We start from the raw sequence: 66,781 nt of genomic DNA on the forward strand, positions 1-66,781 counted from the left end.
TTGCAAAAGTTGGACCAAAAGTTGGAGCTAAAGTTAGGGGTCTAACTTTGGCTCCAACTTTTCATAGCAGCCCACAAATCTTGCTGGTATGAACGTTGGTGCCAACGTTAGGGGTCTAACTTTGACCCTAACGTTGGCCTCCCTTATGCACATTTATGGGGCCAACTTTGTCCTCTTGTCATGTTGCCAATTTTATGCCCAATATAGACTATCATATATGGTTGGAAAGCTCTGAATGTCAGCATTCTAACCCACTTGGAATCACTTCAATTGGACATCTACAACTCAAGTTATGATCATTTGAAGAGGGCATGGTCGCTGGCTTTGGTGTGCAGCGTTTGAGGTAACGTTAGCCCTCAAACGTTGGCGAAAACGCCAGTTCTGGAGGCTCAAATGTATTGTCCACCCCATACTATTATACATTGTTGGAAAGCTCTGGATGTCTACTTTCCAATGCCGTTGGGAGCACATTATTTGGAGCTCTACAGCTCGAGTTATACTCCTTTGAAGGTGCAGAGGTCAGTTGGCCTCACTGCAGGTTGCACCATGTTCGTTTATGCACATTGCGGGGCAGTTTTCTCCCTCAATTTTAGTGTCCACCATGCAGTGCCATATATGCTTGGAAAGCTCTTGATTCCTACTTTCCAATGCTTCTTGAATCACCTCATTTGGAGCTCTGTAGCTCAAGTTATTCTTGTTGGAAGTATACCCCTTCAAGCTGTTGTGGTGTGTGGCGCCAACGTTAGCCTCCAAGTTAGGGGTCTAACGTTGGCGCAAACTTGAGTGGCCCTAGAGCAAAATTCTCATGCCAACGTTAGCCTCCAAGTTAGGGGGCTAACGTTGGCGCAAACTTGGGATGGCCCTGGGAAGAATTGTCCAATTCTCACGTTAGCCTCCAAGTTAGGGGTCTAACTTTGAGGCTAACTTTTCACCCAAAAACTTTTTGTCCTCTCTTCCTCCTTGTTTTGAGCCACGCTTTTCTTCCTTTGGGCCACGCTTTTCTTCCTTTGGGCCACGCTTTTCTTCCTTGATTTGGTCATGGGTCACGCTTTTAGAAGCGTGGCCTAAGCCTCCAAAGTGTGCTCCAATTTCAAAGTGTGCCCAAAATTCCTCTTTTCTTCTTTTTAGCTTATTTTGTGCTCTTTTTGCTTCTTTTTCTTCTTATTTCCTACAAAGTTTATCAAATCAAAATATCAAAGAAATGTACCATTTAAGCACCAAAGAATGCAATATTTAAGCACTAATCATAAATTTCTTGTATGAAAAAGCATAGAAAAACATGACATGGTGACATGTCATCAGCTACAACATGCAATTCAAAGGAGTTATAAGCTCGAAGGCAATTCTCATCACTTGGTTCTTTTTCAAAAGGTAAGCATGAAAAACTCAAAACCAAGTAGCAAAATATAATCTCAATCATAGAATCCAACAAAGATTATCTAAAAAAAAAACATTCATGCTAAAATAGCATTTAGGCAATAAGGAGGCAGCAATGCATAGTAAACAAAGTCAATAATCCAACACTTATGATGAAAAGAGAGAAAGTAAAATGAAAACTAAATTAAAACTAACTAATCAACTAACTAACTAACTAATTAACTAACTAACTAACTAATAACTAACTAAAATAAATGGTTATCGATGGGGTTTGGAAGTGTTGGATGAGGGGTAGGAGGACAGAAGAAGAAAGGAGAAGGAAAGAAATAGAAAGAAGAGAAGAAAAGAAATGTGGTGAAGGAAGAGAATCCGCGCGTACGCGCGCATGCCGCGCGCGCGTGGATGGCTTATTTCGAGAGTGACGCGTACGCGTCATATACGCGTGGGCGTGAGTGGGGGTTGTGCCTTTGGCACAACGTTGGCGCGGCATAGGCATAACTCTCTGGAAAATGTATGGAATGTGGAACTTCTCAATCCACGCGTACGCACGCATGGCGCGCTCGCGTGGATGGTCGAAAATGCTTGATGCACGCGTACGCGCGCAGTGCGCGTACGCTTGGATGGTGCTCTGTTTTTCAAAAATTTTTGCTATATTTTTGCCCCAATCCAAGCATTCCAAACCTCCAAACAGCTACCAAAATACCATAAAACCTTATTTAACATACTAAAATACCAATTAAACTCATCAAATCAATCCAAACAAGAATTTAAACTAATTCTACCAATATGTACAAAAAGAGAAAATGAAAAGAAGTTACCATGGTGGGGTGTCTCCCACCTAGCACTTTTGTTTATTGTCCTTAAGTTGGACTTATAGGGAGCTCCTCTCAAGGTGGCTTGTGCTTGTACTCATCTTGGAGCTCCCACCAATGCTTGGTTCTCCATTGTGCCCCAAGACTTCTTATTTGTTGCACCAAGTGTTGATGGAGTTCTTTACAAGCTTGGGGCTCCCAAAGTTGATCCTCATGTATACCGGGATCCCATATCTTGTTTCTATACCCATCTTTAAGTTGATCATTCTTAGTCCATGTGGGTGGCATGACCTTAGAATTCTCAGAGAAGCTTCCAAACAACTTCCTAGACCATGCAATTTGGTTCTACACCAACCATTGCTCTTGAATTTTGAGCTTACAACCGTCATGAGCTTAGAATGATGTTTCCAACCACTATACAACTCTTTCCTACTCTTAACTCCACAAAGGGCTCTAAGTTGACCATCATTTTGAATCAAGCCATATTCAAGCGAGAAAGTAAAGCTTAGGGATAAGAATTTTACCCACTTGAATGTTGTGTTGGATGGTGACTTGGGGAGGGAGACCTCCCCACACTTAGACAATGCAAGGTCTATTTCTTTAGGCTCTTCTTTAGTTGTTTCCACCTCTTTACAAGCTTCTTCAATTTCAACCTTTTCCCCTTTTTCACTTGGCTTGGTGTTGTCTTCAAGAACTTCATCTTGCCCAATGGGAGGTGATTCAATTTTGGATAGGAATTCATTGATGAATAAATCCATCTCTTGATCAACCTCTTCATATTCTTCAATTTCGATATACACCATGCCAACTTTTCCCTCTTGGTAGCTCTCTTTCGATTTACTCTCTTTCTCATTGCTCACCAAAGGTATGGGAGGTTGTGCACACTCTTCTATAATTTCAACTCCATGTCCAATGGGAGAGGATTCCATTGTAGAGAGAAATTCATCCATGATTGAATTCATCTCTTGATAAGCCTCTTCCAAGTCTCCAACGATGATATGCCTTGGAGGTTGCGCACCCTCCTCAACATCAATATCAAGCTTTTTGGAAGAGTGCTACATGATGCTACATTCCCATGGACTTTCAACATCTCCTAAATCTTCAACCACTTCTTCCTTTTCTTCAATGATCATAGGCTCCTCCAACTGTTCTAACACAAAATTTGATTCTCTCTTCTCTACCGGATTGTCCAATTTCTCCTTCATACTTTGCTCTTCTTTAGGTTTTTCGCATGTGGTCACGGAAGTACCTTGAGTATTCAAGCATTGGTGGGCTAAAGTGTGCACCACCTTGGTCAAATTGGTCACAAATTCAAGTGTATCCCGCTTCATGGCTTCTTGTCCTTGGAGTAACAAAGTGAGAGGATCGTCTATTGGGGCTTGGGGTGAATAGGAAGGTTCATTATTTTGGACAGAGGGTTCATAATAGGAAGGTGGTTCTTCATGGTAAGGTTGTGGAGATTGTTTGTATTGAGGTGGTTCTTGGGAGTAATCTTGATAGGGTTGTGGTGGTTCTAAGGGTTGTTGCTCATAATGGTCATAAGAGTATGGTATGGGGGTTTGGTCATATGATGGATATGGATCATAGGGTGGTGTTTGGTAATGAAAGGCTTGTGAGAATGGTTGAGGTTCATGTTGAGGATGAGATTCATAGGCATATGATGGTGGTTGTTGAGTGTCACAAAAAGAGTCATCATAGCCGTTAAATTGGCATGCATTAAGATGGAAATTATACCTATAAGTATCCGGAAGTTGTTGCCAGTAGGAGTGATCAATTCCTTGAGGCTCCTCCCATCTTTGTTGGTTCCATCCATAATGAGTGTCATCATTGAGGTGCACATTTCCTACAACAAAACTAGAACCAAACTCATAGCCATAGGGAGAATTCATTATGGAAAGACAAAATAAAACTAACAAAATCTAGTAAACAAGCAAAAGACAAGCTATTTACAATATTCACATATGTACAATAACCAATAACATAACACCATTGCAAATCCCCGGCAACGGCGCCATTTTTGATGATTAGATTTTTGACGGTTTAGAATTTCACAAATGAATTCTCGTTGCAAGTATAGTTTCTAAACCAACAATAATCCTTTCATACAAAAAATTGTTTGTCATAAGTAACAAACCCCTAAAATTAATAACCGAAGTATTCAAACCTCGGGTCGTTCTCCCTAGGAATTATAATAAAGTGTCTCGTTATTGGTTAGAAATGTGTTTTGGGGTTTTGGATAAGAAGCATGAAAGTAAATTGCAATGAAAATAAACTAACAACTATAAAAGGCTCTTGGCAAAGTATGAAAATTAGAAGTCCTATCCTAGTTATCCTTCTCAATTGTGATGAGAATTGTTCATTTCTAACACTTAGTTAACCCTTACTAAATAAAGGAAAGTCAAGTGGATGAATTGACTTGAGCCACAAGTCCTAGCCAACTCCCAAGGAAAGACTAGCTTTAGTGCACTCCAAACCAATTAGCAATCTCTCCAATTACCAATCAACAAAGGAATTAGATAACTCAAGTATCACTAATTACTCTACCTAGGCCAAGAGGAACAAATTCTAACTAATAGCTATAAGAAATATTTCATCAAACACATAGAGTCCAATACAAGTAAACACATGAATTTGCAAGAATTAAAGAGAGATCTAACTACAAAGGCAACAGGTCCACCATAGAAAACCAAATCAATCATGAAACAACAAAGAACTTACCAATTGCATTGAAGGAGAAATGTAGATCTACAAAAGAGAATTCACAAACTACAAACAAAGGAATTACATTAGAAGAAGAATTCTACAACTACAATAGAGGAGAGGAACGAAAATTGGAAGAGGGAAGAAGAAGAAATAGATCTAGATCTAAGAACTAACCTGATCCTAATTCTAGAGAGAAGAGAGAGCTTCTCTCTCAAGAAACTAACTAAAAGCTCAACTAAAACTAATTGGTAACTAACACATTCAATACTTGTGTTTCCCCTTCAGTCCTTGGGTTAAATAGCATTAAAAATGAGTTGGATTGGACCCATAAGGCTTCTAAAATCACTGGCCACGAGTTTCTCTTTAAAAATCACGTGTGGACATCGATGCGTACGCGTACAGTGCGTGTACGCGTCCCTATACATGTAGCACTATAGCAAATTTTATATCATTGCGAAGCCCCAAATGTTAGCTTTCCAACCCAACTGGAACCGCATCATTTGGACATCTGTAGCTCAAGTTATGGTCGTTTAAGTGCGAAGAGGTCGGGCTTGACAGCTTTTCGGTTTCTTCATTTCTTCATGAGTTCTCCAACTTTACATGCTTTTTCTTCATTCCCTTGATCCAATCTTTGCCTCCTAATCTAAAATCACTTAAAAAACATGTCAAGGCATCTAATGGAATCAAAGGTAAATTAAATTTAGCTATTTTAAGATCTGAAAAGCATGTTTTCACTCTTAAGCACAATTAAAGGAGAATATACAAAACCATGCTATTTCATTGAATAAATGTGGGTAAAATGTGATAAAATCCCCAAAAATCAATACAAGATAAACCCTAAAAATGGGGTTTATCACTCTTCAGAGGAAGAATACTCATCAGAGCTCATGAATGGCAGAAGTAAATCCAATGGAATCTCTATGGTCTCAGTGTGAGCCTCTGATTCCCATGGTTCCTCATTAGGGAACTCATTGGAGGCCAGTGGATGTCCATTGAGGTCTTCCTCAGTGGCGATCACTGCTTCTTTCTCCTCTCCAAATTCGGCCATGTTGATGGCCTTACACTCTCCTTTTGGATTCTCTTCTGTATTGCTTGGAAGAGTATTAGGAGGGAGTTCAGTAACTTTCTTACTCAGCTGACCCGCTTGTGCCTCCAAGTTTCTAATGAAGGACCTTGTTTCAGTCATGAAACTTTGAGTGGTTTTGATTAGATCAGAGACCATGGTTGCTAAGTTAGAGTGGCTCTGTTTAGAACTCTCTGTCTGTTGCTAAGAAGATGATGGAAAAGGCTTGCCATTGCTAAACCTGTTTCTTCCAACATTATTGTTGTTGAAACCTTGTTGAGGTCTTTGTTGATCCTTCCATGAGAGATTTGGATGATTTCTCCATGAAGGATTATAGGTGTTTCCATAGGGTTCTCCCATGTAATTCACCTCTTCCATTGATAGGTTCTTAGGATCATAAGCTTCTTCTTCAGATGAAGCGTCCTTAGTACTGCCTGGTGCAGCTTGTATTCTAGACAGACTTTGAGAAATCATATTGACTTGCTGAGTCAATATTTTGTTTTGAGCCAATATGGCATTCAGAGTATCAATCTTAAGAACTCATTTCTTCTGATTCGTCCCATTGTTCCCAGGATTCCTTTCAGAAGTGTACATGAATTGGTTATTTGCAACCATTTCAATGAGTTCTTGAGCTTCTGCAGGCATCTTCTTCAGATGAAGAGATCCTCCAGCAGAGCTATCCAATGACATCTTGGACAGTTCAGACAGACCATCATAGAAGATACCTATGATGCTCCATTCAGAAAGCATGTCAGAAGGACACTTTCTGATCAGTTGTTTGTATCTTTCCCAAGCTTCATAGAGGGATTCACCTTCCTTCTGTCTGAAGGTTCGGACTTCCACTCTAAGCTTACTTAATTTTTGAGGTGGAAAGAACTTTGCCAAGAAGGCATTGACTAGCTTTTCCCAAGAGTTCAGGCTTTCTTTAGGTTGTGAGTCCAACCATATCCTAGCTCTGTCTCTTACAGCAAAAGGGAATAGCATAAGTCTGTAGACTTCAGGGTCAACCCCATTGGTCTTGATAGTGTCACAGATTTGCACGAATTCAGCTAAAAACTGATGAGGATCTTCCAATGGAAGTCCATGGGACTTGCAATTCTATTGCATTAGAGAAACTAATTGAGGCTTAAGCTCAAAGTTGTTTGCTCCAATGGCAGGGATAGAGATGTGGTGCACGAAATCACAATCACACTTTTGTAATTCCGCACAACTAACCAGCAAGTGCATTGGGTCGTCCAAGTAATACCTTACGTGAGTAAGGGTCGATCCCACGGAGATTGTCGGCTTGAAGCAAGCTATGGTTATCTTGTAATTCTTAGTCAGGATATCAATAATTCTCAGATTTAATTGTAAAAAGTAAAAGAACATGAAATAAATACTTGTTTTGCAGTAATGGAGAATAGGTTGAGGTTTTGGAGATGCTCTATCTTCTGAATCTCTACTTTCCTACTGTCTTCTTCTTCATGCACGCAACGCTCCTTCCATGGCAAGCTGTATGTAGGGTTTCACCGTTGTCAATGGCTACCTCCCATCCTCTCAGTGAAAATGTTCAACGCGCTCTGTCACAGCACGGCTATTCATCTGTCGGTTCTCGATCATGTCAGAATAGAATCCAGTGATTCTTTTGCGTCTATCACTAACGCCCCACAATCGCGAGTTTGAAGATTGTCACAGTCATTCAATCCCTGAATCCTACTCAGAATACCACAGACAAGGTTTAGACCTTCCGGATTCTCAAAAATGGCCGCCAGTATATTCTAGCTTATACCACGAAGATTCTGGCTAAAGAATCCAAGAGATATCCACTCAATCTAAAGTAGAACGGCGGTGGTTGTCAGGCACACGTTCATAGGTGAGAATGATGATGAGTGTCACGGATCATCACATTCATCAAGTTGAGGAGCAAGTGATATCTTAGAATGGAAACAAGCGTGTTTGAATGAAAAATAGTAGTAATTACATTAATCCATCAAGACACAACAGAGCTCCTCACCCTCAACCATGGGGTTTAGAGACTCATGTCGTAAAAGGTACAATATGAAACGTGTAAAGTGTCATGAGATCCAGATACAATATCAAAAGATCCTATTTATAGTGAACTAGTAACCTAGGATATACAGAAATGAGTAAATGACGTAAAAATCCACTTCCAGGGTCCACTTGGTGTGTGCTTGGGCTGAGCATTGAAACTTTCATGTGTAAAGACTTTTCCTGGAGTTAAACGCCAGCTTTTGTGCCAGTTTGGGCGTTTAACTCCAACTTTTGTGCCAGTTCCGGCGTTAAATGCCGGGAATTCTGAAGCTGATTTGCAACGCAGGTTTGGACCATCAAATCTCGGGCAAAGTATAGACTATTATACATTGCTGGAAAGCTCAGGATATCTACTTTCCAACGCGATTGAGAGCGCGCCAATTGGGCTTCTGTAGCTCTAGAAAATTCACTTTGAGTGCAAGAAGGTCAGAATCCAACAGCATCTACAGTCATTTTTTCAGCCTCTGAATCAAATTTTTGCTCAGGTCCCTCAATTTCAACCAGAAAATACCTGAAATCACAGAAAAACACACAAACTCATAGTAAAGTCCAGAAAGGTGAATTTTAAATAAAAATTCATAAAAACATACTAAAAACTAACTAAAATGTACTAAAAACATACTAAAAACAGTGCCAAAAAGCGTATAAATTATCCGCTCATCAGTGGCCCAGAAAGCTTTATGCTCAAGCTCTACAAGGAGGTGACAAGATTTGCCATACAGCTGCTGAAAAGGGGATTTTCCAATGGGAGTTTTGAATGCTGTCCTGTATGCCCAGAGTGCAGCTTCTAGCTTTTTGGCCCAATCTTTTCTAGTGGCTCCCACAGTCTTCTCCAAAATCCTCTTCAATTCTCTATTTGCAAGCTCAGCCTGGCCATTGGTCTGAGGGTGGTATGGTGTGGCTACTTTATGAATCACTCCATATTTGTGAAGGAGTTTCTCCATCTGCTTGTTACAAAAATGACCGCCACCATCACTGACAAGTCCCTTAGGTACTCCATATCTAGTAAAAATGTGCTTCTTTAGAAATTTAAGAACAATTTGTGCATTACATGTGGTTGTGGCTATTTCTTCCACCCACTTTGAGACATACTCCACCGCTACCAAAATATATTTGAAAGAGTAAGAGGGAGGGAAGGGCCCCATGAAATCAATACCCCAAAGATCAAATAGCTCCACTTCAAGAATGAAATTTTGAGGCATCTCATTCCTTTTTGTCAATCCTCCAGCTCTTTCGCATTAATTACATTGGTGGATAAACTCTCTGGCATCCTTGAAGATGGTTGTCCAATAAAATCCACTCTGCAGTATTTTGGCAGCTGTTCTCTCTGGTCCAAAGTGTCCCCCATAGGCTAAACCATGACAATGCCACAATATATCTTTCATTTCATTTTCCGGGACACACCTCCTAATCATTCCATCAGAGCATCTCTTGAATAAAAAAGGTTCACCCCACAAGAACTTCCTTGCTTCATTGAGTAGCTTTTTCACTTGCTGCTTGGAAAATTCTTGAGGTATCTTCCTTCCCACATTGTAGTTTGCTATGTCAGCAAACCAAGGTGCTTGCTGAACTTGAAAAAGGTGCTCATAAGGGAAATTCTCATTCACTTGCTGTGGTCTATCCTGATTGGCTTCTTGTGGAACTCTTGATAAATGATCTGCTACTTGATTCTCACTCCCCTTCCTATCTCTTACTTCAATATCGAATTCTTGTAGCAACAGCACCCACCTAATAAGCCTTGGCTTTAAATCCTGTTTGGACATTAGATACTTGAGAGCAGCATGGTCAGTATATACTATAACCTTTGAACCAATCAAGTATTGTCTAAACTTATCAAATGCATATACAATTTCCAAAAGCTCTTTGTCAGTGGTGGTATAATTTTTCTGTGTTTCATTTAACACTTTGCTAGCATAATATATGACATGGTACAACTTGTCTTTCTTTTGCCCCAACACAGCACCAATAGCAAGGTCACTTGCATCACACATAAGTTCAAAAGGTAGTTTCCAATCAGGGGGTGTGATAATTGGTGCTGTAATGAGTTTTCTCTTTAAAGCTTCAAAGGCATGTTTGCAGTTGTCATCAAAGATGAAAGGGCTATCAATCATTAGCAAATTACTCAATGGTTTTCCTATTTTTGAAAAATCTTTGATGAACCTCCTGTAAAAGCCAGCATGCCCAAGAAAACTCCTTACTGCTTTCACATTAATAGGTATATAAAGTTTTTCAATAATTTATATTTTAGCTTTATCAACTTCTATACCTTTGCATGACACTTTATGCCTAAGAACTATCCCTTCAGGAATCATAAAATGGCATTTCTTCCAATTCAATACCAGGTTAGTTTCTTGGCATCTTTTCAAAACAAGAGTTAAATGATGCAAGAAAGTGTTAAATGAATTGCCAAAGACAGAAAAATCATCCATGAAGACTTCTAAAAATTTTTCCACCATATCAGAAAAAATTGAAAGCATACACCTTTGAAAGGTGGCTGGGGCATTGCATAGCCCAAAGGGCATCCTCCTGTAGGCGAAAACTCCAAATGGACATGTGAAGGAAGTCTTTTCTTGATCCTTAGGATCCACCACTATTTGATTGTACCCAGAATACCCATCCAAGAAGCAATAATAGGCATGGCCGGCCAATCTTTCCAGCATCTAATCAATGAATAGGAGAGGAAACTGATCTTTCCTTGTAGCATCATTTAATCTTCTATAATCTATGCACATCCTCCATCAAGTCACTGTCCTAGTGGGGATCAACTCATTCTTCTCATTGGTGATGACTGTTGATGAGCGGATAATTTATACGCTTTTTGGCATTGTTTTTAGTATGTTTTTAATATGTTTTAGATAGTTTTTATTATATCTTTATTAGTTTTTATTTAAAATTCACTTTTCTGGACTTTACTATGAGTTTGTGTGTTTTTCTATGATTTCAGGTATTTTCTGGCTAAAATTGAGGGACCTGAGCAAAAATCTGATTCAGAGGCTAAAAAGGACTGCAGATGCTGTTGGATTCTGACCTCCCTATACTCGAAGTGAATTTTCTGGAGCTACAGAAACCCAATTGGTGCGCTCTCAATTGCGTTGGAAAGTAGACATCCTGAGCTTTCTAGTAATATATAATAGTTTATACTTTGCCCGAGATTTGATGGCCCAAACCGGCATTCCAAATCAGCTCAAGACTTCCCAGCGTTAAACGCCGGAACTGGCACAAAAGTGGGAGTTAAACGCCCAAACTAGCACAAAAGCTGGCGTTTAACTCCACGAAAAGTCTCTACACATGAAAGCTTCAATGCTCAGCCCAAGAACACACCTAGTGGGCCCGGAAGTGGATTTTTACGTCATATACTCATTTTTGTAAACCCTAAGCTACTAGTTCTCTATAAATAGGACATTTTGCTATTATTTTTTTATCTTTGATCAGTCCTATGCTATCTTAGATCAGATCATGGTCCTTCCGGTTCCCTCTCTGGGGCCGAAGCCAATGATTACCATTATCACTTATGTATTTTCAATGGTGGAGTTTCTACACACCACAGATTAAGCTGTGGAGCTCTGTTGTACCTCGAGTATTAATGCAATTACTACTATTTTCCATTCAATTCAGCTTATTCTTGTTCTAAGATATTCATTCGCACCTAAGAACATGATGAATGTGATGATTATGTGACGCTCATCATCATTCTCACTTATGAACGCGTGCCTGACAACCACCTCCGTTCTACATGCAAACAAGGCTTGAATGTATATCTCTTGGATTCCTTAATCAGAATCTTCGTGGTATAAGCTAGAATCTATTGGCGGCCATTCTTGAGAATCCGGAAAGTCTAAACCTTGTCTGTGGTATTCTGAGTAGGATTCAGGGATTGAATGACTATGACGATCTTCAAACTCGTGATTGTGGGGCGTTAGTGACAGACGCAAAAGAATCACTGGATTCTATTCCGACTTGATCGAGAACCGACAGATGAATAGTCGTGCTGTGACAGAGCGCGTTGAACATTTTCACTGAGAGGACGGGACTGTAGCCATTGACAACGGTGATGCCCATACAGCTTTCCATGGAAAGGAGTAAGAAGGATTGGATGAAGACAGTAGGAAAGCAGAGAGACGGAAGGGACAAAGTATCTCCATACGCTTATATGAAATTCTCACCAATGAATTACATAAGTATCTCTATCTTTATTTTATGTTTTATTTATCTTTTAATCATTAATCCTCCATAACCATTTGAATCTTCCTGACTGAGATTTACAAGATGACCATAGCTTGCTTCATACCAACAATCTCCGTGGGATCGACCCTTACTCGCGTAAGGTTTATTACTTGGACGACCCAGTGCACTTGCTGGTTAGTTGTGCGAAGTTGTGATAAAGAGTTGAGATTGCAATTGAGCATACCATGTTGATGGCGCCATTGATGATCACAATTTCGTGCACCATTTTTTTGCGCCTTTGCCAGGGATTGTTCGAGTTTGGACAACTGACGGTTCATCTTGTTGCTTAGATTAGGTATTTTTCTTCAGAATTTTTAAGAATGGATTCTAGAGTTTCAAGGTGATGTTTTCATCATCACCAAAGCTGATTGATTCTCATCAATTTAGCTCTTGAATGTAATGTCCTACTGAAGCTTGGCTAGCCATGTCTAATCTTTTTAGATTGTAGCTTTAGACTAACATTGCATGATTCCTGGAATTCTCATTAAAAATTTTGAATCTCTTTATTTTCTTTTCCATATAATTTTCAAAAAATCACAAAAAAATGTTTTTTATAAAATCATAAAAATCAAAAATATTTTATGTTTCTTGTTTGAGTCTAGTGTCTAATTTTAAGTTTGGTGTCCATTGCATGTTTTTAGTCTTCTAATTTTCGAAAATTACATGCATTATGTTCTTCATTTGATCTTCAAGTTGTTCTTGATGATTTCATTGCTCTGATCTTTAAATTCTCTGGTCTTGAGTGTTTTGTTGTTTCTCATATGCATTCTCAATTTGTTAGTGTCAATAGTATACAAACTTCTATGTTTGGTGTCTTGCATGCATTGTTTATTTGATCTTAGTTGCATTTTGATTATTCCTCATCATTAAAAATTCAAAAAAAAAATTTTAATTTGTGTCTTTTCAAGTCAATAATACAGAGAATTGAAGATTCAGAACATACAGCAGAGGAATTACACAGAAAAAGCTGGGCGTTCAAAATGCCCAGTGAGGAAGGAAAACTGGCATTTAAACGCCAGCCAGGGTACCTGGCTAGGAGTTTAACGCCCAAAAGGGTAGCATTTTGGGTGTTAAACGCCAGAATGGATACCATTCTAGGCGTTTAACGCCAGGATGATACAAGAGGGAAGATTTTGTTTTTAATTCAAATTTTTTCAAGTTTTCATAATTTTTCAAAATCAAATCTTTTTCAAATCATATCTTTTCAATAATATCTTTTCAAAATCAATTTCTTTCCATTTTTCAAAAATACTTGCTAACAATTAATGATTTGATTCAACATTTCAAGTATGTTGCCTTTTCTGTTGAGAAAGGTTTAATGTCTGAATCATATCTTTTAAATTTCTTGTTAGCCAAGTCATTAATTTTGAAAATCAAATCTTTTTAAAATTTTTTTCAATCATATTTTTTTAATCACATCTTTTTCAAAATAGTTTTCAATCATATCTTTTTGATTTTTAATTTCAAAAATCTTTTTCAAAAATCACTTTATTTCTTTCCCAACTTTAATTTTCAAAAATCATTCTTCAGTTTTTCAAAATCTTTTAATTTATTTTCGAAAATTCTTCCCCTCTTCTCACATCCTTTTATTTAAGGACTAAGACTCCTCATCAAGATGCAATTCGAACTCTATCTCTCTTGATAAGTTCGAATTCTTCTACCTCCTCCTTCTATTCTTCTTTTCCTCTGACACCTCAAGGAATCTCTATCCTGTGACATAGAGGATTCTATACTTTCTTGTTCTCTTCTCTTTCATATGAGCAGGAGCAAAGATAAAAGCATTCTTATTGAGGCTGACCCTGAACCTGAAAGGACCTTGAAGCGAAAGCTAAGAGAAGCTAAAGCACTACTCTCTGTAGAGGACCTAACAGAAATCTTCAACCAAGAAGAAGACATGGCAGCCGAAAACAACAACAATACCAACAATGCAAGGAAGGTGCTGGGTGACTTTATTGCACCTACTCCCAACTTCTATGGGAGAAGCATCTCTATCCCTACCATTGGAGCAAACAACTTTGAGCTTAAGCCTCAATTAGTTTCTCTAATGCAACAGAATTGCAAGTTCCATGGACTTCCATTGGAAGATCCTCATCAGTTTTTAGCTGAATTCTTGCAAATCTGTGACACTGTCAAGACCAATGGGGTTGACCCTGAGGTCTACAGACTTATGCTATTCCCTTTTGCTGTAAGAGACAAAGCTAGGATATGGTTGGATTCACAACCTAAGGAAAGCTTGAACTCTTGGGAAAAGCTAGTCAATGCCTTCTTGGCAAAGTTCTTTCCACCTCAAAAATTGAGTAAGCTTAGAGTGGAAGTCCAAACCTTCAGACAGAAGGAAGGTGAATCCCTCTATGAAGCTTGGGAAAGATACAAACAATTGATCAGAAAGTGTCCTTCTGACATGCTTTCTGAATGGAGCATCACAGGTATCTTCTATGATAGTCTGTCTGAACTGTCCAAGATGTCATTGGACAGCTCTGCTGGAGGATCTCTTCATCTGAAGAAGACGCCTGCAGAAGCTCAAGAACTCATTGAAATGGTTGCAAATAACCAATTCATGTACACTTCTAAAAGGAATCCTGTGAACAATGGGACGAATCAGAAGAAATGAGTTCTTGAGATTGATACTCTGAATGCCATATTGGCTCAGAACAAAATATTGACTCAGTAAGTCAATATGATTTCTCAAAGTCTGTCTGGAATGCAAGCTGCACCAGGCAGTACTAAGGACTCTTCATCTGAAGAAGAAGCTTATGATCCTGAGAACCCATCAATGGAAGAGGTGAATTACATGGGAGAACCCTATGGAAACACCTATAATCCTTCATGGAGAAATCATCCAAATCTCTCATGGAAGGATCAACAGAGACCTCAACAAGGTTTCAACAACAATAATGGAGGAAGAAACAGGTTTAGCAATGGCAAGCCTTTTCCATCATCTTCTCAGCAACAGACAGAGAATTCTAAGCAGAGCCACTCTGACTTAGCAACCAGGGTCTCTGATCTAATCAAAACCACTCAAAGTTTCATGACTGAAACAAGGTCCTCCATTAGAAACTTGGAGGCACAATTGGGTCAGCTGAGTAAGAAAGTTACTGAACTCCCTCATAGTACTCTTCCAAGCAATACAGAAGAGAATCCAAAAGGAGAGTGTAAGGCCATCAACATGGCCAAATTTGGAGAGGAGGAAGAGGTAGTGAGCGCTACTGAGGAAGACCTCAATGGACGTCCACTGGCCTCCAATGAGTTCCCTAATGAGGAACCATGGGAATCTAAGGCTCACACTGAGACCATAGAGATTTTATTGGATTTACTTCTGCCATTCATGAGCTCTGATGAGTATTCTTCCTCTGAAGAGGACGAAGATGTCACTGAAGAGCAAGTTGCTAAGTACCTTGGAGCAATCATGAAGCTAAATGACAAGTTATTTGGTAATGAGACTTGGGAGGATGAACCCCCTTTGCTCACCAAAGAACTGGATGACTTGACTAGGCAGAGATTACCTCAAAAGAGACAGGACCCTGGGAAGTTCTCAATACCTTGTACATTAGGCACCATGACCTTCGAGAAGACTCTGTGTGACCTAGGGTCAAGTATAAACCTCATGCCTCTCTTTGTAATGGAGAAGCTAGGGATCTTTGAGGTATAAGCTGCAAGAATCTCACTAGAGATGGAAGACAATTCAAGAAAACAAGCATATGGACTTGTAGAGGATGTTCTGGTAAAGATTGAAGACCATTACATCCCTGCTGATTTCATAGTCCTAGAGACTGGGAAGTGCATGGATGAATCCATCATCCTTGGAAGACCCTTCTTAGCCATAGCAAAGGCTGTGATTGATGTTGACAGAGGAGAATTGATCATTCAAGTGAATGAAGAATCCTTTGTGTTTAAGACTCAAGGATATCCCTCTGTAATCATAGAGAGGAAGCATGAAGAGCTTCTCTCAAAATAGAGTCAAATAGAGCCCCCACAGTCAAACTCTAAGTTTGATGTTGGGAGGCCACAACCAAATTCTAAGTTTGGTGTTGAACCCCCACATTCAAACTCTAAATTTGGTGTTGGAAGGTTCCAACATTGCTCTGAACATCTGTGAGGCTCCATGAGAGCCCACTGTCAAGCTACTGACATTAAAGAAGCGCTTGTTGGGAGGCAACCCAATGTTATATTTATCTAGTTTCCATTGTTACTTTATGTTTTCTATAGGTTGATGATCATGAGAAGTCACAAAAATAATTGAAAAAGCAAAAACAGAATGAAAAACAGAAAGAAAATAGCACACCCTGGAGGAAAAGCTTGCTGGCGTTTAAACGCCAGTAAGGGCAGCAAGTGGGGGTTTAACGCCCAGTCTGGCATCATTCTGGGCGTTTAACGCCAGAAAAGGGCACCAAACTGGCGTTTAACGCCAGAAAGGGGCACCAGACTGGCGTTTAATGCCAGAAAAGGGTACCAGACTGGCGTTTAACGCCAGGATTGGCAGAAAGGGCATTTTGCACGCCACTTGGTGCAGGGATGAGCTATCCTTGACACCTCAGGATCTGTGGACCCCATAGGATCCCCACCTACCCCACCACTCTCTCTCTTCTTCACCCATTCACCAATCACCTCAATACCTCCTCCCCAAAAACCCCTCACCTATCAAATCCCACCATTCTCTTCACCACTCACATCCATCCTTCATAAAACCCCACCTACCCCACCATCCAAATTCAAACCACTTTCCCTCCCACACCCACCCATAATGGCCGAAACATACCCCCCTCTCCACTCCTATATAAACCCATCTTCACTCCTTCATTTTCACACAACCTAAACACTACTTCTCCCCCTTGGCCGAAACACAAAGCCCCCCTCCATCTCCTCTATTTCTTCTTCTTCTACTCTCTTCTTTCTTCTTTTGCACGAGGACGAGCAAACCTTCTAAGTTTGGTGTGGTAAAAGCGTTACTTTTTGTTTTTCCATAACCATTTATGGCACCTAAGGCCGAAGAAACCTCTAGAAAGAGGAAAGGGAAGGCAAAAGCTTTCACCTCCGAGTCATGGGAGATGGAGAGATTCATCTCAAGGGTGCATCAAGACCACTTCTATGAAGTTGTGGCCATGAAGAAGGTGATCCCCGAGGTCCCTTTCAAACTCAAAAAGAGTAAATATCCGGAGATCCGACATGAGATCCGAAGAAGAGGTTGGGAAGTTCTTACCAACCCCATTCAACAAGTTGGAATCTTAATGGTTCAAGAGTTCTATGCCAATGCATGGATCACCAAGAACCATGATCAAAGTGTGAACCCAGACCCAAAGAATTGGCTTACAATGGTTCGGGGGAAATGCTTAGATTTTAGTCCGGAAAATGTAAGGTTGGCGTTCAACTTGCCCATGATGCAAGAAGATGAACACCCCTACACTAGAAGGGTCAACTTTTATCAAAGGTTGGACCAAGTCCTCATAGACATTTGTGAAGAGGGCGCTCAATAGAAGAGAGATTCAAGAGGAATGCCGTTTCAACTGAGAAGGCATAACCTCAAGCCTGTGGCTAGGGGATGGTTGGAGTTTATCCAACGCTCAATCATTCCCACTAGCAACCGGTCCGAAGCTACTATAGACCGTGCTATCATGATTCATAGCATCATGATTGGAGAGGAAGTAGAAGTTCATGAGGTTATATCCCAAGAACTTTATAAGGTGGCAGACAAGTCCTCTACCTTGGCAAGGTTATCCTTCCCTCATCTCATTTGTCACCTCTGTAATTCAGTTGGAATTAACATAGAGGGAGACATCCTCATTGATGAGGACAAGCCCATCACTAAGAAGAGGATGGAGCAAATAAGAGATCCCACTCATGGACGTGAGGAGATTCCTCATCATGAAATCCCTGAGATGCCTCAAGGGATTCACTTTCCTCCACAAAACTATTGGGAGCAAATCAACACCTCCCTAGGAGAATTGAGTTCCAACATGGGACAACTAAGGGTAGAGCACCAAGAACATTCCATCCTCCTCCATGAAATTAGAGAAGATCAAAGAATCATGAGAGAGGAGCAACAAAGGCAAGGAAGAGACATTGAGGAGCTCAAGCACTCCATAAGATCTTCAAGAGGAAGAACAAGCCGCCATCACTAAGGTGGATCCGTTCTTTAATCCACTTGTTCTTTATTTTTCTGTTTTTTCGAAAATTATTGGTGGACGAAATTGTGATCAACAATGATGGCTCTTTGGCATGTGCATAAAAATTAACTCAGCACTTTCTTTCCACAACTCCGTTCAACTTAACCAGCAAGTGTACTGGGTCATCCAAGTAATACCTTACGTGAGTAAGGGTCGATCCCACAGAGATTGTTGGTATGAAGCAAGCTATGGTCACCTTGTAAATCTTAGTTAGGCAGATTAAATTGGTTTATGATGAGTTCGAAAATTAATAATAAACAGAAAATAAAATAGGATAGAAATACTTATGTAAATTAATGGTGGGAATTTCAGATAGACGTGTGGAGATGCTAGAATCCTCTCGAATCTCTACTTTCTTATTACATTCATCCAATCCTTCTTACTCCTTTCCATGGCAAGCTGTATGTAGGGCATCACCGTCTTCAATGGCTACTTTTCATCCTCTCGGGAAAATGGTCCTATGCGCTGTCACTGCATGGCTAATCGTCTGGAGGCATCACCCTTGTTGATGGCTACATCCCATCCTCTCAGTGAAAATGGTCCAAATGCTCTGTCACAGCACGGCTAATCATCTGTCGGTTCTCAATCAGGTTGGAATAGAATCCCTTGATTCTTTTGCGTCTGTCACTAACGCCCAGCCTTCAGGAGTTTGAAGCTCGTCACAGTCATTCAATACCAGAATCCTACTCGGAATACCACAGACAAGGTTAGACTTTTCGGATTCCCGGGATCCTACTCGGAATACCACAGACAAGGTTAGACTTTCCGGATCCCTATGAATGCCACCATCTATCTAGCTTATACCACAAAGATTCTGTTGGGGAATCTAAGAGATATGCGCCCGGCCTAAAGTAGAACGGAAGTGGTTGTCAGTCACGCGCGTTCATAGGTGAGAATGATGATGAGTGTCACGAATCATCACATTCATCAAGTTGAAGTGCAACGTATATCTTGGAATAAGAATAAAAGAGAATTGAATAAAAAGTAATAGTAATTGTATTGAAACTTGAGGTACAGCAGAGCTCCACACCCTTAATCTATGGTGTGCAGAAACTCCACCGTTGAAAATACATAAGTGAAAGGTTCAGGCATGGCCGAATGGCCAGCCCCTTGAATGATCAAAAGACCGAATGGTCAAGAGATAAGACGTCTAATACAATAGTAACTTATCCTATTTATACTAGACTAGCTACTAGGGTTTACATGAGTAAGTAATTGATGCATAAATCCACTTCCGGGGCCCACTTGGTGTATGCTTGGGCTGAGCATGATCTATCCACGAGCTAAGGCTTTTCTTGGAGTTGAACGCCGAGTTATAGCATGTTTCTGGCGTTCAACTCCGGGATATGACGTGTTTCTGGCGTTTAACTCCAGACAACAGCATGTACTTGGCGTTGAGCGCCACTTTACGTCATCAATTTCCGAATAAAGTATGGACTATTATATATTGCTGGAAAGCTCTGGATGTCTACTTTCCAATGCCGTTGAGAGTGCGCCATTTGAAGTTCTGTAGCTCCAGAAAATTCATTTTTAGTGCAGGGAGGTCAGATTCCAACAGCATCAGCAGTCCTTTTGTCAGCCTTTTTTCAGAGTTTTGCTCAAGTCCCTCAATTTCAGCCAGAAATTACCTAAAATCACAGAAAAACACACAAACTCATAGTAAAGTCCAGAAAAGTGAACATAATCCCTAAAAGTAGCTTGAACATAAAAACTAATGAAAACATCCCTAAAAGTAGCTTGAACTTATTAAAAACTACCTAAAAACAATGCCAAAAAGCGTATAAATTATCCGCTCATCACAACACCAAACTTAAATTGTTGCTTGTCCCCAAGCAACTGAAAATCAAATAGGATAAAAAGAAGAGAATATACTATAAATTCAGAATATCAATGAATATTAGTTCTAATTAGATGAGCGGGACTTGTAGCTTTTTGCTTCTGAACAGTTTTGGCATCTCACTTTTTCCCTTGAAGTTTAGAATGATTGGCTTCTCTAGGAACTTAGATTTTTGGATAGTGTTATTAACTTTCCTAGTTAAGCATGTTGATTCTTGAACACAACTACTTATGAGTCTTGGCCGTGGCCCTAAGCATTTTGTTTTCCAGTATTACCACCGGATACATAAATGCCACAGACACATGACTGGGTGAACCTTTTCAGATTGTGACTCAGCTTTGCTAGGGTCCCCAGTTAGTGGTGTCCAGAGCTCTTAAGCACACTCTTTTGCTTTGGATCCTTTTTACCCTTGCCTTTTGGTTTTAAGGGCTATTAGCTTTTTCTGCTTGCTTTTTTTCTTTTTCTTTCTATATTTTTTTCGCCATTTTTTTTTCGCAAGCTTTTGTTTTTCACTGCTTTTTCTTGCTTCAAGAATCAATTTCATGATTTTTCAGATCATCAATAACATTTCTCTTTGTTCATCATTCTTTCAAGAGCCAACAGTTTTAACATTCATAAACAACAAGATTAAAAATATGCACTGTTCAAGCATTCATTCAGAAAACAAAAAGTATTGTCACCACATCAATATAATTAAACTAAATTCAAGGATAAATTCGAAATTCATGTACTTCTTGTTCTTTTGAATTAAAACATTTTTCATTTAAGAGAGGTGAAGGATTAATGGATTTTATTCATAGCTTTAAGACATGGTTACTACATACTAATGATCATGAAGTAGAGACACAAAACATAGATAAACATAACATAGAAACCGAAAAACAGAAAGAAATAAGAACAAGGAATGAATCCACCTTAGTGGCGTCTTCTTCTTGAAGGACTGTGATGAGCGGATAATTTATACGCTTTTTGGCATTGTTTTTAGTATGTTTTTAGTAGTTTGAGTTGAGTTTTTAGTATAATTTTATTAGTTTTTAGTTAAAATTCACTTTTCTGGACTTTACTATGAGTTTGTGTGTTTTCTGTGATTTCAGGTATTTTCTGGCTGAAATTGAGGGACCTGAGCAAAAATCTGATTCAGAGACTCAAAAAGGGAGGCGAAAAAAAAACCGAAAAGAAAAAAAAAAAGAGAAGAAAAAAAAGAAGAAAAAAAGGAAAGAAAAAGAAAGAAATAAAGTTGTGATCCAAGGCAATAAGAGTGTGCTTAAGAACCCTGGACACCTCTAATTGGGGACTTTAGCAAAGCTGAGTCACAATCTGAAAAGGTTCACCCAATTATGTGTCTGTGGCATGTATGTATCCGGTGGTAATACTGGAAGACAGAGTGCTTTGGGCCACAGCCAAGACTCAATAAGTAGCTGTGTTCAAGAATCATCATACTTAACTAGGAGAATCAATAACACTATCTGAATTCTGAGTTCCTAAAGAAGCCAATCATTCTGAATTCCAAAGGATAGAGTGAGATGCCAAAACTATTCAGAGGCAAAAAGCTAAAAGCCCCGCTCATCTAATTAATACTGATCTTCATAGATGTTTTTGGAGTTCATTGCATATTCTCTTCTTTTTATCTTATTTGATCTTCAGTTGCTTGGGGACAAGCAACAATTTAAGTTTGGTGTTGTGATGAGCGGATAATTTGTACGCTTTTTGGCATTGTTTTTAGTATGTTTTTAGTGTGATCTAGTTAGTTTTTAGTATATTTTTATTATTTTTTAATTAAAATTCACTTTTCTGGACTTTACTATGAGTTTGTGTGTTTTTCTGTGATTTCAGGTATTTTCTGGCTGAAATTGAGGGATCTGAGCAAAAATCTGATCCAGAGACTCAAAAGGACTGCAGATGCTGTTGGATTCTGACCTCCCTGCACTCGAAGTGGATTTTCTGGAGCTACAGAAGCCCAATTGGCGCGCTCTCAACGGCGTTGGAAAGTAGACATCCTGGGCTTTCCAGAAATATATGATAGTCCATACTTTGCCCAAGATTTGATGGCCCAAACCGGCGTTCAAAGTCACCTACAGAAATTCCAGCGTTAAACGCCGGAACTGGCACCTAATTGGGAGTTAAACGCCCAAATTGGCATAAAAGCTGGCGTTTAACTCCAAGAATAGTCTCTACACGAAAATGCTTCATTGCTCAGCCCAAGCACACACCAAGTGGGCCCGGAAGTGGATTTTTATGTCATTTACTCATCTCTGTACACCCTAGGCTACTAGTTTTCTATATATAGGACCTTTTACTATTGTATTTTCATCTTGGTTCTTCTGGTTCCCTCTCTGGGGCCGAAACCAATGATCAACCTTGTTCTTATGTATTTTCAATGGTGGAGTTTCTACACACCATAGATTAAGGTGTGGAGCTCTGCTGTACCTCGAGTATTAATGCAATTACTATTGTTCTTCTATTCAATTCCGCTTGTTCTTTGTCCAAGATATCACTTGTTCTTCAACTTGATGAATGTGATGATCCGTGACACTCATCATCATTCTCACTCATGACAAAGTGACTGACAACCACTCTTGTCTACAAGCATACGAGGCTCTAGTGAATATCTCTTGGATTCTTTAACCGGAATCTTCGTGGTATAGGCGAGAACTGATGGCGGCATTCAAGAGAATCCGGAAGGTCTAAACCTTGTCTGTGGTATTCTGAGTAGGATTCAATGATTGAATGACTGTGACGTGCTTCAAACTCCTGAGGGCGGGGCGTTAGTGACAGACGCAAAAGAATCACTGGATTCTATTTCGGCCTGATTGAGAACCGACAGATGGATAGCCGTGCCGTGACAGGGTGCGTTGAACATTTCCAATGAGAGGATGGGAGGTAGCCACTGACAACGGTGAAACCCTTGCATAAGCTTGCCATGGAAAGGAGTAAGAAGGATTGGATGAAGACAGTAGGAAAGCAGAGAGACGGAAGGGAAGGCATCTTCATACGCTTATCTGAAGCTCTCACTAATGATATACATAAGTATCTCTATCTTTATCTTTATGTTTTATTCATCATCTATACCCATTTGAGTCTGCCTGACTAAGATTTACAAGGTGACCATAGCTTGCTTCATACCAACAATCTCCGTGGGATCGACCCTTACTCACGTAAGGTATTACTTGGACGACCCAGTGCACTTGCTGGTTAGTTGTGCGAAGTTGTAGTGATCACAATTTCGTGCACCAAAGGACCAACAATGTCCTTAAGCTCTTCTATGTCCCTTCCTTGCCTTTGTTTCTCCTCCCTCATTGCTCTTTGGTCTTCTCTTATTTCATGGAGAATGATGGAGTGCTCATGATGTTCCACCCTTAATTGTTCCACATTGTGGCTCAAATCTTCTAAGGAAGTGTTGAGTTGTTCCCAATAGTTGTTGGGAGGAAAGTGCATCCCTTGAGGCATCTCAGGGATTTCTTGATGATGAGCTTCCTCATGCATCTCTTGAGAACCGTGGAGGGTCTCTCTTGCTTGCTCCATCCTCTTCTTGGTGATGGGCTTATCCTCTTCAATGGAGATGTCTCCTTCTATGATAACTCCAACTGAGTAACATAGATGGCAAATAAGGTGAGGAAAAGCTAGCCTTGCCATGGTGGAGGACTTTTCGGCTATTTTGTAGAATTCATTGGAGATGACTTCATGAACTTCTACTTCCTCTCCAATCATGATGCTATGAATCATGATGGCCCGATCCACAGTAACTTCAGATCGGTTGCTAGTGGGAATGATGGAGCGTTGAATGAACTCCAACCATCCTCTAGCCACAGGCTTGAGGTCCAGTCTTCTTAGTTGGACCGGCTTGCTTTTGGAGTCTCTCTTCCATTGAGCTCCTTCCACACATATGTCCATAAGGACTTGGTCCAACCTTTGATTAAAGTTGACCCTTCTAGTGTAGGGGCGTACATCTTCTTGCATCATGGGCAAGTGGAACGCCAATCTCACATTCTCCGGGCTAAAATCTAAGTATTTCCCCCGAACTATTGTGAGATAATTCTTTGGACTCAGGTTCATACTTTGATCATGGTTCCTAGTGATCCATGCATTGGCATAGAACTCTTGAACCATTAAGATTCCGACTTGTTGCATGGGGTTGGTTAGGACTTTCCAACCTCTTCTTCGGATCTCATGTCGGATCTCCGGATACTCATTTTTTTTTAGCTTGAAAGGGACCTCAGGGATCACCTTCTTCTTTGCCACAACATCATAGAAGTGGTCTTGGTGGCTTTTGGAGATGAATCTTTCCATCTCCCATGACTCGGAGATGGAAGCTTTTGTCTTCCCTTTTCCTTTTCTAGAGGATTTTCCGGCCTTAGGTGCCATTGATGGTAATGGAAAAACAAAAAGCTTATGCTTTTACCACACCAAACTTAAAATATTGCTCGCCCTCGAGCAAGAGAAGAAAGAAGAGAAGAAGAAGAAAAAGAAAAAATTGAGGAGAAGGGAGAGATGGTGTTTCGGCCAAGGTATAGAAGAGGGGGTTGTGTTGTGTGAAAATGAAGTGGAATGGAGGGGTATATATAGGGAAAGGGGAGAGGGTAGATTCGGCCATTTTAGGGTGGGTTTAGGTGGGAAAGATTTTTGAATTTTGGAGGTAGGTGGGGTTTATGGGAAAGAGTGGTAGGATGTGAGTGGTGAAGAGGTGATGGGGAAGAGAGATTGAGGTGATTGGTGAAGGGTTTTAGGAAATGTGACATGGGGAAGAGTGTTAATAGGATTAGGAGGTAAGGTGAGAATATGTTAGGTGGGGATCCTGTGGGGTCCACAGATCCTGAGGTGACCCTGTGGGGTCCACAGATCCTGAGGTGACCCTGTGGGGTCCACAGGTCCTGAGGTGTCAAGGAATTCCATCCCTGCACCAAATAGGCATGTAAAATGCCTTTGCATACCATTCTGGCATTTAAACGCCGAGGTGATGCACGTTCTGGGCGTTCAACGCCCATGTAAAGCATGTTCTGGGCGTTCAACGCCCATATGCAGCATGTTTCTGGTGTTGAACGCCAGTTCCATGCTTGTTACTGGCGTTCAGCGCCAGCTTTTCTCAAGGCACATTCCTGGCGTTCAAACGCCAGAATGTTGCTTGTTTCTGGCATTCAGCGCCAGATTCATGCTCTGTTCTGGCGTTGAACGCCAGCCAGATGCTCCTTACTGGCGTTGAACGCCAGTCTGTGCTTCCTCCAGGGTGTGATTTTTCTGCTGCTATTTTTGATTCTGTTTTTAATTTTTATATTTTTTTCGTGACTCCACATGATCATGTACCTAATAAAACACAAAATAAAATAAAATAAAATAAAATAAAAATTTGATAAATAAAATTGGGTTGCCTCCCAACAAGCGCTTCTTTAATGTCAATAGCTTGACAGTGGGCTCTCATGGAGCCACAAGGTAATCAGGTCAATGTTGTATAGTCCCAAAACCAAACTTAGAGTTTGGATATGGGGTCTTAACACCAAACTTAGAGTTTGGTTGTGGCCTCCCAACACCAAACTTAGAGTTTGACTGTGGGGGGCTCTTCTTGACTCTGAACTGAGAGAAGCTCTTCATGCTTACTCTCTTTTTGTCACAGAGGGATGGCCATGTGCCTTAAACACAAGGTAGTCCCCATTCAATTGAAGGACTAATTCACCTCTGTTGACATCTATCACAGCTCCTGCTGTGGCTAGGAAAGGTCTTCCAAGGATGATGCAATCATCCTCTTCCTTCCTAGTTTCTAAGATTATGAAATCAGCAGGGATGTAAAGGCCTTCAACCTTTACTAACACGTCCTCTACTATTCCATAAGCTTGTCTCAATGACTTGTCTGCCAGTTGTAATGAGAACAATGCAGGTTGTACCTCAATGATCCCCAGCTTCTCCATTACAGAGAGTGGCATAAGATTTATCCCTGACCCTAGATCACATAGAGCTTTTTCAAAGGTCATGGTGCCTATGGTACAAGGTATTAAGAACTTGCCAGGATCTTGTCTCTTTTGAGGTAAAATTTGCTGAATCCAGGTATCTAGTTCATTAATGAGCAAGGGAGGTTCACTTTCCCAAGTCTCATTACCAAACAACTTGGCATTCAGTTTCATGATAGCTCCTAAATATTGAGCAACTTGCTCTCCAGTCACATCTGCATCCTCTTCAGAGGAAGAATAGTCTTCAGAGCTCATGAATGGCAGAAGGAGATTTAATGGAATCTCTATGGTCTCTATATGAGCCTCAGATTCCTTTGGATCCTTAATAGGAAACTCCTTCTTGCTTGAGAGACGTCCCAGGAGGTTTTCCTCACTAGGATTTTCGTCCTCCTCCTCCCTTGTGCATTCAGCCATGTTGATTACATCAATGGCCTTGCACTCTCCTTTTGGATTCTCTTCTGTATTGCTTGGGAGAATACTGGGAGGAGTTTCAATGAATTTCTTACTCAGCTGGCTCACTTGTGCCTCCAGATTTCTGATGGAGGATCTTGTTTCACTCATGAAACTGAAAGTGGCCTTTGACAAATCAGAGACTAGATTGGCTAAATTAGAAGTGTTTTGTTCAGAATTCTCTGTCTGTTGCTGAGAAGATGATGGAAAAGGCTTGCTATTGCTCAGCCTATTGCGTCCACCATTGTTAAAGCCTTGTTGAGGCTTTTGTTGATCTTTCCATGAGAAATTTGGATGATTTCTCCATGATGAATTATAGGTGTTTCCATAAGGTTCACCCATGTAATTAACCTCTGCCATTGCAGGGTTCTCAGGATCATAAGCTTCTTCAGAAGCTGCCTCTTTAGTACTGTTGGATGCATTTTGCCATCCATTCAGATTTTGAGAAATCATGTTGACTTGCTGAGTCAACACTTTGTTCTAAGCCAATATGGCATTCAGAGCATCAATTTCAAGAACTCCTTTCTTCTGAGGTATCCCATTATTCACGAAATTCCTCTCAGAAGTGTACATAAATTGGTTATTTACAACCATGTCAATGAGTTCTTGAGCTTCTGCAGGTGTTTTCTTTAGGTGAATTGATCCACCTGCAGAATGGTCCAATGACATTTTCGAAAACTCAGATAGACCATAATAGAATATATCTAATATGGTCCATTCTGAAAACATGTCAAATGGACACCTTTTGGTCAACTGCTTGTATCTTTCCCAAGCTTCATAGAGGGATTCACCATCTTTTTGTTTGAAGGTCTGAACATCCACTCTAAGCTTGCTCAGCTTTTGAGGAGGAAAGAATTTATCCAAGAAAGCCGTGACCAGCTTATCCCAAGAGTCCAAACTATCCTTAGGTTGTGAATCCAACCATATTCTAGCTCTGTCTCTTACAGCAAAAGGGAAAAGCATGAGTCTGTAGACTTCAGGATCAACTCCATTCGTCTTAACAGTCTCACAAATCTGTAAGAACTCAGTTAAAAACTGGTAAGGATCTTCAGATGGAAGTCCATAAAACTTGCAGTTCTGTTGCATTAAAGCAACTAGTTGAGGCTTAAGCTCAAAATTATTGGCTCCAATGGTAGGAATGGAGATGCTTCTTCCATCAAATTTGGACGTTGGCTTTGTGAAGTCACCAAGCATTCTCCTTGCATTATTATTATTTTCGGCTGCCATCTCCTTCTCTTGTTCTAATGTTTCTGAAAGGTTACCTTTAGATTGTTGTAACTTAGCTTCTCTTAATTTTCTCTTCAGAGTCCTTTCAGGTTCTGGATCAATTTTAATAAGAGTGCCTTTTTCGTTGTTCCTGCTCATATGAAAGAGAAGAAAATAAGAAAAGAAGAGGAATCCTCTATGTCACTGTATAGAGATTCCTTTATGTTAGTAGAAGAAGAAAGGGGAGAAGAATGTAGAAGAGTGGGTTCGGATATTTAGATAGAGAGAGGTGAAGAGAAGTGTTAGTAATTAAATAATTAAATAGAATAAGTGAGAAGGGATAGAAAATTCGAAAATAATTTTAAAAAGGGGTTAGTAATTTTCGAAAATTAAAGATAAGATATAATTAAAATTAAAATTTAGAACAAAAAGAATTTTTGAAAAAAGAGGTGAGATATTTTCGAAAATTAGAGAGGGAAAAGTAGTTAGGTGGTTTTGAAAAAGATAAGAAACAAACAAAAAGTCAAATAGTTAGTTGAAAAAGATATTAAAATCAAATTTTAAAAAGATAAGAAGATAAGAAGTTAGATAAGATTTTTTAAAATCAAATTTTGAAAAAGATAAGATGTAAAAGATAAGAAGATTTAATTCAAAAATTTAAAATTACTTACTTCACTAACAAGAAACTACAAGATAAGATTCTAGAACTTAAAGATTGAACCTTTCTTAACAAGAAAGTAACAAACTTCAAATTTTTGAATCAATCACATTTTTTTGTTAGCTAATTTTCAAAAATTTGATATAAATATAAGAAAAAGGTTTTGAAAATATTTTGAAAAAGATTTTTTTGAAATTTTCGATAAAGAGGAAAAATTGGAAAAGATATGATTTTTGAAAAAGATTTTGAAAAGATAAGATTTTTAAATTTTTGAAAATTTGACTTGACTTGTAAGAAACAACTAATTTTGAAAATTTTTGACCAAGTCAACCCAAAATTTCGAAAATTTTGAGAGAAAAGAGGAAAAGATATATTTTTTATTTTTGAATTTTTAATTATGAGAGAGAAAAACACAAACATGACCCAAAACATGAAAATTTTTGATCAAACACTTAATGCATGCAAGAACACTATGAATGTCAAGATGAACACCAAGAACACTTTGAAGATCATGATGAAAATCAAGAACGTAATTTTGAAAAATTTTTGATGCAAAGAAAACATGCAAGACACCAAACTTAGAAATCTTTAATGCATGGACTCTAACAAACGAAAAATGCATATGAAAAATAACAAACAACACAAAACAAGAAAACATCAAGATCAAACAAGAGGACTTATCAAGAACAACTTGAAGATCATGAAGAACACTATGAATGCATGGAATTTTCGAAAAATGCAAGAAAAATTTTTTAAAGCATGCAATTGACACCAAACTTAAAAATTGACTCAAGACTCAAACAAGAAACACAAAATTTTTTTGATTTTTATGATTTTCTAATTTTTTTGGATTTTTATTATTTTTTTCGAAAATAAAGTTAGGAAAAACGAAAAAGAAAAGAAAAATTTTGAAAAAGATTTTTGAAAAGAAAATTACCTAATCTGAGCAACAAGATGAACCGTCAGTTGTCCATACTCGAACAATCCCCGGCAATGGCGCCAAAAACTTGGTGGACGAAATTGTGATCAACAATGATGGCTCTTTGGCATGTGCATAAAAATTAACTCAGCACTTTCTTTCCACAACTCCGTTCAACTTAACCAGCAAGTGTACTGGGTCATCCAAGTAATACCTTACATGAGTAAGGGTCGATCCCACAGAGATTGTTGGTATCAAGCAAGCTATGGTCACCTTGTAAATCTCAGTTAGGCAGATTAAATTGGTTTATGATAAGTTCAAAAATTAATAATAAACAGAAAATAAAATAGGATAGAAATACTTATGTAAATTAATGGTGGGAATTTCAGATAGGCGTGTGGAGATGCTAGAATCCTCTCGAATCTCTACTTTCTTATTACATTCATCCAATCCTTTTTACTCCTTTCCATGGCAAGCTGTATGTAGGGCATCACCGTCTTCAATGGCTACTTTTCATCCTCTCGGGAAAATGGTCCTATGCGCTGTCACTGCATGGCTAATCGTCTGGAGGCATCACCCTTGTTGATGGCTACATCCCATCCTCTCAGTGAAAATGGTCCAAATGCTCTGTCACAGAACGGCTAATCATCTGTCGGTTCTCAATCAGGTTGGAATAGAATCCCTTAATTCTTTTGCGTCTGTCACTAACGCCCAGCCTTCAGGAGTTTGAAGCTCGTCACAGTCATTCAATACCGGAATCCTACTCGGAATACCACAGACAAGGTTAGACTTTCCGGATTCCCGGGATCCTACTCGGAATACCACAGACAAGGTTAGACTTTCCGGATCCCCATGAATGCCGCCATCTATCTAGCTTATACCACGAAGATTCTGTTGAGGAATCTAAGAGATATGCGCCCGGCCTAAAGTAGAACGGAAGTGGTTGTCAGTCACGCGCGTTCATAGGTGAGAATGATGATGAGTGTCACGGATCATCACATTCATCAAGTTGAAGTGCAACGTATATCTTGGAATAAGAATAAAAGAGAATTGAATAAAAAGTAATAGTAATTGTATTGAAACTTGAGGTACAGCAGAGCTCCACACCCTTAATCTATGGTGTGCAGAAACTCCACCGTTGAAAATACATAAGTGAAAGGTTCAGGCATGGCCGAATGGCCAGCCCCCTGAATGATCAAAAGACCGAATGGTCAAGAGATAAGACGTCTAATACAATAGTAACTTATCCTATTTATACTAGACTAGCTACTAGGGTTTACATGAGTAAGTAATTGATGCATAAATCCACTTCCGGGGCCCACTTGGTGTATGCTTGGGCTGAGCTTGATCTATCCACGAGCTGAGGCTTTTCCTGGAGTTGAACGCCGAGTTATAGCGTGTTTCTGGCGTTCAACTCCGGGTTATGACGTTGAGCGCCACTTTACGTCGTCAATTTCCTGGAAAGCTCTGGATGTGTACTTTCCAACGCCATTGAGAGCGCGCCATTTGGAGTTCTGTAGCTCCAGAAAATTCATTTTGAGTGCAGGGAGGTCAGATTCCAACAGCATCAGCAGTCCTTTTGTCAGCCTTTTTTCAGAGTTTTGCTCAAGTCCCTCAATTTCAGCCAGAAATTACCTGAAATCACAGAAAAACACACAAACTCATAGTAAAGTCCAGAAATGTGAATTTAACATAAAAACTAATGAAAACATCCCTAAAAGTAGCTTGAACTTACTAAAAACTACCTAAAAACAATGCCAAAAAGCGTATAAATTATCCGCTCATCAATTATGCTTTATGTTTTATTTATGTTTGTGTCTTATGATCATTAGTGTCTTAGTGTCTATGCCTTAAAGTTATGAATATCCTATGAATCCATCACCTTTCTTGAATGAAAAATGTTCTTAATTGAAAAAGAGAAGAATTGCATGAATTTCAAATTTTATAACAAATTAATTATTTTGATGTGGTGGCAATACTTTTGATTTCTGAATGTATGCTTGAACAGTGCATATGTCTTTTGAATTTGTTGTTCATGAGTGTTAAAATTGTTGGCTCTTGAAAGAATGATGAAAAAGGAGACATGTTACTGAAGATCTGAAAAATCATAAAAATGATTCTTGAAGCAAGAAAAAGCAGTGAATTCAAAAAAAAAAAAAGAAAAAAAAAAGAAAGAGCAAGCAGAAAAAGTCAATAGCCCTTTAAACCAAAAGGCAAGGGTAATAAAAAGGATCCAAGGCTTTGAGCATCAGTGGATTGGAGGGCCTACAGGAATAACATCCTGGCCTAAGCGGCTAAACCAAGTTATCCCTAACCATGTGCTTGTGGCGTGAAGGTGTCAAGTGAAAACTTGAGACTGAGCAGTTAAAGTCATGATCCAAAGTAAAAAGAGTGTGCTTAAGAACCCTGGACACCTCTAATTGGGGACTCTAGCAAAGCTGAGTCACAATCTGAAAAGGTTGACCCAGTTATGTGTATGTGGCATGGATGTATCCGGTGGTAATACTTGAAAACAGAGTGCTTTGGGCCACGGCCAAGACTCATAAAGTAGCTGTGTTCAAGAATCATCATACTTAACTAGGAGAATCAATAACACTATCCGGATTCTGAGTTCCTATAGAAACCAATCATTCTGAACTTCAAAGGATAAAGTGAGATGCCAAAACTGTTCAAAGGCAAAAAGCTAAAAGCCCCGCTCATCTAATTAATACTGATCTTCATAGATGTTTTTGGAATTCATTGTATATTCTCTTCTTTTTTATCCTATTGATTTTCAGTTGCTTGAGGACAAGCAACAATTTAAGTTTGGTGTTGTGATGAGCGGATAATTTATACGCTTTTTGGCATTGTTTTTAGTATGTTTTTAGTATGTTTTAGATAGTTTTTATTATATTTTTATTAGTTTTTATTTAAAATTCACTTTTCTAGACTTTACTATGAGTTTGTGTGTTTTTCTGTGATTTCAGGTATTTTCTGGCTGAAATTGAGGGACCTGAGCAAAAATCTGATTCAGAGGCTGAAAAGGACTGCAGATGCTGTTGGATTCTGACCTCCCTGTACTCGAAGTAAATTTTTTAGAGCTACAGAAGCCCAATTGGCGCGCTATTAATTGCGTTGGAATGTAGACATCCTGGGCTTTCCATCAATATATAATAGTCCATACTTTGCCCGAGATTTGATGGCCCAAACCGGCGTTCCAAATCAGCTCAAGACTTCCCGGCGTTAAACGCCGGAACTGGCACAAAAGTGGGAGTTAAACGCCCAAACTGGCACAAAAGCTGGCGTTTAACTTCAAGAAAAGTCTCTATACATGAAAGCTTCAATGCTCAGCCCAAGCACACACCAAGTGGGCCCGGAAGTAGATTTTTACGTCATTTACTCATTTTTGTAAACCCTAAGCTACTAGTTCTCTATAAATAGGTCCTTTTGCTATTGTATTTTTATCTTTGATCAGTCCTATGCTATCTTAGATCAGATCTTGGTTCTTCTAGTTCCCTCTCTGGGGCCGAAGCCAATGATCACCATTATCACTTATGTATTTTCAACGGTGGAGTTTCTACACACCATAGATTAAGGTGTGGAGCTCTGCAGTACCTCGAGTATTAATGCAATTACTACCATTTTCCATTCAATTCAGCTTATTCTTGTTCTAAGATATTCATTCGCACCCAAGAACATGATGAATGTGATGATTATGTGACGCTCATCATCATTCTCACTTATGAACGTGTGCCTGACAACCACCTCCGTTCTACATGCAAATAAGGCTTGAATGTATATCTCTTGGATTCCTTAATTAGAATCTTCGTGGTATAAGCTAGAATCCATTGGCGGCCATTCTTGAGAATCCGGAAGGTCTAAACCTTGTCTGTGGTATTCTGAGTAGGATTCAGGGATTGAATGACTGTGACGAGCTTCAAACTCGCGATTGTGGGGCGTTAGTGACAGACACAAAAGAATCACTGGATTCTATTCCGACATGATCGAGAACCGACAGATTAATAGCCGTGCTGTGACAGAGCGCGTTAAGCATTTTCACTAAGAGGACGGGACTGTAGCCATTGACAATGGTGATGCCCAACATACAGCTTGCCATGGAAAGGAGTAAGAAGGATTGGATGAAGACAGTAGGAAAGCAGAGAGACGGAAGGGACAAAGCATCTCCATACGCTTATCTGAAATTCTCACCAATGAATTACATAAGTATCTCTATCTTTATTTTATGTTTTATTTATCTTTTAATCATTAATCCTCCATAACCATTTGAATCTGCCTGACTGAGATTTACAAGATGACCATAGCTTGCTTCATGCCAACAATCTCCGTGGGATCGACCCTTACTCGTGTAAGGTTTATTACTTGGACGACCCAGTGCACTTGCTGGTTAGTTGTGCGAAGTTGTGATAAAGAGTTGAGATTGGAATTGAGCGTACCATGTTGATGGCACCATTGATGATCACAATTTCGTGCACCAACTGTCATTCCTCCTTTTTTTGGTACAACTTGAACCGGGCTCACCCATGAGCTGTCAGATATTGGAAAGATTATCCCAGTATTCTATAGCTTCATGACTTCGTTTTGAACCACCTCCTTCATGGCTGGGTTGAGCCTTCTTTGTGGTTGAACTATAGGCTTTGATTCTTCCTCCAACAGAATTTTATGCATACAAATGGCAGGGCTAATGCCTTTGATATTCTCAATTGTCCAACCCAAGGCTATCTTGTGAGCTCTCAACACTTCAATCAGACTTGTTTCTTCTTCCATGTTCAAAGAGGAGTTTATGATTACTGGCAGGGCTTCTGCTTCTCCAAGAAACACGTATTTGAGGTGAGAAGGAAGAGGTTTCAACTCCTGTTTTTGCTTATCCTTTTCCTTGTCTTCAATGGATATTTCTACCACTTCCTCTCCTTGTTCCTCCTGGTTGTCATCTTCCAATAACTCATCCTCCACTTCTTCTTCCTGTTGCTCTTGATAATTGGCTTCAAATATTTCTTCTACCAGACTTTCTATCATATCCACCTTCATGTAGTTCTCTTGCTCAGGGGAGTGTTGCATTGATTTGAAAATATTGATGACCATTTGCTCATTGTGCACCCTGAAGGTCATTTCTCCCTTTTCTACATCAATAGTAGCTCTTGCTGTAGCTAGGAATGGTCTTCCCAAGATAATTGAGTTGTTTCCTTCCCCTTCCGTGTCCAAGATGACAAAGTCCGCAGGGAAGATAAACTCCCCAACTTTCACTAGTAGATTTTCTACAACTCTATTGGATGTCTTGATTGATCTATCGGCCATCACTAGTGACATCCTGGTAGGTTTGATTTCTTCTATGGTAAGCTTTCTCATCATTGAAAGGGGCATCAAGTTGATACTAGCACCTAGATCACAAAGAGCGTTCTCTAATGTCATCTTGCCTATGGTGCATGAAACCACAAAGCTCCCTGGATCTTTAAGCTTTGGTGGAATTCCTCTTTGGATCACAGCATTACATTCTTCAGTGAGCATAATGGTCTCCTTCTCATGCTAACTTCTCTTCTTGTTAATGAGCTCCTTCAAGAATTTTGCATATAGAGGCATCTGCTCTAATGCTTCAGCTAAGGGAATATTAATTTCCAATTTCTTGAAGACTTCAAGGAATTTGGGGAAGTGTTGATCCTTGGTGTCCTTGTTGAACCTTTGAGGATATGGCAAGGGGGTATAAAAGCCTCCACTCATTGCTTCTGCCCTTGAGATGCTTCCTCCATTACTTGCTTCCTGATAGTGAGAATTACGTTGGTTAAGAATTTCTCTTATAGAAAGAAGAATTTCGTTGTAAGCATAGCTTCAAACCAACAAACAACTCTCATATCAAATTAAAATTTTGGTTGTCACAAGTAACAAACCCGAAATAAGAATTAACCGAAGTATTTAGACTCCGGGTCATTTCACAAGGAATTGCAATGAAGTGCTCAATTATTGGCTATGAAGGAATGTTTTGGGGTTTTTTTTTTTATAAAAGTCATGAAAGATAAATGACAAGGAAGTAAACTAATAGCTAAAAGGTCTTGGCAAATGTTGGTGGTTAAGGATCTCTATCTATATCACTAACCATAACATGAGAATTGCCAAGGATCAACCCCATTAAGTCATCCTTTAACTAATAAAGGAAAGTCAAATGAGCTATGTCAATCCAAGTCCATAAGTCCTAGGTCTCCACCAATTTAGTTAGTGAGATCTAGGGTTAATAGCTCCTAATCATCAATCACTTGGACATTAGCAACTCAAGAGTTCCTAAGTTACCTTCCCAAGCCAAGAGCACAAAATCCTACTCTAAAGCCCAACCAAGCATTTTGTCAAACACTTGGTGGGTACAAAAGGAAAGCATAATAAATAACAAGAAATAGTAAAATCTACCAACTACAAATTGTAAGAAAAATAAATTAACAACTCAAATCATCAATAAAAGAAACATCAACATTAAATTTCATTAAAAAAAAATCCAAATTCAACATGAGTTCATCATCACAAAAGAGAAAGCAAAACGGGAAATTAACACAGCACATAATGAGAATGAACGAGTAGAAGCATGAAATTAGAAAGAAAATGAGATGAAAACATGAGATTGAACCTAGATCTATGAGAGATTAACCTAAACCTAACCTAATTCTAGAGAGAAGAGGGAGCTTCTCTCTCTAGAAACTAACCTACATGATGCTAAGCTACCAAACAATTGCTCTCCCCTTGCCCGAGCTTGAATTCTGCATGAAATAGCATTAGAGGGCCACGAGCAGCATCGGTGTGCACGCGTCCATGGTGCGTGCGGCGCCCCTATACGCAAAGCAAAATATAACAAAGTTTATATCATTTCGAAGCTCCGGATGTTAGCTTTCCAACGCAATGAGAACAGTCTCATTTGGACCTTAGTAGCTCAAGTTATGGTCGATTAAGTGCCAAGAGGTCAGGCTTGACAGGTTTACGGTTCCTTCATTTCTGCATGAGTTCTCCCACTTTGCATGCACTTCTCCTCACTTCTTCCATCCAATACTTGCCTTATGAACCATGAGATCACTCAGCAAACATATCAAGGCATCGAATGGAATTAAAGTGAATTAAATTTAGCTATTTTAGGGCCTAAAAAGCATGTTTTCACATTTAAGCTCAAATCAAGGGAGAATTGCAAAACCATGCTATTTCATTGAATAAATATGAGAAAAGGTGATAAAATCCCCCAAAATAAGCACAAGATAAACCCCAACATTAATTTGATAGCGAGAATTGTGTTGGTTAGGAACTTCTCTTAAAGAAAGAAGAATTTCGTTGTAAGCATAGCTTCAAACCAACAAACAAATCTCACATCAAATTAAATTTGGTTGTCACAAGTAACAAACCCCAAATAAGAATTTACCAAAGTATTTGAACTCCGGGTCGTCTCACAATGAATTGCAATGAAGTGATCAATTATTGGCTATGAAAATGCAAGGGTGTTTGATTTTATATTTTTGCAAGAAAAATAAATGACAAGAAAGTAAAGAGAGCAATAAAAGAAAGCAATTAATAAAAAGAGACATTCATGGCAAGAATTGAGATCATAGGCTTTCTATCCTAGTCATACAATGATTATTCATCTTATTTAGTTAACTCCAACAAATGGAAGAAGGCATTATGTTATCTTCACATAGGGAGAATGTTAAACAAGACTAATCAATCATATCACAATAATAACAAGAATTTATCTCATTTCGTCATCCCTAACATTGGAAGAAGGTATAAGTTATCTTCTATGAGAAAAAGTCAAACAAGACTAGTTAACCTCAATCCAAATGTACTAATCAACTTACTAATAGAATTAGCAAAAGATTAGAGTTAATGGAAATCATATTAACTAACAACTCTAAATCACCAATTTTAGTTGGGTATTCATGACTCAAGATCACCTAATTACTCTTTCCAAGCCAAGAATGCTCAAAATCTACTCTAAAGTCCAACCAAGTATTTTGTCAAACACTTGGTGTGTGCAAATAGAAAGCATGGTAAATGTGCAAGAATAGTAAAATCTACCAACTACAAATTGCAAGAAAAATAAATCAACAACTCAAATCATCAATGAAAGAAACATCAATAATAAATTTCATTAAAAGAAAATCCAAATTCAACACGAGTTCATCATCACAAAAGAGAAAGCAAAAAGGGAAATTATCACTACACATCATGAGAATGAAAGAGTAGAAGCATGAAATTAGAAAGAAAACAAGATGAAAATATGAGATTGAACCTAGATCTATGAGAGATTAACCTAAACCTAATCTAATTCTAGAGAGAAGAGGGAGCTTCTCTCTCTAGAAACTAACCTACATGATGCTAAGCTTACAAACAATTGCTCCCCCCTTGCCCAAGCTTGAATTCTACATGAAATAGTATCAGAAATGAGTTGGGTTGGGCCCAAAGTGCTTCAGAAATCGCCCCCAACGATTTCATCTTTAGTAGGCCACGAGCAGCATCGGCGCGCACGCGTACATGGTGTGTGCGCGCCCCTGTATGCTAAGCAACATATAGAAAATTTTATATCATTTTGAAGCCCCAAATGTTAGCTTTCCAACGCAAATGGAACTGCCTCATTTGGATCTCTGTAGCTCAAGTTATGTTCGATTGAGTGCCAAGAGGTCAGGCTTGACAGCTTTACGGTTCTTTCATTTCTTCATAAGTTCTCCCACTTTGCATGTTTTTCTCCTCACTTCTTCCATCCAATACTTGCCTTATGAACATGAGATCACTCAAAAAATATATCAAGTCATTGAATGGAATTAAAGGGAATTAAATTTAGCTATTTTAGGGCCTAAAAATCATGTTTTCACATTTAAGCACAAATCAAGAGAGAATTGCAAAACCATGCTATTTCATTGAATAAATGTGAGAAAAGGTGATAAAATCTCCCAAAATAAGCACAAGATAAACCCCAACATTAATTTGATAGCGAGAATTGCGTTGGTTAGGAATTTCTCTTATAGAAAGAAGAATTTCGTTGTAAGCATAGCTTCAAACCAACAAACAAATCTCACATCAAATTAAATTTGGTTGTCACAAGTAACAAACCCCAAATAAGAATTAACCAAAGTATTTGAAATCCGGGTCGTCTCACAATGAATTACAATGAAGTGATCAATTATTGGCTATGAAAATGCAAGGGGGTTTGATTTTATATTTTTGCAAGAAAAATAAATGACAAGAAAGTAAAGAGAGCAATAAAAGAAAGCAATTAATAAAAAGAGACATTCATGGCAAGAATTGAGATCATAGGCTTTCTATCCTAGTCATACAATGATTATTCATCTTATTTAGTTAACTCCAACAAATGGAAGAAGGTATCATGTTATCTTCACATAGGGAGAATGTTAAACAAGACTGATGAGCGGATATTTTATACGTTTTTTGGGGGTAATTTCATGTAGATTTTAGTATGTTTTAATTAATTTTTAGTTAAATATTATTAGTTTTTAGGCAAAAATCATATTTCTGGACTTTACTATGAGTTTGTGTGTTTTTCTATGATTTCATGTATTTTCTAGCTGAAATTGAGGGAGCTGAGCAAAAATCTGAGTTAGGCTGAAAAAGGACTACTGATGCTGTTGGATTCTGACCTCCCTGCACTCGAAATGAATTTTCTGGAGCTACAGGAGTCTAATTGGCGCGCTCTCAACGGCGTTGTAAAGTAGACATCTAGGGCTTTCCAGCAATATATAATAGTCCATACTTTGCGCGAAGATAGATGACGTAAATTGGCGTTCAACGCCAGTATCATGCTGCTGTCTGGCGTCTAGCGCCAGAAACAGGTTACAAGCTGGAGTTCAACGCCAGAAACAGGTTACAACCTGGTGTTGAACGCCCAAAACAGCCCCAGGCACGTGAGAAGCTTAAGTCTCAGCCCCAGCACACACCAAGTGGGCCCCATAAGTGGATTTCTGCACTATCTATCATAGTTTACTCATTTTCTGTAAACCTGGGTTACTAGTTTACTATTTAAACAACTTTTAGAGATTTACTTTGCACCTCATGACATTTTAGATCTGAAATTTGTACCTTTTGGCAGCATGAGTCTCTAAACTCCATTGTTGGGGGTGAGGAGCTCTGCAGCGTCTCGATGAATTAATACAATTACCTTTGTTTTCCATTTAAACACGCTTGTTCCTATCTAAGATGTTCATTCGCGCTTAAACATGAAGAAGGTGATGATCCGTGACACTCATCACCTTCCTCAGATCCATGAATGTGTGCCTGACAACCACCTCCGTTCTACATCAGATTGAATGAGCTTCTCTTAGATTCTTTAATCAGAATCTTCGTGGTATAAGCTAGAATTGATGGCGGCCACTCTTGAGGATCCGGAAGGTCTAAACCTTGTCTGTGGTATTCCAAGTAGGATTCAAGGATTGAATGGCTGTGATGAGCTTCAAACTCGCGATTGCTGGGCGTGATGACAAACGCAAAAGGATCAATGGATCCTATTCCAACATGATCAAGAACCAACAGCTGATTAGCCGTGCTCTGACAGAGCATTTGGACCATTTTCACTGAGAGGATGGGAGGTAGCCACTGATGATGGTGACACCCTACATACAGCTTGCCATGGAAGGAGCCTTGCGTGTGGAAAAGGATTTCAAGGAAGAGTTGAAGTCAGAGGACAAAGCATCTCCAAAACCCCAACATGTTCTTCATTAATAAAGTAACAATTACTTATTCCAAACACTTTTACTTCTTACAATTAAATCCAAATAACATTATTGACATCCTGACTAAGATTAATAAAATAAACATAGATTGCTTCAAACCAATAATCTCCGTGGGATCGACCCTTACTCACGTAAGGTATTACTTGGACAACCCAGTGCACTTGCTGGTTAGTTGTACGGATTGCAAATTCGTGCACCAAGTTTTTGGCGCCGTTGCCGGGGATTATTCGAGTTTGAACAACTAAAGGTTTATTTTATTTCTTAGATTAGGAATAATTTATTTTTGTTGCTATAGAGTCATTAAATTCTGATAGGATAATTTCTTTTCAAAAAAATTTTTCAAAAATATTATTTTTCTTTATCAATTTTTAATTTTTTTCGTGAGTTTAGTGTCTTGTTCAAAGTTTGGTGTTAATTGCATATTTTATATTTTTCTTTAAATTTTCGAATTTGTGTTCTTTGTTCTTCATTGATCTTCAAGTTGTTCTTGTTTATTTTTCTTGTTTGATCTTGAGTTTTTCTTGTTTTGTGTATTTTCTTGTTTTTCTTGTGCTTTTTCAAAACATTAACCTTCAAAAATTATACTTTTATCCATAAAAATAATACATCTTTAAAATACGTTACATTTTTAGCTCAGTTGGTTATAACGCTGGCTTATGTTCTTGGCAATTGGGCATTTTCTTTTTAAAAATCTTTTTTTAAATAATTTTTCTTAATTTAATCTTGTGCCAAACTTTAAGTTTGGTGTTTTCTTGTTGATCTTTCTTTAATTTTCGAAAATTTATCTTGGTTTTCTAAAAATTTTAAGTTTGGTGTTCTTTCTTTTGTTCTTGGTGTTCTTGTGAATCTTCAAGGTGTTCTTGAGTTTTTCTTGTGTTTTGATCTTAAAATTTTTAAGTTTGGTGTTCCTTGGTGTTTTCCCTCCAAAAAAAATTTTCGAAAATAAGGAGCATTAGATCTAAAAAATTTTAAGTCTTGTGTTTTTTGTGTGTTTTTCTCTTTCATCATAAAATTCAAAATTCAAAAAAAAATTTATATCTTTTCTAACTAATTTTAAACTACATTTTCGAAACTTTTATATAAAAATTCAAATTTCAATTTCAAAATTTTTCAATTCTTATTTTTTTTAATATATATCTTATTATCTTTTTCAAAAATTTTATCCTAACCACTTTCTCCTTTTCCTCAAATTTTTCGAAAATCTTCAAAAAATATTTTCATTTTTTTTATTTTATTTCATTTTTATTTGCTTTATTTTTATTTTATTTTATAAAATAAATTTTTATAAAATAAATAATATCAACATACATACCATCTCCCTTGCTCCATCATGGAACTAAGTGGAAATGCACAGTCCAAGAGGACTCTGGGGTCATATGCTAGCCCCACTACTGCTTCATATGGGAGTAGTATCTGTATACCCTCCATTGGAGTCAATAGCTTTGAGTTGAATCCTCAGGTCATTATCATGGTGCAGCAAAGCTGCCAGTATTCCGGTCTTCCACATGAAGAACCTACAGAGTTTCTGGCACAATTTTTACAAATTGCTGACACAGTACATGATAAGGAAATAGATCAGGATGTCTACAGATTACTACTGTTTCCATTTGCTGTAAAGGATCAAGCTAAGAGGTGGTTAAATAACCAACCTAAGAACAGCATAAAAACATGGAAACAACTGTCAGAAAAATTCCTTAATCACTATTTCCCTCCAAAACGGATGACACAGCTAAGGCTAAGCATCCAAGGCTTCAAACAAGGAGATAATGAATCCTTTTATGATGCCTGGGAGAGATACAGAGAGATGCTAAGAAAATGCCCCTCTGAGATATTTTCAGAGTGGGTGCAATTAGACATCTTCTACTATGGGCTTACAGAAAAAGCTCAAATTTCTCTAGATCACTCAGCTGGTGGATCTATACATATGAGAAAAACAATTGAAGAAGCTGAAGAGCTTATTGATACAGTTGCCAGAAATCAGCATCTGTACCTAAGCAGTGAATCTTCCATGAAAGAAGAAGCTAAAACAGTAACTGCTGAACTCAGTCCTGTAGATCAGGCTAATGAATTCAATCAGCAATTAGACTTTCTAACTCAGCAGCTAGCCGAATTGAAGGAAATACTACAGGAAACAAGAATGGCTAACAGGAATATGGAAATACAGTTAAAGCAAACAGAAAAGCAACTGTCAAAACAAATAGCAAAAGAATGCCAAGCAGTTCAATTAAGAAGTGGAAAAACATTAAATACCTCACTTCAAATCAGCAGGAAGCCAAGAAATGAACAAATGGCTACTCAAAATCCCTCTGAGGACAATCAGAGCACAGAGAGGAATAATGCTGGCACTGAACGCCCAGACCATGCTCATTCCTGGCGTTCAACGCCAGAAACAAGCATGAATCCGGCGTTGAACGCCCAAAAGGAGCACAATTCTGGCGTTCAGACGCCAGAAACAGGCAAGGAGCTGGCATCTAACGCCACTCTAGCTTCCACCCCTGGCATTCAAATGCCAGTAGGGAATCAGTCACATACAAGTGCTGATAACAACCCTTCTAAAAAAGCTTCCCAACCCACTTCTGTAAGTAATAAACCTGCAGCAACTAAGGTTGAGGAATATAAAGCCAAAATGCCTTATCCTCAAAAACTCCGCCAAGCGAAACAGGATAAGCAATTTGCCCGCTTTGCAGACTATCTCAAGACTCTTGAAATAAAGATTCTGTTTACAGAAGCACTTGAGCAAATACCCTCTTATGCTAAGTTCATGAAAGAGATCTTAAGTCATAAGAAGGATTGGAGAGAAACTGAAAAAGTCTACCTCACTGAAGAATGCAGCGCAGTCATTTTGAAAAGCTTACCTGAGAAGCTTAAAGACCCCGGGAGCTTTATGATACCATGCACATTAGAGGGTAATTGTACCAAGCAAGCTCTATGTGATCTTGGGGCAAGTATCAACCTAATACCTGCATCTATTATCACAAAGCTCGGTTTGACTGAAGAAGTCAAACCAACCCGGATATGTCTTCAACTTGCTTATGGCTCCATTAAATACCCATCAGGCGTGATTGAAGATATGATTGTCAAGGTTGGGCCATTTGCCTTTCCCACTGACTTTGTGGTGCTGGAAATGGAGGAGCACAAGAGTGCAACTCTCATTCTAGGAAGATCTTTCCTAGCAACTGGCCGAACCCTCATTGACGTCCAAAAAGGGGAAGTAACCCTGAGAGTCAATGAGGAGGAGTTCAAGCTGAATGTTGTCAAAGCCATGCAACATCCAGACACCCCAAATGACTGCATGAGTGTTGATATCATTGACTCTCTGGTAAGAGAGGTCAATATGGCTGAGAGTCTCGAATCAGAGTTAGAGGACATCCTTAAAGATGTTCAGCCTGATTTGGAGGAATCAAAGAGAATAATAGAACTTCTGAAAATCCCTCAGGAAGAGGAGAAACCTCCCAAACCCGAGCTCAAACCATTACCACCATCCCTGAAATATGCATTTCTGGGAGAAGGTGATACCTTTCCTGTAATCATAAGCTCTACCTTAAAGCCACAGGAAGAGGAAGCACTAATTCAAGTGCTAAGGACACACAAGACAGCTCTTGGGTGGTCCATCAGTGATCTTAAGGGCATTAGCCCAGCCAGATGCATGCACAAGATCCTATTGGAGGGTGACGCCAAGCCAGTGGTTCAACCACAAAGGCGGCTGAATCCAGCCATGAAGGAAGTGGTGCAGAAGGAGGTCACTAAATTACTAGAGGCTGGGATTATTTATCCTATTTCTGACAGCCCTTGGGTAAGCCCTGTCTAGGTTGTCCCTAAGAAAGGTGGCATGACAGTGGTTCACAATGAAAAAAATGAACTGGTTCCTACAAGAACAGTTACAGGGTGGCGTATGTGTATTGATTATAGAAGGCTCAATACAGCCACCAGAAAGGATCATTTTCCTTTACCATTCATAGACCAGATGTTAGAAAGACTAGCAGGTCATGAATACTACTGCTTCCTGGATGGATATTCAGGTTATAATCAAATTGCAGTAGATCCCCAGGATTAAGAGAAAACGGCATTCACATGTCCATCTGGAGTATTTGCATACAGAAGGATGCCATTTTGCCTTTGCAATGCACTTGCAACCTTTCAGAGGTGCATGCTCTCAATTTTTTCTGATATGGTGGAAAAATTTCTGGAAGTCTTCATGGATGACTTTTCAGTATTTGGAGACTCATTTAGCTCCTGTCTTAACCATCTAGCACTTGTTCTAAAGAGATGCCAAGAGACTAACCTGGTTTTAAATTGGGAGAAATGTCACTTTATGGTGACTGAAGGAATTGTCCTTGGGCACAAAATTTGGAACAAGGGAATAGAGGTGGATCAAGCTAAGGTAGAGGTAATTGAAAAATTACCACCACCTGCCAATGTTAAGGCAATCAGAAGCTTTCTGGGGCATGCAGGATTCTATAGGAGGTTTATAAAGGATTTTTCAAAAATCGCCAAACCTCTGAGCAACCTGCTAGCTGCTGACACGCCATTTGTCTTGGATAAGGAGTGTCTGCAGGCATTTGAGACTCTGAAAGCTAAATTGGTCACAGCACCAATCATCTCTACACCAGACTGGACATTACCATTTGAACTAATGTGTGATGCCAGTGACCATGCCATTGGTGCAGTGCTGGGACAAAGGCATGACAAGCTTCTGCACGTCATTTACTATGCCAGTCGTGTTCTAAATGATGCACAGAAGAACTACACAACCACAGAAAAAGAGTTACTTGCAGTGGTTTACGCAATTGACAAGTTTAGATCCTATTTAGTAGGATCAAAAGTGATTGTGTACACTGATCATGCTGCTCTTAAATATCTACTCACAAAGCAGGATTCAAAACCCAGACTTATAAGATGGGTGTTGCTTCTGCAAGAGTTTGATATAGAAATAAGAGACAGAAAAGGGACAGAGAATCAGGTAGCAGATCACCTGTCCCGAATAGAACCAATAGAAGGGGCGTCCCACCTTCTTACTGAGATCTTTAAAAACTTTCCGGATGAGCAACTCTTTGCCATCCAGGAAGTGCCATGGTTTGCAGACATTGCAAACTACAAGGCAGTGAGATTCATACCCAAAGAATACAGTAGGCAGCAATCAAAGAAGCTGATCACGGATGCAAAGTATTATCTTTGGGATGAGCCGTATCTCTTTAAGAGATGTGCAGATGGAGTAATCCGTAGATGTGTGCCTAAAGAAGAAGCGCAGAAGATCCTATGGCACTGCCATGGATCCCAGTATGGAGGACATTTTGGAAGTAAGCGAACAGCCACAAGAGTTCTCCAATGTGGCTTCTACTGGCCTACTCTCTATAAAGATTCCCGAGTGTTTGTACTTAATTGTGACAGTTGCCAAAGATCTGGTAATCTGCCTCACAGTTATGCCATGCCTCAACAAGGAATCTTAGAGATTGAGTTGTTTAATATATGGGGTATTGACTTCATAGGACCTTTTCCACCATCATACTAAAACACTTATATTCTGGTGGCAGTGGATTATGTATCCAAATGGGTGGAAGCTATTGCAACACCCACTAATGACACTAAGACAGTGTTAAAATTCCTCCAGAAATATATCTTCAGCAGATTTGGCACCCCTAGAGTACTAATTAGTGATGGGGGCACTCATTTCTGCAATAAACAGCTCTATTCTGCTTTGGTTCGTTATGGAGTTAGCCACAGGGTGGCCACTCCATATCATCCACAGACTAATGGGCAAGCTGAAGTCTCAAATAGAAAAATCAAAAGAATCCTGGAACGGACTGTAATTAACCATAGAAGGGATTGGGCAAGAAGCTTGGATGATGCTCTGTGGGCATACAGAACAGCATTCAAGACCCCTATAGGGACCTCTCCATACCAGCTTGTGTATGGAAAGGCATGTCACTTGCCAGTGGAACTAGAACATAAGGCCTACTGGGCAACCAGATTCCTGAACCTTGATGCCAAGTTAGCTGGAGAAAAACGATTGCTTCAGTTAAATGAGCTAGAGGAATTTAGACTCAATGCTTTCGAGAATGCAAAAATATACAAAGAGAAAGCAAAAAGATGGCATGATAAGAAATTGTCATCCAGAGTCTTTGAGCTGGGGCAGAAAGTTCTGCTATTCAATTCTAGGCTCAAATTATTCCCCGGGAAATTGAAGTCCCGGTGGAGAGGTCCATATGTGATTACAAGTGTATCACCATATGGATACGTTGAGCTTCAGGATAATGACTCTAACAAAAAGTTCATTGTTAATGGACAGAGAATTAAACATTATCTTGAAGGCAATTTTGAGCAAGAGTGCTCAAAACTGAGACTTGATTAAAGCTCAGTAATAGTCCAGCTAACGACATTAAAGAAGCGCTTGCTGGGAGGCAACCCAGCCATTCACAAAATTTAATTTTATTTGTTTTTTGTTAATGAATCTCTTTTTACAGGTATATGTCAAAGTATCTTCAAGGTAAAATAGCAATTGCTTGAATTCACAGAGTTACAGGGAATTTCGGAGCTCACTGGCGTGAAAAAGGCCAGTAAGAAATGTTTTGGGCGTTGAACGCCCAAAAGAAGCATCCACTGGGCATTCAATGCCAGTAAGGATAGCCATTTGGCCGTTAAACGCCAGAAAGGAGCATCTTCTGGGTGTTGAACGCCAGAAAGAAGCTCCTTCTGGGCGTTTAACGCCAGAATTTCAGCATCCTGGGCGTTTAGAAAAACGCCCAGTAACAAAGGACTTCCTGGCGTTCAACGCCAGAAAGAAGCAACAGCTGGGCGTTGAACGCCCAGGAGAAGCAACATTTGGGCGTTAAACGTCCAAAACATGCAGCAGTTGGGCGTTTAACGCCAGAATGGTGGGGAGGAGGTAAAATTCATTTTTCTTCACAAATTTTCTAATTTTTATGTTTCAATTCTTGATTTCTTGCATAAACATATTTCAAAATATCATCCTTCAATTCCAAAATTTTTAATCCTAATTTCTAAAAACCCTAATTTCTAAAATCCCTTTTCAAAAATATCAAATGTAGCTTCATACATAAACATAAACCTTTTTCCAATCCAATCCAACTCTTTTTCCAATTTCTTTTCAAACTTAATTATCTTTTAAAATCCTTTTCAAACTATAAATTTCAAATTTATTTTTAAATATCATTCATATCTTTTTAAATTATATCCTTTTCTTGTCATATTTATCTTTTATAAATCATATCTTTTATCTTATATCTCTTTATTATTTTCAAAAACCCACCCCCCTCCCTTTATATCCACTTTCGGCACCCCTCTCATCATCCACCATTCCACACTTGCTCTCCTCCTATCCCTCTTCTCTCTTTTCTTTTGCTTGAGGACAAGCAAACCTCTAAGTTTGGTGTGCTTATCCGTGATCACAAAAACATACTCAATTTGATCATGGCCCCTAAAGGAAAACAACCCAACCCAAGAGGCAAGAAAGAGAATATTTCAAAGCCACTTTGGAATCAAGGGAAGTTCTTAACTAAAGAACATTCAGACCATTACTACAAAATAATGAGTCTAAGATCAGTGATCCCGGAAGTCAAGTTCGATCTGAAAGAAGATGAATATCCGGAGATCCAAGAACAAATTCGAAACAGGAACTGGGAAATCCTAGCTAATCCTGAAACGAAAGTGGGAAGGAACATGGTTCAGGAGTTCTATGCTAATCTGTGGCAGACAGACAGGCAAAGAATAATTGGAGCTGCCCTCTATGACCATCGGACCTTAGTCAGAGGAAAGATTGTTCATACTCATCCTGACAAAATCAGGGAGATCTTTAAGCTTCCTCAACTAAAACATGACCCAGACTCCTTTAATAGGAGAATGATGAGGGTAAATAAAGGCTTGGACAAGATTCTAGAGGATATATGCATCCCTGAAGCCAGGTGGACCACCAGCACAACTGGCATCCCAAATCAACTCAAAAGAGAAGATCTCAAACCAGCAGCCAGAGGCTGGCTGGATTTCATTGGGCGTTCTATATTGCCCACCAGCAACCGTTCTGAAGTTACTATTAAAAGAGCAGTGATGATTCACTGCATCATGTTGGGAAAAGAAGTAGAAGTCCATCAACTGATCTCGTGTGAACTATACAAAATAGCAAACAGGAATTCCAAGGATGCCAGATTGGCCTATCCAAGCTTAATTTCTATGCTCTGCAGAGATGCCGGAGTGAAGATGGGAATAACAGAGTATATCTCAGTTGAGAGGCCAATCACTAGAATATCAATGGACAGACAACAGCTGCAGGATGATCCAATCAAGAGGAGAGCACAGGAAGTCCTCCCAGAACTTCCTCAATTCGAATATTGGGAACACCTTGAGGCATCTATTTCCAAATTTCAAGAAGCTATGAACCAAATAAAGGAAGAATAGAACAATCAAAGTAGCATGCTTTGCAAACTGCTTAAGGAACAAGAAGAGCAAGGGCGTGATTTAAGGGAGCTGAAGCGCCAGAAATTAATCCTTGAAGGACCAAGCACCCCACAGATCAGAGGAACATCTACTTCTCAAAACACAGGTTGTTGAGTTCTAATTTTAGCTTTAACTCTGTGATAGTGTTATTATAGAAAATTACCTTAGGAGATATATAGAGTAGTAGTAGTAGTAGTTAGCATATCTATTCTGGTTTTATTCCCAATTAAAGTTATAATTTATTTTTCTCATCATTATCAGACATGAATAAAATAGTAGATTTTTAGAATAAAGAAGTAATTTATATTTTTCGAGTTCTTAATAATAAAAATTATAATTAATTATATGTGGTGGCAATACTTTTTGTTCTCTGAATGAATGCTTGAACAGTGCATATTTTATCCTGAATTTTTCGAATATTGGCTCCTGAAAGAATGAGGAACACGAAAAATATTATTGATGATCTGAAAAATCATGAATTTGATTCTTGAAGCAAAAAAAAAAATTACAAGGAATCATTGGATTAAGAAAAGGATCCAAGGCTTTGAGCATCAGTGGATAGGAGGGCCCAAGAAAATAGTTCCAGGCCTAAGCGGCTAAACCAAGTTGTCCCTAGCCATGTGCTTGTGGCATGCAGGTCCAAGTGAAAAACTTGAGACTGAGTGGTTAAAGTCGTGATCCAAAGCAAAAAGAGTGTGCTTAAGAGCTCTGGACACCTCTAACTGGGGACTCTAGCAAAGCTGATCACAATCTGAAAAGGGTTCACCCAGTCATGTGTCTGTGGCATTTGTGTATCCGGTGGTAATACTGGAAAACAAAGTGCTTAGGGCCACGGCCAAGACTCATAAAAGTAACTGTGTTCAAGAATCAACATACTTAACTAGGAAAATCAATAATACTATCTGAATTCTGAGTTCCTATGGATGCCAATCATTCTGAATTTCAAAGGATAAAGTGAGATGCCAAAACTGTTTGGAAGCAAAAAGCTACTAGCCCCGCTCATCTAATTAGAATCTGAGCTTCACTTAAAACTCTGAGATATTATTGCTTCTTGATTTCTTTTTATCCTCTTTTATTCATCTAGTTGCTTGGGGACAAGCAACAGTTTAAGTTTGGTGTTGTGATGAGCGGATATTTTATACGCTTTTTGGGGGTAATTTCATGTAGATTTTAGTATGTTTTAATTAGTTTTTAGTTAAATATTATTAGTTTTTAGGCAAAAATCATATTTCTGGACTTTACTATGAGTTTGTGTGTTTTTCTGTGATTTCAGGTATTTTCTGGCTGAAATTGAGGGAGCTGAGCAAAAATCTGAGTTAGGCTGAAAAAGGACTACTGATGCTGTTGGATTCTGACCTACCTGCACTCGAAATGGATTTTCTGGAGCTATAGAAGTCCAATTGGCGCGCTCTCAATAGCGTTGGAAATTAGACATCCAGAGCTTTCCAGCAATATATAATAGTCCATACTTTGCGTGAAGATAGATGACGGAAACTGGCGTTCAACGCCAGTATGATGCTGCTGTCTGGCGTCCAGCGCCAGAAACAGGTTACAAGCTGGAGTTCAACGCCAGAAACAGGTTACAACCTGGCGTTGAACGCCCAAAACAGCCGCAGGCACGTGAGAAGCTTAAGTCTCAGCCCCAGGCATCGAATGAAATTAAAGGGAATTAAATTTAACTATTATAGGGCCTAAAAAGCATGTTTTCACATTTAAGCACAAATCAAGAGAGAATTGCAAAACCATGCTATTTTATTGAATAAATGTGAGAAAAGGTGATAAAATCTCCCAAAATAAGCACAAGATAAACCCCAACATTAATTTGATAGCGAGAATTGCGTTGGTTAGGAATTTCTCTTAAAGAAAGAAGAATTTCGTTGTAAGCATAGCTTCAAACCAACAAACAAATCTCACATCAAATTAAATTTGGTTGTCACAAGTAACAAACTCCAAATAAGAATTTACCAAAATATTTGAACTCCGGGTCGTCTCACAATGAATTGCAATGAAGTGATCAATTATTGGCTATGAAAATGCAAGGGTGTTTGATTTTATATTTTTGCAAGAAAAATAAATGACAAGAAAGTAAAGAGAGCAATAAAAGAAAGCAATTAATAAAAAGAGACATTCATGGCAAGAATTGAGATCATAGGCTTTCTATCCTAGTCATACAATGATTATTCATCTTATTTAGTTAACTCCAACAAATGGAAGAAGGTATCATGTTATCTTCACATAGGGAGAATGTTAAACAAGACTAATCAATCATATCACAATAATAACAAGAATTTATCTCATTTCGTCATCCCTAACATTGGAAGAAGGTATAAGTTATCTTCTATGAGAAAAAGTCAAACAAGACTAGTTAACCTCAATCCAAATGTACTAATCAACTTACTAATAGAATTAGCAAAAGATTAGAGTTAATGGAAATCATATTAACTAACAACTCTAAATCACCAATTTTAGTTGGGTATTCATGACTCAAGATCACCTAATTACTCTTTCCAAGCCAAGAATGCTCAAAATCTACTCTAAAGTCCAACCAAGTATTTTTTCAAACACTTGGTGTGTGCAAATAGAAAGCTTGATAAATGTGCAAGAATAGTAAAATCTACCAACTACAAATTGCAAGAAAAATAAATCAACAACTCAAATCATCAATAAAAGAAACATCAACAATAAATTTCATTAAAAGAAAATCCAAATTCAACACGAGTTCATCATCACAAAAAAGAAAGCAAAAAGGGAAATTAACACCACACATCATGAGAATGAAAGAGTAGAAGCATGAAATTATAATTAGGATTAGGTTTAGGCTAGAATTTTTTAGATCTAGGCTTTAATCTTTGCTTTCATCTACTTCTACTTTTCAATTATACATTTCTACATCTTGTTCTTCTATTCTCTTGTTGCAATCTCTTTTATTTTGTTTCCATACTTTGTAACTTGATCTACTCTTGTTCTTCTTATTTTCTTTTAATGCAATTTGAGGTAATTCATGTTAATTGTGTTTTCCTTGGGTGTTGTTGTTAATTCTTTGCAATTAATTGTTGTTAGATTTCATTCTTGTTGTCAATTTACTATGCTTTACTTTTATGCCTTCCAAGTGTTTGATAAAATGCTTGGAAGAATATTAAAGTAGAACTTTATGTTCTTGGCTTGAAAAGATAACTTAGGAATTCTTGAGTTACTGATGAGCGGATATTTTGCACGCTTTTTTGGGGGTAATTTCTTGTAGATTTTAGTATGTTTCAGTTAGTTTTTAGTTAAATATTATTAGTTTTTAAGCAAAAATCATATTTCTGGACTTTACTATGAGTGTGTGTATTTTTCTGTGATTTCAGGTATTTTCTGGCTGAAATTGAGGGAGCTGAGCAAAAGTCTGACTTAGGCTGAAAAAGGACTGCTGATGTTGTTGGATCCTGACCTCCCTGCACTCGAAACGGATTTTCTGGAGCTACAGGAGTCCAATTGGCGCGCTCTCAACGGCGTTGGAAAGTAGACATCCAGGGCTTTCCAGCAATATATAATAGTCCATACTTTGCGCAAGGATAGACGACGTAACTTGGCGTTGAACGCCAAGTACATGCTGCTGTCTGGAGTTAAACGCCAGAAAAACGTCATGATCCGGAGTTGAACGCCCAAAACACGTCAAAACCTGGAGTTTGACGCCAAGAAAGGTCTTCACACGTGGAAAGCTTTAGTCTCAGCCCCAGCACACACCAAGTGGGCCCCAGAAGTGGATTTCTGCACCAATTATCTTAGTTTACTCATATTCTGTAAACCTAGGTTACTAGTTTACTATTTAAACAACTTTTACAGACATTTCTTGTATCTCATGACATTTTCAGATCTGAATTACATACTTTTGACGGCATGAGTCTCTAAACTCCATTGTTGGGGGTGAGGAGCTCTGCAGCGTTTCGATGATTTAATACAATTCCTTTGTTTTCCATTCAAACACGCTTGTTCTTATCTAAGATGTTTATTCGCGCTTAATTGTGAAGAAGGTGATGATCCGTGACACTCATCACCTTCCTCAATCCATGAACGTGTGCCTGACAACCACCTCCGTTCTACATCAGACTGAATGAATATCTCTTAGATTCCCCAACAGAATCTTCGTGGTATAAGCCGGATTGATGGCGGCATTCATGAGAATCCGGAAAGTCTAAACCTTGTCTGTGGTATTCCGAGTAGGATTCTGGGATTGAATGACTGTGACGTGCTTCAAACTCCTGAGGGCTGGGCGTTAGTGACAGACGCAAAAGAATCAAGGGATTCTATTCCAACCTGATTGAGAACCGACAGATGATTAGCCGTGCTGTGACAGAGCATAGGAACGTTTTCACTGAGAGGATGGGAGGTAGCCATTGACAACGGTGACACCCTACAGAGAGCTTGCCATGGAAGGAACCTGCGTGTGAGAAGAGGACTTCAAGGAAGAGATGAAGTCAAAAGGACAAAGCATCTCCAGAACTCCAACATATTCCACAATCCTTTACAAACAAATAACTCTATTGCTCAAGTAACATTGTTCCCTCTTTTATTTTTATAATCAAATCTAGTAATTTCACTTTTAATCCAAATAACCTTGTTGACATCCTAACTAAGACTAATAAAATAAATATTGATTGCTTCAAACCAATAATCTCTGTGGATTCGACCCTTACTCACGTAAGGTATTTCTTGGACGACCCAGTACACTTGCTGGTTAGTTGAACGGAGTTGTGAATTCAACCAATGCCATAATAAGGATTTTGAATGAACAAGAGACACAATAGTTTTTGTGTATATGCCAAAGAGCCAATATTGTTGATCACAATTTCGTCCACCAAGTTTTTGGCGCCGTTGCCGGGGATTATTGAGTTTGAACAATTGAAGGCTTATTTTATTTCTTAGATTAGGAATATAGTATTGATGTCACAGAGTCATTAAATCTGAGTCCTTTATTCCCTTTTCAAAAATATTTTTCAAAAATATTATTTTTCTTTATTAATTGCTTATTCTTCGTGAGTCTAGTGTCTTGTTCTAAGTTTGGTGTCAACTGCATCTTTTATATTTTTCTTTGAAATTTTCGTGTGAGTGTCCTTTGTTTTCCCTTAATCTTCAAGTTGTTCTTGTCTATTTTTCTTGTTTGATCTTTAATTTTTCTTGTTCTGAGTCTTTTCTTGTTTTTCTTGTGCTTTTTCAAAACAATTGTTATATTTGCTGCCCATTTGGCTAGAATAGAAGGGTCATATTCTTGATAAGGGAGCACCAATACTTTTGAAAATCTTTTTCAAAAATAATTTTTCTTGATTTAATCTTGTGCCAAACTCTAAGTTTGGTGTTTTATTGTTAATCTTTTTATAAATTTCGAAAATTTATTTTGATTTTCTAAAAATTTTAAGTTTGGTGTTCTTCCTTTTGTTCTTGGTGTTCTTGTGAATCTTCAAGGTGTTCTTGAGTTTTTCTTGTGTCTTGATCTTAAAATTTTTAAGTTTGGTGTTCCTTGGTGTTTTCCCTCCAAAAAATTTTCAAAAATTAAGGAGCACTAGATCTAAAAATTTTAAGTCTTGTGTCTTTTGTGTGTTTTTCTCTTTCATCATAAAAATTCAAAATTCAAAAAAATTTATTTTCTAACTAATTTTGAACTACTTTGTCGAAAATTTTATATAAAAATTCAATTTTCAATTTCAAAATATTTTCGCCTTCTTTTATTTATTTCATTTTTATTTTATTTTAAAAAAAAATTTTTATTTTCACAAAATATCTTCAAAAGAATTTTTTATATCTATATCCCATTTTTTATTCCATTACTATAAAATAAATAATTCTCAACATATAAATTCTCAACTTGTATTCAATATGGAAGCAAGTGGGAATGAACAGTCCAAGAGGACTTTGGGGTCATACGCTAACCCCACTACTGCTTCATATGGGAGTAGTATCTGTATACCCTCCATTGGAGTTATTAGCTTTGAGCTGAATCCTCAGCTCATTATCATGGTGCAGCAAAACTGCCAGTATTCTGGTCTTCCACATGAAGAACCTACAGAGTTTCTGGCACAATTTCTGCAAATTGCTGATACAGTACATGATAAGGAAGTAGATCAGGATGTCTACAGACTATTACTGTTTCCATTTGCTGTAAAAGATCAAGCTAAGAGGTGGTTAAATAACCAGCCTAAGAACAGCATAAAAACATGAAAACAGCTGTCAGAAAAATTCCTGAATCACTATTTCCCTCCCAAACGGATGACACAGCTAAGGCTAAACATCCAAGGCTTCAAACAAGGAGATAATGAATCCCTTTATGATGCTTGGGAGAGATACAGAGAGATGCTAAGAAAATGCCCCTCTGAAATGTTTTCAGAATGGGTGCAATTAGACATCTTCTACTACGGGCTTACAGAAAAAGCTCAGATTTCTCTAGACCACTCAGCTGGTGGATCTATACATATGAGAAAAACAATTGAAGAAGCTCAAGAGCTTATTGATACAGTTGCCAGAAATCAGCATCTGTACCTAAGCAGTGAATCCTCTATGAAAGAAGAAGCTAAAACAGTAACTGCAGAACTCAGTCCAGTGGATCAGGCTAATGAATTCAATCAGCAATTAGATTTTCTAACTCAGCAGCTAGCCGAATTCAAGGAAATATTACAGGAAACAAGAATGGCTAACAGGAACATGGAAGTGCAATTAAAGCAGACAGAAAAGCAACTGTCAAAACAAATAACAGAAGAATGCCAAGCAGTTCAATTAAGAAGTGGGAAAACATTAAATACCTCACTTCAAAGCAGCAGGAAACCAAGAAATGAACAAGAGGATACTCAAAATCCCTCTGAGGACAATAAGAGCCCAGAGAGGAACAAAGCTGGCGCTGAACGCCCAGACCATGCTCATTCCTGGCGTTCAACGCCAGAAACAAGCATGAATCCGGCGTTGAACGCCCAAAGGGAGCATGGTTCTGGCGTTCAAACGCCAGTAACAAACAAGGAAGTGGCGTCTAATGCCACTCCAGCTCCCACCACTTGCATTCAAATGCCAGTAGGGAATCAGTCACATACAAGTGCTGACCTTTCTAAAAAGGCTTCCCAACCCACTTCTGTAGGTAATAAACCTGCAGCAACTAAGGTTGAGGAATACAAAGCCAAAATGCCTTATCCTCAAAAACTCCGCCAAGCGGAACAGGATAAGCAATTTGCCCGCTTTGCAGACTATCTCAGGACTCTTGAAATAAAGATTCCGTTTGCAGAAGCACTTGAGCAAATACCTTCTTATGCTAAGTTCATGAAAGAAATCTTAAGTCATAAGAAGGATTGGAGGGAAACTGAAAAAGTCTACCTCACTGAAGAATGCAGTGCAGTCATTCTGAAAAGCTTACCTGAGAAGCTTAAAGATCCTGGGAGCTTTATGATACCATGCACATTAGAGGGTAATTGTACCAAGCAAGCTCTATGTGATCTTGGGGCAAGTATCAACTTAATACCTGCATCTACTATCAGAAAGCTTGGTTTAACTGAAGAAATTAAACCAACCAGGATATGTCTTCAACTTGCTGATGGCTCCATTAAGTACCCATCAGGCGTGATTGAGGACATGATTGTCAAGGTTGGGCCATTCGCCTTTCCTACTGACTTTGTGGTGCTGGAAATGGAAGAGCACAAGAGTGCAACTCTCATTCTAGGAAGACCTTTCCTAGCAACTGGCCGAACCCTCATTGATGTCCAAAAAGGGGAAGTGACCTTGAGAGTCAATGAGGAGGAGTTCAAGTTGAATGTTGTCAAAGCAATGCAACATCCAGACACCCAAAATGACTGCATGAGTGTTGATCTTATTGATTCTCTGGTAAGAGAGGTCAATATGGCTGAGAGTTTGGAATCAGAGCTAGAGGACATCTTTAAAGATGTTCAGCCTGATTTGGAGGAGTCAGAGAAGATAATAGAACCTCTGAAAATCCCTCAAGAAGAGGAGAAACCTCCAAAACCCGAACTCAAACCATTACCACCATCCCTGAAATATGCATTTCTGGGGGAAGGTGATACCTTTCCTGTAATTATAAGCGCTACCTTAGAGCCACAGGAAGAGGAAGCACTAATTCAAGTGCTAAGGACACACAAGACAGCTCTTGGGTGGTCCATCAGTGATCTTAAGGGCATTAGCCCAGCCAGATGCATGCATAAAATCCTATTGGAAGTGACGCCAAGCCTGTGGTCCAACCACAGAGGCGGCTGAACCCAGCCATGAAGGAAGTGGTGCAGAAGGAGGTCACTAAATTACTAGAGGCTGGGATTATTTATCCTATTTCTGACAGCCCCTGGGTGAGCCCTGTCCAAGTTGTCCCTAAGAAAGGTGGCATGACAGTGGTTCACAATGAAAAAAAATGAACTGGTTCCTACAAGAACAGTTACAGGGTGGCGTATGTGCATTGATTACAGAAGGCTCAATACAGCCACCAGAAAGGATCATTTTCCTTTACCATTCATAGACCAGATGCTAGAAAGACTAGCAGGTCATGAATACTACTGCTTCCTGGATGGATATTCAGGTTATAATCAAATTGCAGTGGATCCCCAGGATCAAGAGAAAACGGCATTCACATGCCCATCTGGAGTATTTGCATACAGAAGGATGCCATTTGGCCTGTGCAATGCACCTGCAACCTTTCAGAGGTGCATGCTCTCAATTTTCTCTGATATGGTGGAAAAATTCCTGGAAGTCTTCATGGATGACTTTTCAGTATTTGGAGACTCATTTAGCTCCTGCCTTAACCATTTAGCACTTGTTCTGAAAAGATGCCAAGAGACTAACCTGGTTTTAAACTGGGAAAAATGTCATTTTATGGTGACTGAAGGAATTGTCCTTGGGCACAAAATTTCGAACAAGGGAATAGAGGTGGATCAAGCTAAGGTAGAAGTAATTGAAAAATTACCACCACCTGCTAATGTTAAGGCAATTAGAAGCTTTCTGGGGCATGCAGGATTCTATAGGAGGTTTATAAAGGATTTTTCAAAAATCGCCAAACCTCTGAGCAACCTGCTAGCTGCTGACACGCCATTTATCTTTGATAAAGAGTGTTTGCAGGCATTTGAGACCCTGAAAGCTAAATTGGTTACAGCACCAATCATCTCTGCACCAAACTGGACATTACCATTTGAATTGATGTGTGATGCCAGTGACCATGCCATTGGTGCAGTGTTGGGACAAAGGCATGACAAGCTTCTGCACGTCATTTACTATGCCAGCCGTGTTCTAAATGACGCACAGAAGAATTACACAACCACAGAAAAAGAGCTACTTGCAGTGGTTTACGCCATTGATAAATTCAGATCCTATTTAGTAGGATCAAAAGTGATCGTGTACACTGATCATGCTGCTCTTAAATATCTACTCACAAAGCAGGATTCAAAACCCAGACTTATCAGATGGGTGTTGCTTCTGCAAGAGTTTGATATAGAAATAAGAGACAGAAAAGGGACAGAAAATCAAGTAGCAGATCACCTGTCCCGAATAGAACCAGTAGAAGGGGCGTCCCTCCCTCTCACTGAGATCTCTGAAACCTTTCCGGATGAGCAACTGTTTGCCATCCAGGAAGTGCCATGGTTTGCAGACATTGCAAACTACAAGGCAGTGAGATTCATACCCAAAGAGTACAGTAGGATGCAATCAAAGAAATTAATCACAGATGCAAAGTACTATCTTTGGGATGAACCATATCTCTTTAAGAGATGTGCAGACGGAATAATCCGTAGATGTGTGCCTAAAGAGGAAGCACAGAAGATCCTTTGGCATTGCCATGGATCACAGTATGGAGGACATTTTGGAAGTGAGCGAACAGCCACAAGAGTCCTCCAAAGTGGCTTCTACTGGCCTACTCTCTATAAAGATTCCCGAGCATTTGTGCTTAATTGTGACAGTTGCCAAAGATCAGGCAACCTACCTCACAGTTATGCCATGCCTCAGCAAGGAATCTTGGAGATTGAGTTGTTTGATGTATGGGGTATTGACTTCATGGGACCTTTCCCACCATCATACTCAAACACTTATATTCTGGTGGCAGTGGATTACGTATCCAAATGGGTGGAGGCTATTGCAACACCCACCAATGACACTAAAACAGTGTTAAAATTCCTCCAGAAACACATCTTCAGCAGATTTGGTGTCCCTAGAGTGTTAATCAGTGATGGGGGCACTCATTTCTGTAATAAACAGCTTTACTCTGCTCTGGTACGTTATGGAGTCAACCACAGGGTGGCTACTCCATATCATCCACAAACTAATGGGCAAGCTGAGGTCTCAAATAGAGAACTCAAAAGAATCCTGGAACGGACTGTAATTAACCGTAGAAAGGATTGGGCAAGAAGCTTGGATGATGCTCTGTGGGCATACAGAACAGCATTTAAGACCCCTATAGGGACCTCTCCATACCAGCTTGTGTATGGAAAGGCGTGTCACTTGCCAGTGGAACTGGAACACAAGGCCTACTGGGCAACCAGATTCCTGAACCTTAATGCCAAGTTAGCTGGAGAAAGACGATTGCTCCAGTTAAATGAGCTAGAGGAATTTAGACTCAATGCTTTCGAAAATGCAAAGATTTACAAAGAGAAAGCGAAAAAATGGCATGATAAGAAATTGTCATCCAGAGTCTTTGAGCCGGGGCAGAAAGTTCTGCTATTTAATTCTAGGCTCAAATTATTCCCTGGGAAATTAAAATCCCGGTGGAGAGGTCCATATGTCATTACAAACGTATCACCATATGGATACATAGAGCTTCAGGATAATGACTCTAACAAAAAGTTCATTGTTAATGGACAAAGAGTCAAACATTATCTTGAAGGCAATTTTGAGCAAGAATGCTCAAAACTGAGACTTGATTAAAACTCAGTAATAGTCCAGCTAATGACATTAAAGAAGCGCTTGCTGGGAGGCAACCCAGCCATTTACAAAGTTTATTTACTAATTAAATAAATTTTCTTTTTTTACAGGTTTAGGTCCAAATCTCTTCAAGGTAAAATAGCAATTGGTTGGATTCACAGAGTTATAAAGAAAATTGGAAGCTTACTGGCATAAAAAAGCCAGTAAGAAACATTTTGGGCGTTGAACGCCCAAAAGAAGCACCCACTGGGCGTTCAACGCCAGTAAGGGTAGCCTTCTGGGCGTTCAACGCCAGAAAGATGCATCAACTGGGCGTTGAACGCCCAGGAGAAGCAACATGTGGGCGTTAAACGCCCAAACCATGCAGCAGTTGGGCGTTTAACGCCAGGATGGTGGGGAGGAGGTAAAATTCGTTTTTCTTTATAATTTTTCTAAATTTTTATGTTTCAATTCATGATTTCTTGCATAAACATGTTTCAAAATGTCATCCTTCAATTCTAAAATTTTTAATCCTAATTTCTAGAAACACTAATTTCAAAAATCCCTTTTTCAAAAATATCAAATATATCTTAATTCATAAGCCCAAATCTTTTTCCAATCTAAATCTTTTTTAAATCTTTTTCAACTCATCTTATCTTTTTATGAAAATGCCCTTCCTTCTGCTCCTCTCCTTTCCTTTCTTTTGCTTGAGGACAAGCAAACCTCTAAGTTTGGTGTGATTTGCCATGATCACTGAGCTAAAACTCATTAAGATCATGGCACCTAAGAGAACAGGAGGAGCAAGGGCGTGATCTAAGGGAGCTGAAGCGCCAAAGGATTAATCCATGAAAAAGCACCACATATTTCAGAAGAGCACCTACTCCCCAAAACAACAGGTTGTTAAGTTCTAATTCCAGCTTTAACTCTGTGATAGTATTATTATAGGATTTTACCTTAGAAGTTATATAGTAGTAGTAGTAATTAGTATATCTATTTTGATTTTATTTCCAATTAAGCTATAATTTAATTTTCTCATCATCATCAGGCATGAATCAAGTAGTAGAATTTTCTTTTAGAATAAAGAAGTAATCTATATTTATGAGTTCTTAGTAATAAAGACTATAATTAATTATATGTGGTGGCAATACTTTTTGTTCTCTGAATGAATGCTTGAACAGTGCATAAAGTGTACCTTGAATTTGATGAATATTGGCTCCTGAAAGGATGAGGAACACGAAAAATATTGTTGATGATCTGAAAAATCATGAAATTGATTCTTGAAGCAAGAAAAAGCAGTTCAAAAAAAAAAACAAAAAAAAAACAAAAAAAAACAAAAAGCCATGAGCACTAGCCAAGAGAAAAAAGGATCCAAGGCTTTGAGCATCAATGGATAGGAGGGCCCAAGGAAATAAAATCCAGGCCTAAGCGGCTAAATCAAGCTGTCCCTAACCATGTGCTTGTGTCATGAAGGTCCAAGTGAAAAGCTTGAGACTGAGTGGTTAAAGTCGTGATTCAAAGCAAAAGAGTGTGCTTAAGAGCTCTGGACACCACTGACTGGGGACTCTAGCAAAGCTGAGTCACAATCTGAAAAGGTTCACCCAGTTATGTGTCTGTGGCATTTATGTATCCGGTGGTAATACTGGAAGACAAAGTGCTTAGGGCCACGGCCAAGACTCATAAAATAACTGTGTTCAAGAATCAACATACTACACTAGGAGAGTCAATAATACTATCTGAATTCCGAGTTCCTAAGGATGCCAATCATTCTGAAATTCAAAGGATACAGGGAGATGCCAAAACTGTTCAGAAACAAAATGCTACAAGCCCCGCTCATTTAATAAGAATATGAGCTTCATTTAAAACTCTATAAATACTATTACTTCTTTATTTCTGTTAGAACCTATTTTATTCATCTAGTTGCTTGAGGACAAGCAACAGTTTAAGTTTGGTGTTGTGATGAGCGGATATTTTGCACGCTTTTTGGGGGTAATTTCTTGTAGATTTTAGTATGTTTCAGTTAGTTTTTAGTTAAATATTATTAGTTTTTAAGCAAAAATCATATTTCTAGACTTTACTATGAGTGTGTGTATTTTTCTGTGATTTCAGGTATTTTCTGGCTGAAATTGAGGGAGCTGAGCAAAAGTCTGACTTAGGCTGAAAAAGGACTGCTGATGCTGTTGGATCCTGACCTCCCTGCACTCGAAACGGATTTTCTGGAGCTACAGGAGTCCAATTGGCGCGCTCTCAACGGCGTTGGAAAGTAGACATCCAGGGCTTTCCAGAAATATATAATAGTTCATACTTTGCGCAAGGATAGACGACGTAACTTGGCGTTGAACGCCAAGTACATGCTGCTGTCTGGAGTTAAACGCCAGAAAAACGTCATGATCCGGAGTTGAACGCCCAAAACACGTCAAAACCTGGAGTTTGACGCCAAGAAAGGTCTTCACACGTGGAAAGCTTTAGTCTCAGCCCCAGCACACACCAAGTGGGCCCCAGAAGTGGATTTCTGCACCAATTATCTTAGTTTACTCATATTCTGTAAACCTAGGTTACTAGTTTACTATTTAAACAACTTTTACAGACATTTCTTGTATCTCATGACATTTTCAGATCTGAATTACATACTTTTGACGGCATGAGTCTCTAAACTCCATTGTTGGGGGTGAGGAGCTCTGCAGCGTCTCGATGATTTAATACAATTCCTTTGTTTTCCATTCAAACACGCTTGTTCTTATCTAAGATGTTTATTCGCGCTTAATTGTGAAGAAGGTGATGATCCGTGACACTCATCACCTTCCTCAATCCATGAACGTGTGCCTGACAACCACCTCCGTTCTACATCAGACTGAATGAATATCTCTTAGATTCCCCAACAGAATCTTCGTGGTATAAGCCGGATTGATGGCGGCATTCATGAGAATCCGGAAAGTCTAAACCTTGTCTGTGGTATTCCGAGTAGGATTCTGGGATTGAATGACTGTGACGTGCTTCAAACTCCTGAGGGCTGGGCGTTAGTGACAGACGCAAAAGAATCAAGGGATTCTATTCCAACCTGATTGAGAACCGACAGATGATTAGCCGTGCTGTGACAGAGCATAGGAACGTTTTCACTGAGAGGATGGGAGGTAGCCATTGACAACGGTGACACCCTACAGAGAGCTTGCCATGGAAGGAACCTGCGTGTGAGAAGAGGACTTCAAGGAAGAGATGAAGTCAAAAGGACAAAGCATCTCCAGAACTCCAACATATTCCACAATCCTTTACAAACAAATAACTCTATTGCTCAAGTAACATTGTTCCCTCTTTTATTTTTATAATCAAATCTAGTAATTTCACTTTTAATCCAAATAACCTTGTTGACATCCTAACTAAGACTAATAAAATAAATATTGATTGCTTCAAACCAATAATCTCTGTGGATTCGACCCTTACTCACGTAAGGTATTACTTGGACGACCCAGTACACTTGCTGGTTAGTTGAACGGAGTTGTGAATTCAACCAATGCCATAATAAGGATTTTGAATGAACAAGAGACACAATAGTTTTTGTGTATATGCCAAAGAGCCAATATTGTTGATCACAATTTCGTCCACCAGTTACTCGTATCCAAGTAATTGATGATTGATAGCCATTGACCCTAGCTCTCATTAATTCAATTAGTGAATAGTTAGGACCTATGGACTTGGATTGATATAGCTCATTTGACCTTCCATTACTTGTTAGAGGATGATTTAATGGGATTGATCCTTGCAATTATCGTGTTATGATTAGTGATAAGGATAGAGGTCCTCGACTACCAAACCTTGCCAATACCGCTTTATCAATTGTTTTCCCTTGCAAATTACTTTTCTTGCTCCTTATCTAAAACCCCCAAAATATACAACTCATAACCAATAACAAGAACACTACCCTGCAATTCCTTTGAGAAGATGACCCAAAGTTTAAATACTTCGGTTATTAGGATTATTAGGGGTTTGTTACTTGTGACAAACAAATTTTTGTATGAAAAAATTATTGTTGGTTTAGAAACTATACTTGCAACGAGATTTCATTAGTGAAATTCTAGACCACACAAAAGTCCGAACATCACACCCCTATAAATACCCCTTCTTCCTACCCTTCATACAAACACCATACATACACTAATACCCTTCTTGGCGAATCCACTATCCCTCTCCATCTCCTTTATTCTCTTATTCTTCTATACTTTTCTTCTTATTTTGGTCGAGGATGAGCAAAGCTTTTAAGTTTGGTGTTGAAAAAGCCTTCCTTTTTGCTTTCCATTCACACTTATGGCACCCAAGGTTGGAGAATCCTCTAGGAAGAGGAAACGGAAAGTAGTTGCTTCCACCTCTGAATCTTGGGAGATGGAGAGATTCATCACCAAAGCTCATCAAGACCACTTCTATGAAGTAGTGACAAAGAAAAGGGTGATTCCTTAAGTCCCTTTTAGGCTAAAAAAGAATGAGTACCCGGATATCCGAAGAGAAATCCGAAGGAGAGGTTGGGAGGTCCTAACCAATCCAATCCCAAAAATTAGGATCTTAATAGTTCAATAGTTCTATGCTAATGCATGGGTTACTAAAAATCATGACACTAGTATAAACCTTAATCCCAAAAATTGGAGCAACATGGTCCGAAGGCGTCTCTTGGATTTCAGCCCAGAGAGTGTAAGGTTGGTGCTTCATTTGCCTATGATGCAAGGAGACCCACATCCCTACACTAGGAGAGTCAACTTTAACTAGAGGCTGGACCAAGTCCTTTCAGACATCTGTGTGGAAAGAGTTTAGTGGAAGATGGATGCTAAAGGCAAGCCTATCCAACTGAGAAGGCTTGACCTTAAGCCAGTAGTTAGAGGATGGTTGGAATTTATCCAATTCTCCATCATTCCTACTAGCAATCGGTCAAAAGTGACCATAGACAGAGCCATCATGATTCATTGCATCATGATTGGAAGTGAGGTAGAGGTACATGAGGTAATACCTCAAGAGTTGTACAAGATAGCTGAGAAGCCCTCCACCTTAGCAAGGTTGGCATTCCCCCACCTTATCTGTCATCTATGTAATTCAGCTGAAATTGTCATAGAAGGAGAAATTCCTAGTGAGGAGGACAAGCCCATCACTAAGAAGAGGATGGAGCAAACTAGAGAGCCAGCACATGGACCACAGCAAGAGCATATTGAGTTGCCTCAACAAGAAATCCATGAGATGCCTCAAGGGATGCATTTTCCTCCCTAAGGCTATTGGAACATCAAGAACACTCCACCATCCTCCATGACATAAGAGAAGATCAAAGAGCCGTGAGGGAAGAACAAAGAGTTATGAGGAAAGAATAGCAGAGGCAGGGGCGTGACATAGAGAAAATCAAGCACTCTATTGGATCTTCCAGAAGGAGTAGTAGCTGCCATCACTAAGGTGGAATCCTTCCCTTTACTCCCCTATTGCTTATATTTCTTTGTTTTCCATGCATTTTGTTATATTGTCTGTTTCTAGTGCATGATCATCTGTCATTATGTCTTAAAGTTATGAAATATTCCATGCATCTTTCACCTTGCTTAAAAGAAAATTTATAATTGAAAAAGAAAAGTAAGATGCATGAATTTCGAGTTATATATTAAGAGTAGTTCAATTATATGATGTGGTGGCATTGCTTTTTTGTTTTCTAAATGTATGAATAAATAGTGCATTTTTTATATTAGATTAAAGAATGTTGGCTCTTGAAAGAATGATGATAAAAGTGAAATATTATTGATGATCTGAAAAATCCAAAAATTGATTCTTGAAGTAAGAAAAAGCAGCAAAAAGTAATAAAAGAAAAAAAAAGAGAAATAAAAAGCAGAAAAAGCCAATAGCCCTTAAAACCAAAAGGCAAGAGCAAAAAGCCAATAACCCTTTAAACCAAAAGGCAAGGGCAAAAGGATTCAAGGCTTTGAGCATCAATGGTTAGGAGGGCCTAAAAGAAGAAATATCTTAGCCTAAATAGTTTCCCTAACTATATGCTTGTGGTGTGAAGGTGTCAAGTTAAAAACTTGAGACTGAGCAGTTAAAGTCGGAGTCCAAAAAAAAGAGTGTGCTTAAGAACACTGGACACCACTGACTAGGGATTCTAGTAAAGCTGAGTCACAATACTAAGGGGTTCACCTAGTTAAAGTGTCTGTGGCATTTATGTATCTGATGGTAATACTAGAAAATAAAGTGCTTAGGGTCACGGTCAAGACGCTAAAGAACCTGTGTTCAAGAATAAAAAATAACTTAACTAGGAAAATTAATAATATCATCTGGATTCTGATTTTCTAAAGAAGCCAATCATTCCGAGCCTCAATGTATAGTGAGATGCCGAAACTGTTCAGAAGCAAAAAGCTACTAGTCCTGCTCATCTAATTGAAACTGAGCCTTATGGAGAACTCTGAGATTCATTGTATTATTATCTTCTTTTCATCCTACTTTGTTTTTGGTTGCTTGGGGACAAGCAACAATTTAAGTTTGATGTTCTGATGAGCGGATATTTTATACGCTTTTTGACATTATTTTCATATAGTTTTTAGTATGTTTTATTTAAGTTTTATTATATTTTCATAGGTTTTAGTGCAAAATTCATTTTTTTGGATTCTACTTTGAGTTTGTGTATTTTACGGTGATTTCAGGTATTTCCTGGATGAAATTGAGGAGTTTGAGCAGAAGTATGATTTAGAAGAAGAAAAAGGACTGCAGATGTTGTTAGGATCTGACCTCCGTGCACTCGAAGGAGCTTTTTTGGAGCTACAGAGATTCAACTGGTGCGCTATTAATGGATATGGAATGCTAACATTCAGGGCTTTCCATAAATATATAATAGTTTATACTTTGTTTCGGAAATGAAGGCCCAAAAATGGAGTTCAACGCCAGCCACCAGCCCCAGTCCTGGGGTCCAGCACCCACAAGGGAGCAACTAGAGTTCAACGCCCGAAAGGTGGTCCCCGGCCAGCGTTCAACACCCCTAAGAGACATTAGCACGTGGGAGACACTCAAGCTCATCCCAACCACTCTCCAAGTGTGCCCTAGAAGAGGATTTTTGCACGGTCAACATAGTTTATCTTATTTCTGTAATCCTTAGTCATTAGATTAATATATATAGGAGAAGATCACCCATGTTTAGGATCTTCTTCCTCTCTCATTATTTTCAAACACTATTATGTACTGTATGAGTCCCTAGCCTCCTAAGGTTAAGGTTCGTAGCTCTGCTGATTTTCATGAATTAATAAAAGTAATACTGTTCTATTCAATTCGTGTGTGACTCTATTATAAGATTTATCTTTGTTCTTCAACCTTATGAATGGGATGATCCGTGACACTCATTTTCATTCTACATGGGTTCAGTGTGAGTCTGTAATAGGAGATCACTAAACTACCAACTTGATTATACATCTCTTAG

At 38.9% G+C, this 66,781-nt stretch overlaps 1 protein-coding gene and 2 non-coding genes across 3 annotated transcripts; 1 reads left to right on the plus strand and 2 right to left on the minus strand.

The window, feature by feature from the left end:
* Window positions 1-14,509: 14,509 nt before the first annotated feature.
* LOC130958731 (small nucleolar RNA R71) lies at window positions 14,510-14,617 on the minus strand. Its single transcript, XR_009077837.1, has one exon. It is a non-coding gene; the product is annotated as a small nucleolar RNA R71 (small nucleolar RNA).
* A 12,704-nt stretch (window positions 14,618-27,321) lies between these two features.
* LOC130958868 (small nucleolar RNA R71) lies at window positions 27,322-27,425 on the plus strand. Its single transcript, XR_009077971.1, has one exon. It is a non-coding gene; the product is annotated as a small nucleolar RNA R71 (small nucleolar RNA).
* A 6,509-nt stretch (window positions 27,426-33,934) lies between these two features.
* Window positions 33,935-34,879, minus strand: LOC130957193 (uncharacterized). Its single transcript, XM_057884059.1, has one exon. It carries the CDS (start codon window positions 34,877-34,879, stop codon window positions 33,935-33,937), a length of 945 nt encoding a protein of 314 aa, XP_057740042.1.
* Window positions 34,880-66,781: the final 31,902 nt, after the last annotated feature.

Source organism: Arachis stenosperma, chromosome 10 (genome assembly GCF_014773155.1).
Source record: "Arachis stenosperma cultivar V10309 chromosome 10, arast.V10309.gnm1.PFL2, whole genome shotgun sequence".
NCBI lineage: Eukaryota > Viridiplantae > Streptophyta > Magnoliopsida > Fabales > Fabaceae > Arachis > Arachis stenosperma.

What these genes read in the sequence shown, in the direction of transcription:
- LOC130957193 (XM_057884059.1), bottom strand. Translation starts at nt 34,879, where the DNA reads ATGCTCACTGAAGAATGTAATGCTGTGATCCAAAGAGGAATTCCACCA.